The following is a 72,089-nucleotide window of genomic DNA, read 5'->3' on the forward strand; positions in this document are numbered from 1 at the left end:
GAATAAAACACTCGCGTATCAGTTGTTAATTCACATTTACCGGAGCAAGTTAAAGAAAATTGATTTAATTGATTTACAACCATGAGAACCACCCAACTGTTGAATGGCATTCAAGAACCATCGGTTTAGCTCTGAAAATCAACATTCCCTAGGCTTCAACTGTAGATGGTATTGTCGTTGCAACGGCTGATGGCTTCCTCTCAAATGGATGAAATGCACCTCCCCTCCACTCATCTTCGTTTCAATGACTGATGTCTGACCCAGATCCTATAAATCCTTCCAATTTTAGTTCAATCGATCAAATTAAAAAAATAAATAAATTGATCCACTATTAACGGGTTTGGTCCTTGTTTCATATCACTTGATGAAGTTGTTGTGGTGAGTTGGACACCGGTGATCGGAATCTGTTCAAGATTGCCTTTGCCCGGTGAAGGGAGGTTTGCAAGATTGAGATTTAAAAAAATAAAACCTAAACTACACATGATATCACGTTCCAACAGATATTGACAGAGGGTTAAGGGATGGGAGGTTTTTGTTGCTGATATCATCCAAGAAGGAAGGTCTAAGTCTATTTTGAAAAATGAGGGGATGTTTGGTAGGGGTGTTCATGAAAAACTGAAAAAATGAATTAAACTAAGAAATGCGGTTAACCGAATCGATCAGTTCAATTTTGGTTCGGAATTTTCAAAAAATCGAAGGACTGGTTCGGAATTTTCAGTTAACCTATAAAAAAATTGACGGTTAACCGAACCGACCGATATATATTTATATGTATATTATATATATATTTAATATATATCACATATTTTCTATGTATTTTATATAAATATATATTCATTATATATAAATATATACTTATATTATATTTATAATGATCTATTTACAAATATATTATATATTTTTAAAATATTTATAATATACTATATATCATCTATTATTTAAAATATAATATTATACACATATTTATATAATATATTATAAATATAAAAATCGAAGAACCAAATCGGTCAAAAACTGAAACTGGTGGATCGGTTAACCGGTGGTACCGGTTCGATTTCAGTTTAGTGAAATGAAAAAACCGGCACCACTGATTCGATTTACAAAAAGGGGCCATGGTTCGGTTAACCAAACCGTGGACACCCCTAATGTTTTGGTATTTAAAGGGGAGGCTTAAGTCTTTTACCCTTGTTTTTATTATTGTTGGTTTTAAAAACAAATCAAAACCTATATTGTTTAAAAACACATCCCCATCTCTATCTTTTCTAATTGTATTGATACTTAGAGTATATTTAATATCTTGTTGAGCTTGAGTTCAATTAATAAAAAAAAATTTGAAACTCAATCAATTTTTTTTTTAAGCTTCATAGCTTGATCCCATCCAATTATACATGTACCTACATAGAACTTTATTATTTAGTATTAAATAGGCCATGTTTGGGAGTGTTTATGTTAAGAAAAAGTGCTTAATTTTATTGGGCGTTTGGTAGTCTTTTTCTTTAATAAGCACTTTAAGCATTTGTGACTATTTTGTCCTTCATTTTCTTTCAAATTTTACAAAATCACCTTTATAAAAGTACTTTACAAAAACACTTTTATGAATGCACTTTTATAAAATTACTTTTATGAAAGCACTTTTATAAAATTACTTATGAAAGCACTTTTATAAAATTACTTTATGAAAGCATTTTAATAAAAAACACTTTTACGAAAGCATTTTTTTATAAAAGTAAAAGCACTTTTCAATGTTTTCAACCCGTCGTTGACCTGGTCTAGCGAACCGTTCGAACCATCACCCGGTCAAGATTTTGGGTCCGGTTCAATCAAGACCCATCAGATGGTCAAAAACCATTCGACCCGATCACCGGGTAGCGGGTTGCACACTCAATGTACGCAAACTTTCGAGGCCATAACTTTGCACCCATTCGACCCATTATTTTCATCGAAAAACCCTTTTTGGCCTCAAATTGTAATTTTTAAATTTTTATAAATAACAAATTAAAAGCTGAGTCAAAAAATATAAAAATAAATATAACATATCTAAAACATATTTGATGGGGCACGATCCGGGCACTCCTAGCTGGCTGCTGATTGGCTCCTTATTGGCAACGAACGACACCTGAGAAGAGGAAGATGAAGGATTCCTGAGGGATTTGCCCGGTGGGAATACTCCAAAGCTTAAGTTAGAATGGTGGGGAGGAAGAAAAGAGTGTAAAAGGCTAACAGTGTAGGTCGCGCTAGATCACTATGTCTCAAGATTAGCTCGTGAGCAAGTAAGAGTTCAAGTTCAGATCTAATTCGAGAGAGAGTTCTCCCTTTCAATAAAAGGGCTTTCATAGGGGCATTCTTGTCAAATCGGTCGTAACCGCCACTGGGCTCCTACCACAGTCGTTACCTACCAGGACTGCGCAGGTGATTGTTACAATGTACTACCCGCTTGGATGAGTGACACGTTTTAAAGGGACAGGCACGCCACCATCTATCGAAAGATGTGGGTGCAGACTGTCAAATGGGTAGGGATTTCGCCATCAGTCGAGAGACGTGGTGCAATCTGACGAGTACGATCTTGTCAGATAGAAGCTTCCTCAGAGCATTGCATTGCTTAGTCGCGAGTTACTTTGTAGCAAGCTACCCTGTCACGCAGCGAGCTACTTTGTAGCAAGCTCTTAGGAGTATTTCGAGGTGACCCTCATCAAGGTTGGTCTTTGGGGCAGTTCTTGTTGAAGCGAGCTAGTTTCCCTAGCTCACGAGTTGAAATAGTCTTGGAGTATTCCCTTCTTCTCGGTAGCTTGGGGGACCTGGAGCTCGCATTGTAGCGAGCTCCCCCTGTAGCGAGCTACTCTACAGGCTCGTTACTTAACTTGGGTCAGGCCATGACGCTGAGCTGTTGCTCCTGCTAAGTCAGATCCACGTGTCATCATCTCATTAGATCAAGTCAAATCATCCTCCATCAATTGCCCCCCACTCCTTGGGCTAAGAGTGTTGCCTTAGCGTGAGGAGTTCATGAAGTGTGACGGGTTGATTTGACCGAAATTCATACTTGATTGACTGCTCATATTAAATGCGTGCGCGGGAATTAGGGAATTTTTGACTTTTTGAATACCGAAAACATGCTGAAGCGGCTCTTAACAACGGATGTCATGCAGCCGCCATTACCTCAATCATGGGAGACGTGCAGCAAGTCACATTTCGGTTTCAGAAGGTGTGCGGTCAGCTTGACTACGAACCGTCGGATCTGCCTTAATCTGGGCCGTTGATTCAAGGGCGTATTGACTATAAATAGGAGGGCCCCCTAGGCCTCATTTCCTTTCATGCCATCTTGTTGTCTTTGGATTTTGAGGTTGTGCATCTTTCTAGCCTACCTGAGCTCTTCCGCTCGCTTCGTTTCGTCTTTCCCGGTGAGTCTCAATCGCTGTCAATCATGTTTGGGTATCCATACCATATTTATTACCGGGACGGTAACCAGGATGATGACGCTCCCTCGAGCTCCGGGGGAGCATGGGAGCAGGTTTCGCTCGGTTCGTTTTGTCTTTCCTGGTTAGTCTCAATCGCTGTCAATCATGTTTGGGTATCCATACCATATTTATTACCGGGACGGTAACCAGGATGATGACGCTCCCTCGAGCTCCGGGGGAGCATGGGAGCAGGTTCCGGAGGCCCGGGAGACCTCCGGTGATGTGACCTCTACTTCTCGGGGGAGGGAGCCTGACACATCCGGTCCTTCTTCTATGATGGCGAAGAGACTCATGTCTCTAATCCGCTATTTTCACCTTCCTGGGGACCTCATCTACAGTCTCCCCCCTGGTAACTTTCCTTGGGAGCATGGTCCCGATGAGATAGTAATTTACCAAGAATAGCTCGAGGCTAGCCTGCGTCTTCCCCTGCACCCCCTTATAGTGGAGGTGCTAAACCACTTTAATGTTACCATCGATCAGCTTCATCCCAACGCTATCCGGAATATGGTTGGGACCATCTCTTTGTGTTATGAGTACTGCCTCCGGAAAGGCATTTTTACTACCTCTCTCCCCGCCACGCCTACAAGCTCTTGTACGAGCTACCAAATAAGATTTCCACGTGGAAGCGAGACTATTTTGTGGTCCGTAACCCCAAGGGGTGGCCCTTCCCAACCTCTTGGAGGGGCGCCATCCAAGACCCCGGGGCCGAGCTGGACCCTAAAACTCGAAAAACGATGCTGTCTTGGGCATCGGTAGGCTTCCTCTGTTCGGACTACTTGACCGAGGAGAAGCTCGCGTAGGCCGGTTTAAGCCCAGGTTGGTTACCTTTTTAGGTCGCGTAGTGTCTTGTAACAATATTGTGTATACATAAATTTTGTTTCTTACCGAGCTAATATATTGTGGATTTTTTGGCAGCCATCATGTCTGGTGTTGACGCGCGCCGCCTCCTCTCAAGCAACTAGAAGTGCAAAGTGAAGAGATCACGTCCTGACCGGACTCCCACCTATGGGGGTATTGAGTTTGGGTCTGCGGAGCCAGACTTCACCTCCCCGCCGCCTGAAGTTCCGCTGCCTCCATCTGAAGGAGGTGCGGGCGGAGTTGGCCTCGAGGAGGGCGAGCTCCCGCAGCAAGGGGTGATTCCTCCTGGTCCTTCTCAGTCGTTTCCCTACCCGCGGCTCCTAGTGGGAAATTGGGAGGGTATTAATGACTATGTAGTGGCCAGGCGAAAGAGCCGAAGGGTGATCTGCCACGAGGAGATCGCTAAGTGTGGGGAGATGGAGCCCGCGGACCTCACTGCGCTCGCCTCCGCTCATTGTATGGTGGTAAGTGGTCCTTTCCCTCTCCTTGTTTTTGCTTCCTTTTGCTGCCCTCTGACCTTAGTTTCCTGTTGGCAGGTGAACTCCACCATCCACGCCATGGCCCTCCAGATGAACATCCACTCCGGCGACGCTCACAACCAGAGGGTCATCGTTTAGAAGCTCCAAGGCGAGCTCGATCGGACCCGGGGCGAGCTCCATCACACTCGCAAGGGGAGCGAGTCCTAGTAGTAGCTCGTTTGGGACCAGGAGGCACAGATCGCCAATCTTTCCGAGGAGAGCGCGCGCTATAAGGAGGAGTCGTCGAGGGTGGCCGCAGAGAGGGAACTCCATCATCAACAGGTTTGGGACTTGGAGTCCACTCTTCTGAACCGAACTCGAAACTTCGACAACATGGTGGAGGCCGAGCGGGAGAGGGCGGTCTGGGACTTCAAGGACTCCCAGGAGTATCACGACCTCCAAGTGGAGTATGGCTCGAGCTCGTACCGCTCCGAATTCAAGCTCTACAACTGGTTGGTCCGAAAGAAATTTTCTGGGCTCAATCTTGACGGCATCACCATGAAGGGCATGTCTCCTGAGATGGCGGACCAGGTGGAGGAGGAAGAGCCTGACTCCCCGGAGGATGAGGATGAGGTGGAGGAGGTGGACCCCTGAGGCTGGTGGCGTTGGTTTTCTGCTCTGATTTCTAGTGGCTCCTGGGTGCCATAAACCCGGTCTTGAAAAGATCTTGTTGGGCGGTTGTGCCCTTTTTACATCCTGTTAAACTTCCTCGAACTGTTTAGCTCATTTTTTTTTTGTAATAGTAATGAAATTTCTTTTTCTTCAAAGTATGGTGTGCTCCCTGTATTTTTTTTGCTAAAGCAATCTCATCACCCCATCTATTAGAGCTACATGCCTAAAGTAGGACTTTTCGGTAGTCGTTATCCCGAGCTGTCCCTTAATGTTCAAGGCATCTCTATGGTATACCGCGAAGTGATTACCGTGTAAGCCCGAACTATGCATTTGTTGGTGATTCCTTAGTTCAACTAACGTACTGAGATGAGCTATGCTTCATAAGGTTTAAGCCCGAGCTGCTTGCACCTCTGATATTTCATACTCTACCTTTGCCACTGAAGTGGTTAATTCTTTCTTGATGCCGAGATCTTAATTAGCTTGGTTTTTTAGCCCTTAAGCTGAGAGGGTGATTTATAGTCTGCCCTTGAAGTTTACCCGTGCCATGGAGGCGACTAAGTCTTATTGCGCCGAGGTCGTGTTAGCTCGACATTTTGGCCCTTAGGCTTCTGGGAATGACTCACTGTCTACTCAGTAGTTTGCCCATGCCATAGAGGCGACTGGGTCTTGTTGCGCCGAGGTCGTGTTAGCTCGGCATTCTGGCCCTTAGGCCCTGAGAGTGACTCGTGGTCTACTCAGTAGTTACAGGTAATACTGCCTTAAGTTGACAATATTCCATGCCCGAGGTACTTGTTTCCCTTCAAGGGTTTCGAGCTCATATGTTCCTTCCCCGAGCACCCGTTTCACTCAGTAGGGTCCTTCCCAATTCGATTCGAGCTTGTCAGTGCCGGGTTCAGGTACCATAACTTTACGAAGGACAAAGTCGCCGACACGGAGGTTCCGCTTCTTGACCCTGGCGTTATAGTACCGAGTTACTCTTTGCTGGTAGGCTGCGGTCCTGATATATGCGAGGTCTCTTACTTCGTCGAGTAGGTCGAGGTTGGTATGGAGTTTGTCTTCATTTGCCTTGTCGTCGTATGCTTCCAGTCGTAGCGACGGAACCTCGATCTCAGCTAGGATTGATAGCTATAAATATATAACCCTAGCAAGTGCACGAGTTATCAAGTAGTATAATAATATCGTTCCCACGGGGATTTAACAAAATAAGTATTAGAATCACAGTCTTCCCTAATTATTTGGACAGCCGAAATTTAGATTTGAGGAAACATGAACCACTAAAAATAAAGACTGGAACAAAGAAAACAAGGGTGATCACTAATCGAATATGCAAATGATGGAATCGCTAGGACTTTAGGTCCACTTAACCAATGTAATGAATATTGATGGGTCCAATTATCCAAGACTAATTGTTATTCTCATAAGCTGAGATTTTCACAAATTTATTTAATATTCTCTCTCGAGATATACTAAACCTATGCCCATCAGGTAACCCTTCGATCTCTCGAGTAGAGCTCTCAAGATGGAAGTCCATTAAGTCCAAGAAAACCATTAAATTCAGATGAATCATGTATATATATCTCTATATACCATTCAATTCACACTATGAATTATTCTATCAATTATTTGAATTCCTCTCTCAATTCATTCACATAACCCAAATCAATTAAGAGGTGGCCAAGCTCTTAATTGCAATAAGCACAATAATTCATAGACTATATGGAAATCACAATCTTGGATAAATCAAGAAGATAAAAATATATTCATTAACATGGTTAGGCTTTCCACAACCCTAGCAAGAAACAAATCAGTTCATAATGGAAGAATTAAAACAAAGAAAGGGGAAGAAAGAACTCTTGAATTCGCCCATGGTGCTGAGATCTCCTATTCTTGAAGTTTCTTGAATTCTTGAACCCTTCTTGACTGATTGCTCCTTGCTCCTTAATTCAAATCAGAAGTTGAATGATTGAATGATTCAGTGATCAAGTGATCCCTAAAGCTGGTTTGCCCCCTCCTTTATATAGATTAAAGGGGAGGGGTGGTCTCCTACTTTCTCTTGAAGTTGATTTTTATAGGAAATAGAAAGTCCTATCCTAATTCTAATCCTATCTCTTTATCTCTTGAACTCAATCATTTTATCACTCTAAGATTACATCAAGAATTTAAATCTAGAAGGATTCTTCTTAGTTTCTTGTTCTTGGATTCGTAATAGACCTCCTCTGCGAATTGGGCTTTAGCCAAGCTTTTTTGCAAGTTGGGCTTTAGTTGCGGATTGGGCCTTCTTGTGAATTTTCCACGACTTTGGGCCCGGAATTGACTTCGATGCAGGCCGAATCTGCAAAAGCCCAAAACATGAACGTTGTGGCTTTTTCTCTTATCTTTCCAATGGATATTGAATCAGCCCATTCAGAGTTCGGAGATGCGAGTTAGGCCCAAATCACTGAACGATGTCGAAACTATGAAAAATCATCCGATTTGTCTTTCTTTTTCTCTTGATGCCTTCTTTCATACCCTGGACCAAAATACAAGAAATATGAGTCCAATTAGATGCTAATTTAGTATAAAAGACAAAATAATCGGGGATAAAAATATGATAAATTCTACTCTCATCAAGGATGACTGCCTCGGTGCCGTAGGTGAGGTTGAAGGGAGTCTCTCCAGTGGTGGTTTTCTCTGTGGTTCGATAAGCCCATAGAACACTAGGTAGCTCGTCCGCCCATAGTCCTTTAGCTCGGTCTAACTGTGCTGTCAGTCCGTGGAGTATAGCTCTGTTCGTGACTTCTGCTTGGCTGTTTGCTTGAGGGTGCGTGACCGAAGTGAAGTTCTGTCGGATCCCCATGTCTTGGCACCAGTTCTGGACTTTGATGTCCTCGAACTGCTTTCCGTTATCAGAGATTAATACCCGAGGTAACCCGAAGCGGCACATTATGTTCTTCCAAAAGAAATTCTGAACGTTTCGGGTTGTGATTGTTACAAGAGGTTCGGCTTTTAGCCACTTGGTGGAATAATCCATTGCCACCACTAGAAATTTCCTCTGGCCTGTTGCTGGTGGAAACGGTCCAAGTATATCGATGCCCCATTGTGCGAAAGGCCAAGGGCTAGTAAGATGCTTGAGATCGGCAGCGAGCTGATGGTGGATGTTGGCATGTCTCTAGCACTTGTCACACTTTCTGACGAGCTCAATGACGCTCGCTTTCATTGTTGGCCAGTAGTATTCCTGTCGTAGTGCTTTTTGGGTGAGGGCCCTGCCCCCCAAGTGTCCGCCGCACAGGCTCTCATGAGTGTCGCGAAGCACGAGCTCGGCTTCGGAAGGTCGCAAGCAGCGCAGGTAGGGGAGTGTGTAGGATCTTCGGTACAACTGTTCATCTATTATGATGTATTTGGCCGCCTGATGCTCTACCCTTCTGGCGGCATTGCTTTCTGTAGGGAGGGTCTTGTGTAGCAGGAAGCTCGCGAGCGAATCAATCCAACTCGGCTCTGCTTGAACGACAAGAGCGACCTCCTCTGCCCCCCTGAGAATGCTAGGCCGAGGCAGGTTCTCTATGTACAAGGTTCTCATGGTATTATCACTAGTGTTGGCTAACCGGGACAGGGCGTCGGCCTCAGCGTTCTCAGACCTCGGGACTTGCCTGATGAAGTGTGACTGGAAGTTGGGCAGATCCTCTCTTACTTTGGCCAGGTAGGCAATCATAGTCGATTCGCAAGCTTCGTATTGTCCTGTGACCTGATTGACCATGAGCTGGGAATCGTTGTAGATGATAATGTGCTTGGCTTTCATCTCCTTGGCTAGAGCTAGACCGGTTATCAATGCTTCGTACTCTGCTTCATTGTTGGATGCCACGAACTCGAAGCATAGTGTGTACTCCAGTTTCGTGCCACTTGGTCCGTGCGGAACTATTCCGGCTCCGCTGCCCTGCTGGTTCAAGGAGCCATCTACGTGAAGGATCCAGAGCTCTTCATCCCAGTTCACTCTTGGCCTAACTAGGAGAGATGCCGCACTGTCTGTTACCTCATGGTGCTCGGACTCAACCGGCCTGGGAGCTCCGGGCTTGCTCGAGCTGGGGGCCTCGTGCTCAACTGGCCTGGGGGCTTCGGAGCTGAAAGTGCACTCCGCAACGAAATCTACTAAGACTTGGGCCTTGATAGCAGTTCATGGCTTATATTGGAGGTCGTACTCGCTGAGCTCAACGGCCCACTTCGTCAGTCGACCAGAGACCTCGGGCTTGAGTAGGACTTGCCTCAGAGGTTTGTTGGTGAGGACGATAACAGTATGAGCTTGAAAGTTCGGGCGGAGCTTTCGGGCGGCAATGACAAGTGCATATGCCAATTTTTCTATCTCCGGATATCTCGTTTCTGCTCACTGCAACACCTTACTAACATAGTAGATAGGTCATTGGACCCAATCTACCTCTTTTATTAGTACCGAGCTGACCACTTCGTCACTTGCCGAGAGGTACAATTCTAAAACATCACCCTCTTCGGGCCGGGTCAAGACTGGTATTCTAGCGAGGTACTTTTTGAGCTCGTCAAATGCGAGCTGACAATCTTGAGTCCATTCAAACCCTTTGCTTTTAATTGCTTTAAAGAATGGTAGGCAACGATTCGCTAACTTGGACATGAAGCGGCTCAGGGTGGCTATCTAACCATTTGGCTTCTGAACCTCCTTCATTTTTCGGGGTGGCCTCAAATCTAAGATGGCCTTTATTTTGTTTGGGTTGGCTTCAATGCCGTGCCGGTTCACGATGTATCCCAGAAATTTACCCGAGGTGACGCCAAAGACACACTTATTCGGGTTTAGCTTCATATTGAATCTACGCAGGATTTCAAAAACTAAATTCAAGTCTTGTATTAAATCGCATGAGAGCTGGGTTTTGATGACCATGTTGTCTACATAACATTCTATCTTTTGTCCAATCAATGGCTCAAACTGTTTGTTTATAAGTCTTTAAAAGGTTGCCCCAACATTTTTTAGCCCAAAGGGCATGACCTTGTAGCAGTACAGGCCGAACTCGATTATGAAGGCAATCGTTTCTTCGTCTGCCGGGTCCATCCTGATCTGATTGTAGCCCGAGTAGGCATCTAGAAAACTCAGCAACTCATGCCTCAAGGTCGCGTCCACCAGATGGTCAATTCTGGGGAGTGGGAAGCAGTCCTTTGGGCAAGCTCGGTTCAGGTCGGTGTAGTCGACACAATGTGCCATTTACCGTTAGCCTTTTTCACCAGGACAGGGTTGGCCACCCAGCTCGGGTAATGGACTTCCCTGATAAATATGGCTGCAAGGAGCTTCCCGACCTCCTCATCGACTGCCCTTCATCGCTCTGGGGCTAGGTTGCGTTTCTTTTGTCTAACGGGCCTAACTACAAGATCAGTATTAAGTTTATGAGTTATGATGCTAGGATCTATGCCGGGCACTTTTGCCATAGACCATGCAAAAACATCTAAATTTTCAAGTAAAAAGTGTACCAGTTTAGATCGCAGTGGCTCCTTAATGGAAGCACCGATCTGAAGGGTTTGGGCTGGGTCTTCCGCTGAGGCCAGGATGGAGACGGTCTCTTCTATGGGCGCAGCTCGCTCATCGCTTTGCTCTGTAGGTCGCTCCAACTCGAGGTCATTGGCCACCTTGCGAGACTCAAGCTAGTCACCTTGCGCTACCCCGATGCTGAAGTTTGTGGGGAACTTCATGGCCAAATAGTAGGTGGACACCACAGCCTGTAAGGCATGGGTAATCGGCCAACCTACTATGGCGTTATATGGGGAGGGGGTTGCGACCACTAGGAAATCGTGGTTGAGCCTCACTATGCTAGGCTAGGTGCCGACTTCCACAGGTACTGTTACCCTTCCCAGGGGCCGAACTTCCTCTCCGCTGAAGCCTACTAGGGGAGTGTTCGCGGGCTTTAGGTCGCACTCTTGAAGCTGGAGTTGGTCGAAAGCCGCTTTGAAGAGGATGTTTGCTGAGCTGCCCGAATCAACAAGGACACGCTTAACTTTGAAATCGTTGATCTTCATCTTTATAATGAGCGCGTCATTATGGGGGTAGTGGACCCCGCGTGCATCGTCCTCTGTAAAGAAGATGGGGTCTTTTGTCCTTGGTCGCTTCGGTGGGTTCTACTCTTCCCTCCCGGTCTTGCGAGCTGCTGCTGAGGTGCAGCCCGCCACAATCGAACCTCCGACTATGACATGGATGGTCCCCCGAACTGGTCTCTCTTCGGGGGGCTGCTTCTGTGGATGTTCCGCTTGCCTACTAGACTCGGGAGTGTCTCTACTTTGCTCCCCTTGTCAACCTGCTTTATTATTATTATTATTATTATTATTATTATTATTATTATTATTATTATTATTATTATTATTTTGTACAAAATTTCTCAAATATTCGCGACGGATGAGTTCTTCTTTCTCATCACGGAGATTTTTACAATTTTTGGTACTATGACCGTGATCTTTATGAAAGCTACAATACAAATTTTTATTCCTGGCGCTAGGGTTGGCCTTCAGCCAAGGTGGCCACTTCACGTACGGGGCGTCTTTGATCGCCATGAGGATCTCGGCCTGCTTGTGTTGAGGGCTGTATGGTCCCTTTCTGCTGCTGGAGCTCGGAAGGGTTGGACTGGCCTTGCCCCCGGAGCTGTGTCCTTCTTCTTCCTACTGTCACCTTGAGATGGGGGTTCTGGCTCTCTCTTTCTTTTTTCTGGGGCTTGCTTGCCCTTCTTGATGATTTCCTCATCTATCCCTATAAACCGATCCGCGAGCTTGAGGAACTCGATCACGGTCTTAGGTTGGTTGACAACTACGTGCCACTTGAATTCTTTTTGGGTGATGCCTCACTTGGCTGCTGTGAGGCGCACCACGGGATCCAGGTCGGGTATCTGAAACAAGCATCATTGAACCGCTTGATGTAGCTCCGAGTGGACTCCCCTTCCTTTTGCACTATGCCGAGGAGGCTCTCCTGAGTTCGCGGGCACCTTTTGCTGGTGACGAAGTGAGAGGTGAAAACTTGCACGAACTGCGCCCAACTTCTTATTGAGCCGGGCACAAGGTTTTGGCACTAGGTGCGGGCTACTCCTTTGAAAGTGGTGGAGAAGGCCACACACATGCAGGACTTGCTAGTTCTTGCCAGGTGCATCTGGGACTGAAAAGCGTTCACGTGGTCATTTGGATCGAAAGACCCATCGTACTTATCCAGAGAAGGGAGCTTGAAATCCCTTGGCATGGGGACAACGAGGAGTTATGGAGATAACGAGGAAGCGACTGAGAGGAGAGGGGTAGCTTCCACTTCACCCGAGCATACCTCCTCTTTTCCTTTGAGCTCGTGAGAGACTCGAGTAGTAGTTCGGTGAGCTCGCCGACGTCTTCGCTGCTGCTTTGCTGGCTCGGCGTTGGTGCTTGACGCTTCAATATCGCTGAGCTCGATAGGCTCAAACTGCCGGTGGTGACTCTGGACTGAAGGGCCCTGCCTATAGTCTGCGGCCAGGACCTCGAATGGATTCTCCGCGAGCGGGAGCTTGAACTGCGAAGGCCGGGGTGAGACGGGCTTGGTTGGCTGGGTGGCCCCCGACCTGCCTATAGGCTGTGAGGCGGGGGTAGCTGGCCTCTCCTTCTTGCTATGGGAGGAGGCTTGGCTCTTGGAAGGATCTTGAGCCTGGGAGGCCTCTCCCTGGTGAGGAAGTCGCTCACTCCGACGGGAAGGCTTGGTCTGCTTTGTGGCCGGATGCCGAGGGGGAAGCGACGACTGGGCCTGAGGCAGAGAGGGGAACTGTTGCTGGTACTGGTACTGGGAGACCTAGTGCAATACTTGTTGTTGGTAGAGTTGGAATTGTTGAAATTGTTGCATCTGAGCCTGCATGGCCCGCATGCATTGCATTAAGTCCTCCAATTGGTTTGGGCTGGCTGCTAGGGGAACAACCGAGGGTTCAACAAAGGTTGCTCCAACTGTGGAAGGGCTTTTATAGGGCTTTTATAGGGGCGTTCTAATTCGAGAGAGAGTTCTCCCTTTCAATAAAAGGGCTTTTATAGGGGCGTTCTTGTCAAATCGGGCGTAACCGCCACTGGGCTCCTGCCACAGTCGTTACCTGCTAGGACTGCGCAGGTGATTGTTACAATGTACTACCCGCTTGGATGAGTGACACATTTTAAAGGGACAGGCACGCCACCATCTGTCGAAAGACGTGGGTGCAGACTGTCAAATGGGTAGGGACTGCGCCGTTAGTCGAGAGACGTGGTGCAGTCTGACGAGTACGGTCATGTCAGATATAAGCTTCCTCAGAGCGTCGTGGTTGCTTAGTCGCGAGTTACTTTGTAGCGAGCTCCCTTGTCACGCAGCGAGCTACTTTGTAGCAAGCTCTTAGGAGTATTTCGAGGTGACCCTCATCAAGGTTGGTCTTTGGGGCAGTTCTTGCTGAAGCGAGCTGGTTTCCCTAGCTCGCGAGTTGAAGTAGTCTTGGAGTATTCCCTTCTTCTTGGTAGCTTGGTGGACCTGGAACTCGCATTGTAGCGAGCTATGATGTAGCGAGCTGCTCTACAGGCTCGTTACTTAGCTTGGGTCAGGCCATGACGTTGAGCTGTTGCTCCTGCTAAGTCAGATCCACGTGTCATCGTCTCATTAGGTCGGGTCAAATCATCCTCGATTAATATTTATACATTATATGTTGATAATATGTGTGTGTGTGTGCACGTGTGTGTGATGTTGTGGCACAGTTTGAACCATTTGACCCGCCCGATCGAACCGATGACCGATGACCTAGAGGCAAAAACGGTTTGGCCTTCGAGTTGGTTTTTAAAACATTGACACTTTTATAAAAGCACATTTATGAAGACACTTTACTAAAAGCACTTTTACAAAAGTATTTTTATAAAATTTAACTAAGGATAATTTATAAGTGGTATTTTAAAATTCAACTAGGGATAATTTTGGAAGGAAAAAGTTGAATAAGTGCTTATTGTATAAGCACTTAAAAAAAGATAGAAATTTGGGCTTAAAAATAAGCCCTTATTTTTAAAATAAGCACTTATTTTTAGCTTATTTTCCAAACACCAATAAATGCTTAATAGTGTGGTCCCAATAAGCAGTTCCAAACATGGTCTTGGATAAATATGTTGAATCCATGCTTTGCATATTCTTTAGATATCAAGTTTCCCTTGGATTATTGGATTATTCAAATACCATTATCCAAATTCAAACTCATTTGTTTACAACGCCTACCACGGATAGTCGAGTTACGTTAGAAGCTGCTTGACCAAATTGGCATTTGCAGTTGACATTAATCCACACCAAGTCAACCCATTAGAAAAGTAGTAAGCACGGTTTAAAAAACAACCCGGAAATAGAACTACTCTGGCCACCAATTTCTAGGTTGATGGTTCGACCATCTGGTTCGAACGGACAATCCATTTTGACAACAAAAATTGAAAAAAAAAGGCCAAAACTGTTGAATGGGTTGATAGGTCATTGATCGATTCAATAGTTTTTGACTATGGACTGGGTTTGGGGTAAAACGGAACCGGTTGCCTGAACAGTTCTCGGGTTGAATGGTCTGACCATTCGGGTCAACGATGGTTCAAAAACCATGGTAGTAAGTATTGTAAAAATGTAACTAAGGTTGCAAATGTATCACACGGTTTTCGTAATAAATGTATGTTCCCAATTCAGTTTGAGTTAAAGGTACCAATCAGCGAGATGATAAGGTCTCTTGCTGGTTGAATGGTTGTAGCGGAGAATTGGGATCGAATCCTGCCTCCACCTGGGTTGAGGATGGGCTACCCTGTTGTGTAATCCTTCAAAAGAATTAAAAAAAATCCAATTTGAGGGTCCGTTTGGTTCATAGTCGGAATTGGAATTCGAATGGTCCATTCCCATAATCTGTTTGGTTTAGACAGGAATGGGAATGGAAATGGGAGTAGTAGGAATAGAATTTCATTCCCAAGGGAGGGGCAGGAAATGGCCATTCCCTCAAATGGGTGAATGCCATTCCAACAGGAATGGGAATGGGATTCTGATTCCGCCCAACCAAACAGTTGGAATCAGAATAGCCCATTCTGATTCCGATTCAAGACCCCTATTCCCATGAATCAAATGGGGCTTGAGTTCAATTTTGGTTAAAGTATAAGTAAATTTATATAAAATTATCATATATTTTATGAAAATGAATAAAAAAAATTTACTACAAATATAGGCAATGTTCACAAGATTGGGGGATCATATTTAGGGTTAGCTTGGTTTGCAGTTAGAATCATAATCCGAATTGGAATCAAAATGATTTATTCCCATAGTCTATTTGGTTTAGACAGTAATTGAAATTAGTTGGAATTAAATTTCATTCCCAAGGGAGGGGGAGAGAATGACCATTCCTCCAAATGAAGGAATGACATTCCACTAGGAATGGGAATAGGATTCCAATTCCGTCCAATCAAACAATTGGAATCAGGATATGGCCCATTCTAATTTTGATCCCAGACCCCTATTATTAGGAATCAAACAAGCCCTTACTATTCCATTTGGTTGGATTGGGTTGAATAGAAAAAGTATATACCAAACAATCTGGCCCACTGGCGTTGCTATATCTGATTCATAATCGTAGGTCATGGGCTGCTTGAGACATTTTGAGTCCCCCTTGTTTTTCAAGCCTATTGTAGGGGTGAACATGCGTAGGTTCCATTTGGTTCCAAGGGAGAACCTACCCTATCAAGATCCATTCTGGCCTTAGTAGTTCTAAGGTTGGTTTCTAGGGCTGTTCATAAGAATGCCCAACCCGACCAAACCGACCAACCCGGACCGACCCAACTCGAGTCGGCCAGGTTTTCATTAGTACCGGTCGGTTTTGGATTAGGCAAATATATAACCGATATATCGGGTCGGTTTTCTCGTGTGAAAACTAAAAACCAACCCGACCCAAAGTAGTTTCCTACTTAACTATAACTAGTCTTCTACTAGAACTAGAAGGCCCATTAGGCAATTACAATTAGAATAGGCAATCTATCCTAGTTTCTAACTTTCTATAATCTTTTACACCAAATAGGCAACCCATTAGGCAATTACAATTAGAATTCAATTAGGTGTCCTTTTGTACAGGAGCAAAACCGAAACCGACCGAAACCGACCTAACTCGACTCAAACCGGCTAGGTCGGTTTGGCCTATCAGTGGGTCGGTTTTGAAGGGATGAGAGATCCATCCTATGGACGCCCAAAGATTGCGGAATAAGGGGTGAATTTCAAAAATTTATCTCTCCCTTCAACTGGGAATCGTATTCCCTATTTAGAAAATCATATTTTCAAGGATCAATCTTGAACCATAAACTGAACCAGATCTGAACCAAAAGGAGTGGGAGAGGATTATACCTGATACGGAGAAATATTATCTCCCAATGGAGGTGTTCACACCCAAGGAAGGATCCAAAATCTGCTCCCACTGAAGATGGCACAGTGAAGGATGGAGCATAATCAACAGTGTTCTTCAAAAGAACTTGACCCTTCGTAAGAATCAACTGGACGGCTTGTGAGTACAGCTCCAACCAATCTTTTCCCAAAAGATTGAGATCAAGATCAAATCTTGATTGCTCCCAAGAACTGGAGATCGAACTGAAGGAATGGCAATGGCAAGAAGGTGGCGGCAGGAGAGAATTCGCAGTATGTAGGAAATCTCTCAATCTCTCTTTCTTCAAAGAGAAGAATGCTGTTGTTCATGTAAAAGGCTGCCGCCCCCTTCCCCTTTTATAATCTCAAAGGGATCAGCTCCTAATCAGATTAGGAGTTGCTAATCCAAATCATATTTGGGTTAGAAGTCCCTTAGTGATAAGGGATAATCCTTATCTTATCTGCAGATCAGATCAGCTATCTCCTAATATAATTAGGAGGTTTCCAGATCTAAATCTCATTTAGATCTTGGACTCTCTGAGTGGATAGGGTCTAAGCCCAATCCTTTTAGCTGACCCACTTCAGAATTCGCCCCCTTTAAATGACTGATCAAATCAGCCTAGTTCGAAATGGGCTTAAGGCCCATTTAAGGTTATGTACTAAAAAAGCCTTCCAAACTGCTGCCCAGTTGGGCTTCCTTGTATGGCGTGGGACCCAAGCATTGATCTACACATCAGCCACATGGGTTCAGCCCAGCCTTTGTTACAAGGCCTGGCCGAATGCACTACTGAAGACTGTGTACCCCCTGAAACCCATCAAATGGGCTCTATGGGCCCAACACTTACACTAAGTGGTCCCTGGGCCAAGCCACCTTGTAACACCCAGGGACTGTGGGCAGATGCAAGATTAGCCCATCAGGTGTTATCCTCAATGGTCTTACACTTAACCTCTCAACCCATAATGATCATACACTGCCCGACAAGAGAGAACCTCTCCCTCGGCTGCAAGGAACAGTGTTGCACTCTCCACTCATATGGATCTCGGGAATTAAAACCTTCTTGCAAACATTTTAGAAACCACAATATATATACTTTTATATCTTATATAAAATATATTTAGCAAAACAAATCTCAACGGTTGAAATCGGCTACCGGCAGTCTTGGTTTCCATCAGTGAGAGTGCATCCCCGATCATTACCTTTGTCCAACAAAGGGGCTGATCCTGTCACTATGATCACCCACTCAGATGAATTCTCGGACTGTCCCAACATACCCAGGTTTTGACCCCCGCTAAGGATCTCACTGATTGGTACATCAAAGATAGCCCAATCCGACACCTAGTGCAGTATCATAATCGAGTCTTGGGGTCGGGTGTAAATTTCCAGTTTTGCCCATCAATCTCCAAGGTCCATGGCAATACTGGAAATCTGGTCCAGTTCAAAGATTCAATTAATCCTACACTGTATGTGCCTAGGGTCTCACCCTGGCAGCTGAGACAGGCCACCCCAACCGACTTGGTGGCACCACAGTGTCAGCCTTGTCAGGATAGGTCTCCCCAGACCGACCCACTGGCTGTGAACATTCTAAACTAACACGAGTCTCATTAAGTGTCCAGTTTAAGGGTATTACACAGAAACATACCAAGGGAACATGAATCAAATATGTATCTTTATTCATTTACAATAAACTCATAAAGTACATCATTCTGATTGAAGCTAAGGGCATACAAAACTGTCTAACAGGTTTCGGTTTCCACCTCAGGTAACCCGACCAGGTCGGGTCGATTGGGAAAACCCTAATAAATCGACCCAACCCGACCCGTGAACACCTCTATTGGTTTCAAGATCTATTCATGGAGCTTGTTTTTAAAAAAATAATAATATGTATTTTTTTTAATTTTTTGTCATTTTCAAAGCTTTGTCCTTAATAAGAATCTATCATACATTCATGGCTTCATATCCAAACACTCATCAATCCAGAGTATTATTAAGGCAGATTGCTCCACAGGTGTGAAGTGTTATTATTGGTTCCACAGCCTGCTAAACAACTATTAAGTTCAACTAATCCTGTCTCTCTATCAACACCATGCATTTGTTCTCTTCACTTGGAGATGTGCTTCTCTCAAGCTGTTAGGTATGGTATTCAACAGTTTCTCCTCTTCGTAGCTGCTCTCGAAAGTTGTTTGTGAGAGAATGTCAGTAGTGAGATTATGAAGTTTTTTGTTCACTTCGATCTCGAATCCATCTTTTACCCATCTCTTTTCTTCCCATTTGTCCAAATTCCTGACATCCATCCTTGCATAAACACACAATAATGACACATTAGGCTTAGATTGCTGATTTCAAAGGTTCTTGATGTAGGGGTATCTGGTCGACCTGTAGATATTGACACGTGGCATCGGCTAGACACGCCCTGACCATCCATCACCAACCATTGCCAACCGTTGTCACCTACTCCCAAACTCTCCCACTCTAAGGCAACTCCAAGTATAAAAAGGGGCTCCCATATTGATGTAAACACACTTTGGAACTCAAGTTCTAAGTCTCCTCTCTTGCTTGGTTTGACCCCTCGTAGCCCTTTGCTAATTTGATCGTTGGAGTCTTCACCCCTGAGGCCTCTGACATCTTCTTTCTCTTAGCAGGTTGGACCCATCGACCTCGGTAGGGGTGAGCCAAAAAAAACCAAACAACCGAATCGACAAAAAAACCAGCAAAAACCAAAAAACTGAACCTGACTTGACAACCCGAACCAATGGGCTCCACGTGGCACTGACCTCGAGAGACGAAATGATGCCAAGAGACGGGGTCGGTTTGTCCGTTGACTCCAGCTCAAGGATGTGGCGAATTGGACCCCGTGTCGTCTCGTGCACGACCTCAATCAACCGATCCCAGCGCCTGTCCTACATACGGACCTAAGGCGGATGACATCAGCACCGTACAAGGCACAGACAATGCACGTGGATAGCCTATGCCTGTACAAATCATGACCACACACCCTCGGCTTGGAGCGATCCTTTACTGACGTGAAGGATGAACGGAGGAGCAGGCACCATAGAGCCGCCAGGAAGAGTTCTGCAGCCGAGGCCGATGCCTCCGTGTGAATGTTCTATACTCTCTTCGGCCGAAGTCGGGGCCTCGACACAACCCGCCAACCGTTCTTGGTCGCTATGGCCTCGAGATGGGGGGCATGTGATGTCGGGGTATTTGGCCAACTTGCTGATCTTGACACATGGCATCGGCCAGATCCATCCTGGCCATCCTGTGGATCCTAACACGTGGCATTGGTTGAACGTGCCTCGACCATCCATCACCAACCACTGTCCATCACCACCACTTTCTCCCAACTACTCCCCCTCTAAGGCAATTCCGACAATAAAAAGAGGCTCCCACATTGAGGTAAACACACTTTGAAACTCAAGCTCTAAGTGTGCTCTCTTGCTTGGTTCGTCCCCTTACATCCCTTTGTTAACTTGACCGTTGGAGTTTTCGCCCCTAGGATAACCCTCGGGGCCTCTAACATCTTTTTCTCAATAAGTTGGACCAATTGGCCTCAGATGCTAAAAATTACATTATTGCCCTCAGCTTCATATTTGGCAGGTGGCAGCAACCGTTCTTTTTGGTGCTTTCTCACAGCCTAGTCGAAGGTAGTAATTGAATCGACTAGGCTTGTTCAATCTGGTACGACAATCTTTCAATAGCTTAATTTATAGACTGAACCAAAAGGGTCGTTAGAAGTTTCGTTCAAAGTCCGAATCGGAATTGGAATTGGAAACCCTTGGAAGCAGAATTAGAATGGTTTATTCCGACTAATCTGTTTGGAATGGAAATGGGAATTGAAGTCAGCTGGAATGGAATTTCATTCCTAAGGGAGGAAAACGGCATGATCATTTTCTCAAATTGTGAAATGTCATTCCATCAGGAATAAGAATGATATTCAGATTCTATCCAACCAACACCCATTCCGATTCTGATTCCAAACCTCTATTCCCACGAACCAAACGGACCGTAAATTATAACTACTAAAATTAGCAGTAATTGCTGTAGTAATTACAAAGGTTTGAATCCAATAATCTTCCAAAAAGCACCGATCGTATTAAGTAGAATCTCTGTGATCATGTCTGTCTCCGCGATAGCAAGCCGAGGTAGAGAGACATGACTTACCATAGATGGTCGCCATGTCTGATTTCTGATTAATGTGGGACGACCCTGTGCTAGAAGTGAATTAAGTTGGATTTTCCATGGAACCCAGAAAGAGTGTATGAATCTTAGCAGGATGTTGAGAAGAACAGTGGAAAGAAGGTGCATTGAGAGAGAGAGATGGTCTGAAGTGTGAAGTTGGGGAGTGAATGTGGAGTGGGTGACATGTGAGAAACAATAGGAATGGACCCATTTACATTTAGTGGTCTGAATATGGTGACAACTGACAACTATAGTGTAATTTATTGAAAGCTTAACCATTTACCAAAGTCAGCCCGGTAGCTCATAAATGAGATGCTAAAAGAGAGAGAGACCAACTCAGCCCCCAGCACATCCCGCCGTGTATTGAAAACATCTGTTGATGATAATCTCAAAAATAATGATATTATTATTGAGAAATGTTTTCAATACACCGCGAGAATGTACTATGAGACATTGTGGGGGGCAATCTTGTGGGGGCTAATTTGAAGTCAAACAGAGACAACCATCTCTCTCTTATAGCAGTTTGAACTTAATTGGTCACTGAGAATTATGTTGGGAGGGCCGTCCATCCAAGGTCCAACCAGATATTCAGCCTTTGTCGGACTCCATTCCTGCACATTGAAATTCAACGCCAATTTGTTAATTGTTCCTGCAGTTGGATTTCTGGCAATAAGTTGGTCATTATCGCGTCTCACATCTTGAACTTGACTCACTCATCCGAGTCATCTAGAATTGGCCAAACAACAATTCAACTTGCAAAACCAAAATAAATAAGTAAATAAATAAATAAAATTTTATATTTTATTTATTGACTTTGGATAAATCTGGGATCTGGGGACACATCTAAGGGTTCATAACTTCCCACCTGACATGTCTATGTCCTGACACCAGGACCCACCATCAATGGGTCCTACCTTGATGATCATCTGGGCTAAAATATCTAGGATGAGCAGAAGATTATACATAATCTTCTTTTCTGCATTAAATTAGACAATACGATTTTACTCCCTTAGGTAGGCCCAGCCCAATCCAATACTCTCGAAATGAGATGCTTGGGGTTGGGGAGAGCAGTTACTTGGATTTTGGGTTTGGCCCAGAATGGTTCTACTCCACGAGCCCAATTACAATTAGTGCCTCCTCTCTTAAATGTTAACCTTCCAATTGAAATTGATCCTCTGTCTATGCAAATGCAATTCAGACGCAGGAGAGTCCCTTGTTTGACATGAATTGCTTCATAAACCGGACCGTACCCTCTCTGTTAGTGTAAAATTCCTTTAATACTGGATTGGAAGTGGCATGGGCCATTGGGCTGGGCTTTCCCCGACAAAATGTAGGGATGCACATAAAAATTGAAAAACCGAATTGAAAAATATAGTTAACCGAATCGATTGGTTTGGTATTTCTGGAAAATCAAAGGATTGGCTTTATTTTCGGTAAATCTAGAAAAAATCAATGCTTAACCAAATTAACTGCTATATATTTAATATATCTCACATATTATCTATATATTATATTTATAATTATCTATTTATAAGAATATATTATAAATATACTACATATATTATATATATATATATATATTTATTTATAATGTATAATATAAATATAAAAAATCAAAGAACTGAATTAGTCAAAAGTCAAAACCAACAACCTGGTTAACCAGTAATACCGGTTCAGTTTCGGTTTAGAGATATAGAAAAACCGATAGAACTGATTTGATTAAAAAAACCCATAATTCATAACCGAACCAAACCGTGAACATCCCTACCAAAAGGACAGTTAATTGAAAGGCAAAAAAATCCACTGCCACTGGCAGAGTGGGGCCAAGTGATAGTGAAGGTTTTCTAACTAGTTGGGAGATACAAATTCAATGCATTTCTTGATTTGGCCATTTGGGAAGAGCTTCCTAGTTCCAATCCATCTCTATACAAGCAGTATAGATGTAGACATCTCTCTCTCTCTGAATCAGAGATAGCCCATCCACGCCTAACAAAGTGGCTGTCAAACCGGTTAGAAACCCTTCTCTGTCAATCCTTCTCTTTCGTAGATATATCGTAGAGGCCGGTTGTCCCATGCCATAATTAGGTCAGTTAATAACATGGATGATGGAGCCACGCCCATGCAAGCTTGTTAACTGGTATGGTCTGTAAAAATTTCATAACAGAGACATGGCTTTAAATTCTATCTTCACCCACCAACTCATTTTGTCTAGAGTTCGGATCTGTTGCTCACAGAGTACTTCTCACACTGATCTCACATCTTTCAGTTGCATATCGATAACATCTCCCATACTTATATGTTATTATTCATAAGAATGTGAGGAACAGATCCTAATTCCTGTTTATGAGAATTCTGCCCATGTTAATCACAATCACACATGGAGAACATCTCATCCTCTACACATACAGTATTATGCAGGGGGAGATGTTCCCAATTCACGGGGGATAATATATTGTGGGTAAGTATAGACAGAGTTCTCGTGAACAGGAGATCCGGAGTCTTATTTAAGGCCCAAAAGTAAATCTATGTTAGGCCCATCACTGAAAGCAAATATGCCAACCCATGTCCCCCGAGGGACCGGGACAAACAAAACCACCACCACCAGCAAATTTACCTATTACCATTACTCCATTAGTATTTCAATGCAAAGAAGTAAAGAAGATTAGGACCCACCTGTCACATTCTTTATTTCTTTTCTTTTTCTCTTCTGCTGAGTTTTAATCACTGAAACCCAATATTTCCTTCCTTCCCCACATGATATCTTAGCTCAGAAGGAACACAAATCACAAAAAGTTTGGTTCGCGCAACCGAGATGAGTTTCTCATGTTTGTTTTAGGCGACGTAATGGGACGCGACGAGAATTCACTTCTTAAAACATGGGATGTGAGGTCTCACCAAATAGGTGTGACCCCATTAAGAAACGAAAGAGGTGCGACCATAGTGAGAAAAAGTTGCTGAGGGCATATTATTCTCATTTCCCACCCCTACAATGGTCTGGACTTTGATCACCTAAAACCTTCATTTCTTGTGAAGTTTATAGCCTTCGGTAAGCACTTCCATCCTGTTTCATGCCGTTTAAATGTTCTTTGGTATTTTATTTGACTGAAAAGCTCATTCCCTTCTTCCCTCAAATCGAGTTCAGATCCCCAAATGGCAAGGAGGCAGGTTATCGTCATTTTGTTTTCTGGCAAAGGTTCGAAGTCTGACCATTGAAACCTTATTCTCTAACAAAAGTTCGAAGTCCGATCATTGAAACCTTGTTCTCCGACGAAGGTTTGAAGTCTGACCACTGAAACCTTGTTCTCTGACGAAGGCTCAAAATTCGATTGATAATGCGCAATCCGGTCGGACCTAGCTGCCGGTTACCTCGCCTCTGACGGAGCTGAAGGTGCCTAAAACAACGAAGAAGCTGGGGATTTCCGGGGAGGAACCTGGTTGGAACACTTCGAAGCTCAAGTTAGTGCTCTAGAGAAGGCAGGGGAAATAATGGATTTCGAGACCAGAAAGTACAAAATATCACATACCTCTTTCTCTTGGGGGAGGAAGCCTCTTATAGCCACCTGGTGCACTTACTCCCAAAATTCTGCTAAGTCAAGCATAATCGCCTGTGGGGGGGGGGGGGCAGGCATAACCGTCACTATCCTCTCTGTCAGGGCCGTCTCTGCCATGATTGAGATGGCGGTGGCAGGTGGCCGTTACGGCGTGATTGCCGTCTGTCAGACCTAGATCAGTCAGACGTGCTGCCTCAGAGTACGAATGTCAGATATGGTTTCACAGTCGCGCGACCTGGAGCCGAGGTGCTGGAGTGGTGCGCGAGGTGAAGTTTTGAGCTCGGATGAGCAGATCCTACTGTCCCGAAGTGCTGGCACATGATCCGAACTGGCTCAAGGTGGGCCGGCCTCGGCCTTGCCCCTCGCGGGCTTCGATGTTAGCCTCGAGATCCTTTAGGGAGAGCTCGGGAGTTCGGGCCTCTCTTCGAGGAGCTCGGGAGTTCAGACCACTCTTCGGGATATGGCCGTGCTAAGTCATCGTGCCGAGCTGGCGTTCCTGTCAGGTCATCTTTTCTTCTTCCACGTGTCGCACAGCCAAGGGGTCGGGCCAAATCTACCGCCATCAATTGCCCCCTACTCCCCATGCCCGGGGTCTTGACCTGGTGTGGGGAGTTTACGGACTGACGGGTGGATTTGCTCCGTGGCGTGCTTAGTCCAGTTCGGCGATTCCCCGGTCTGACCCGCTTATGTTCTTGGCTCAACCAGGGTTAGCGTGGCTCGATCGGAGTCAGATCGGGCCGCGTACAGCTCACGCGCGGACGTCAAACGATTTATCAACTATCGGACGTCAAAAATTCATGCTAAACTGATTTCACCTCGGGGGTCTGTAGTCGGTTTTCCTGAGAGCCGTTGGATGGCTTCGATCTCGACCGTTGATGCGCGGTACAACGACTATAAATAGTGGGGTCCCTAGCCACTTTTCCTTCGCCAAATTTCAACGATCGTTCCTTGAGCTCGCGTTATTCTCCTTAGTTCAGTAGCGTTTTCCTTGGTGAGTCCCCTTAGCCTTTTCAATTTCCTCCCCTTTTCCTTTCGCGATGTCTAGTTCCAATAGTTCGGGTAGTTTAGATAACCTTCTAGAAGGGCCAGAGGCGGAGACCTCGGGCCGGGCTGACTCCTTTGATAGCCTTCTTGATGAGCCCAAGGTAGGGCCTTCAACCCGGGTCACCCCGGGTAGCCTAGAGTCCACCTCGCGTCAGGTTCGGATGCCGGACACGTTCAGACCTTCTACTATGACGTTTGAGAGACTTCGGTCTCTTGTTCGTCAGTTCAACCTGCCCGGGGAGTATGCATATAGCTTACCTTCGGGCAACTTCCCTTGGGAGCACGATCCAGATGAGAACGTGGTTTTCTGGGAGCAGCTCATTGCCAGGCTGCGCCTTCCTCTTCACCCTTTAATCGTCGAAGTCTTGAACCACTTCGGCGTCTCGGTAGTCAACTTCACCCGAACTCTATTCGCAACCTTGTCGGGACTATATCCCTCTGTTGCGAGTTCGTCATCCCCTTAGACTTGGAAATTTTCTCTGCCCTTCTTATGCTTAAGAAACAAGCGAGCTACCTTCCTGAGCACAGGCGGGCTTACTACCTGTCACCTCGCCTGGGGTTCAAACTCCTTCACAAACTCCCGAACAAAGTCCTGGCGTGGAAGCAGGACTACTTCATGGTTCGAAGTGTTACGGGGTGGCCGTTTCCTACTCATTTGAGGGCGGCCGTCCCTGATCCCGGCGTCATGTTAGACAAAGACATGGCGGAGACCTTTCAATCCTGGGCCCAGGTCGGGCTTGAGTGCGAAGAATACCTCACGGAGGCCAAGCTTATTCAGGCCGGTCTGAGTCCGGGTAGGCTTCTTTACTTAGTTCTCTTTTTTTTCTTTTTTTTTTGGTACTGATGCCGAACTCCTTTTGTAGGTATTATGGAAGTAGAGAAGATCCGCGGTGCCAACTTACTCGTCGGAATGGAGAGAAGGAAGTGGGTCACCAAGCGAGCTTGGGTAGAGTCTCCTCGGGCCATGGAGCCCGAAGTTCCGAGCTAGCCTCCGGTCATCAACCTGGACTCTCCCAGGGAAACCGAGGTGGCGGGGCCCATCCCTGAGATGGCAGCGGAGCCAGGCACTGCAGAGGCTCGGGAGGCTGAGACTACGGAGGCCTCTCGAACTCTGACTGTTTTCTCCAACTCGGGGAGCCAAGAGGGGGTTGGCAGTGTGCTAACTCCGAGCTGCGCTCTTCGCAAGAGCCAGAAGGCCGTGTACTCGAGCGAGGTCGCGGCCTGGTTTGAGCTCCCTCTCAGCCACATCGGAGAATGTGCAGCATCTCATGTCATGGTGGTAGGTTGTCGAAGTCTTCCCTTTGTGCTTTTTTCACTCTTTTATGTTCTTGCCGAATTGACTCTTTGCTTGGCAGGTGAACTCCTCTATTCACGCCTTGATAATTCAGGCAGAGAGGAACTTGAAGCGGGCACAAGCTACCGAAGAAGCTTTGGGGTCGGCTTAGGAGCGGGCGCGAACTGCCGAAGAGGCTCTGGGGTCAGTTTGGGAGCGGGTCCACCGCCTTGAAGGTGAAGCTTCAGTTCAGATGAGCGAATTGGAGAGACTCCAGAGGGAGAACGACGCTCTAAGGCTAGTCGTGAAGCACCTCACGACTTCGAAGGGTGTTCTGGAGCCGGTGGATGATAAGGCTAGTCGTGAAGCACCTGATGGTGGGCTCATACCGGAGGGGCTTCAAGCTGAGCCGGTGGATGATAAGGCACGCCTACCCCGAGCTTGATATTCGTGCCATCACCACTTCGCGCATTACTCCATAGATGGCTGCTGCGACCGATGAAGATCCGGATTCTGACGACGAAGCCGATCCCCCGAGTGCTGCCGAGGTCCCTTCTGAGGGTAAAGGGGATGTAGCCCCGTAGTGATGTGTACCGGGCCTGCGAGCCCAAAGTGATGTATCAAGCCTGCAAGCTCATTTCTTCTTTCTTTTCTTGTGAACATTGTAAAGCAAATATTGGTAATGAAATACCTTTTTCTGTTAAAGTGTTGCGTAGCTATTTCTTTTTTGCCGAAGTGATTATGTTGCCGAACTGCATAGAGTTAGGTCCCCGAGACGGGGGGGGGATTCCTTGAGGCGAGCTGACATAGTATGGCTATATGCCCGATCTGTTCTCTGCCTGTCTTGGAGTGAGCTTTACACCCCGGGTTTCGTATTCGTGCTGCCTGCTCCTTTGGTGCTAACACTTAGCTTGCGCTGATGAGTTCCCGAGGTCATCCTCAGTTCGGCACTTTAACTCAGGATATTTTCCTAGGTTTCTCGCCCATGCGAGAGGTGGCCGGGTCTTGTGGTGCCAAAGTTTTCGTTACTTCGGCATTCTGGCCCTTAGGCTCTCGGGTGCGGCTTAAAGTTTGCTCAGTTCGGCAACTTATAGGTAATATCGCCTTAGGTTGACGATGTTCCAAGCTCGGGGTATCTGCCTACCCTCCAGGGTCTCGAGCTCGTACGCTCCTCCGAGTGCTCTCTTTATTCAGTAGGGTCCTTCCTAGTTCGGCCCGAGTTTTCCGACGCCGGGCTCAGGTACCATGACCTTGCGGAGAACCAGGTCGCCAACGCGGAAGTTTCGCTTCTTGACTCTGGCGTTGTAGTACCGAGCTACCCTTTGCTGGTATGTTGTGGTCCTGATGTATGCGAGGTCCCTCACCTCGTCGAGCAGGTCGAGGTTGGTACGTAGCTCATTGTTATTGGCATCGTCGTTGTATGCTTCCATCCGAAGTGAGGGGATTTCAATTTCGGCTAGGATGTCTGCCTCTGTGCCATAGGTGAGGTTGAAGGGGGTTTCTCCGGTGGCGGTTTTCTCTGGGGAGCTCGTCTGCCCATAACCCATTAGCTCGGTTTAGCCTGGCCTTCAGTCCACGAAGAATAGCTCTATTCGTGACTTCTGCCTAACCGTTTGCTTGTGGGTGCGCGACCGACGTGAAGTTTTGCCAGATCCCCATGTCCTAGCACCATTCTTGGAATTTGATGTCTTCGAACTGCTTGCCATTATTGGAGATCAGTATCCGAGGTAGCCCGAGGCGGCACACTATGTTCTTCCAGAAGAAGTTCTGGACGTTTCGAGCTGTGATGGTTACGAGAGGTTCAGCTTCGACCCACTTCGTGATGTAATATACCACCACCACTAGGAACTTTCTCCCACCTGTTGCTGGCGGGAATGGTCCGAGTAGATCGATGCCCCCCTGTGCGTGCTTCTGGCCATGGACTGGTGAGATACTTGAGGTCGGCAGCGGGCTGATGGTGAATATTGGCGTGCTTCTGGCACTTATCGCATTTCCTGACCAGCTCAACGACGTCTGCTTTCATTGTTGGCCAGTAGTACCCTTGTCGCAGTGCCTCTTGAGCGAGGGCCCTGCCCCCCAAAGTGTCCGCCACACAGACCTTCATGAATGTTGTGGAGTACAAGCTCAGCTTCGGGAGGCCGCAAGCAGCGCAGGTAGGGGAGCGTGTAGGATCTCCGGTACAGCCGTCCGTCTATTATGACATATTTAGCTGCCTGGTGCTCTACCCTTCTGGCGGCGTTGCGGTCTGCGGGGAGGGCTCCATGTTGCAGGAAGCTCGCGAGTGGATTGATCCAGCTCGGCTCTGCTTGGGCGACAGGAGCGACCTCCTCGAGAATGCTAGGTCGGGGTAAGTCCTCTATGTACACAGTTCTCATGGTGTTATCACTGGTGCTAGCTAGCTGGGACAGGGCATCGGCCTCAGCATTCTCTGACCTTGGGATTTGCTTGATGAAGTGTGATTGGAAGTTAAGCAGGGTCTCTTTTACCTTTGCTAGGTAGGCGATCATAGCTGGCTCACGGGCTTCGTATTCGCCTGTAACTTGGTTGACCACGAGCTGGGAATCGCTACAGATAACTATGTGTGTTGCTTTTACTTCTCGCACCAGGGCTAGCCCGGCTATAAACGCCTTGTATTCCACCTCATTGTTGGATGCCGCGAACTCGAAGCGTAGCGCATACTCCAGTTTCGTGCCACTCGGACTCATGGCTCTTCATCCTAGATCACGCTCGGCCTAACTAGGAGAGATACCGAACTGGGTGCGACCTTACGGGGCTCGGACTCAACCGGCCCGGGAGCACCGAGCTCACCCGAACTGGGAGCCTCGTGCTCAACCGGGCTAAGGACCTCAGAGCTGAACGTGCATTCTGCAACAAAATCCGCTAAGGCTTGGGCTTAGATAGCAGTTCGTGGCTTGTACTGGAGGTCGTACTCACTAAGTACGATGGCCCACTTCGTCAATCGACTAGAGACCTCGGGCTTGAGTAATACTTGCCTCAAGGGTTTGTCGGTGAAGACGATGTTGGTATGGGCTTGGAAATACGGGCAGAGTTTGCGGGCCGCAATGACCAGCGCATAGGCTAGCTTTTCTATCTCTGGATATCTCGTTTTTGCTCCCTGCAATATTTTACTAACATAGTAGATGGGTTGTTGGACCCGTTCTGCTTCCTTTATCAGTACCGAACTGACCACTTCGTCGCTTGCTGAGAGGTACAGTTCTAAAACATCGCCCTCTTTGGGCCGGGTCAATACCGGGATACTGGCGAGGTATCTTTTGAGCTTGTCAAATGCGAGCTGGCATTCCGGGTTCCACTCTAACCCTTTGCCTTTTATTGCCTTGAAGAAGGGCAGGCAACGGTCTGCTGATTTAGACATGAAACGACTCAGAGCGGCTATTCTTTCGTTTAGCCTCTGAATCTCTTTCACTTTTCGGGGTGGTCTCATATCTAGGATGGCCTTTATTTTGTCCGAGTTGGCCTCAACACCGCGTCGGTTGACGATGTACCCTAGGAACTTACCCGAGGTGTCACCGAAGACACACTTATTTGGGTTTAGTTTCATGTTAAATTGACGCAGAGCTTGAAAGACAGAATGCAGATCTTGTATTAATTCATGTGACGACTGTGTCTTGACGACCATGTCGTCTACATAACATTCTATCTTTGTGCCAATTAAGGGTTGAAACAGCTTATTCACAAGCCTTTGAAAGGTTGCCCTAGCATTTTTCAGTCCGAAGGGCATAACCTTGTAGTAGTACAGGCTGAACTCGGTTATGACGGCAGTTTTTTTCTCGTCGGCTGGGTCCATCCTGATTTGGTTGTAGCCCGAGCAGGCATCCAGGAAGATTAGCAACTCGTGTCCCGAGGTCGCGTCCACTAGCGGTGTAGTCAACGCACATGCGCCACTTGCCGTTCGCCATTTTTACCAGGACGGGGTTGGCTACCCAGCTTGGGTAATGAACTTCCCTTATGAAGTCTGTTGCGAGGAGCTTATCGACCTCCTCATCGACCGCCCTCCAGCGTTCTGGTGCTAAGTTGCGTTTCTTCTGTCTAATGGGCCTAACTACAGGGTTAGTATTGAGCTTATAAGTTATGAGCTTAGGGTCTATGCTGGGCATTTCTGTCGCGGACCAAGCGAAGACATCTAAGTTACTGAGTAAGAAGCGTACCAGTTCGGATCGCAAGGGTTCTTCCAGGGACGCACCGACCTGAAGTGATCTGGCTGGGTCTTCTGCCAAGACAGGGATGGGAACAGTTTCCTCCGTTGGTGCAGCTTGCTCCTTGTTCTGTTCCACCGGTCGCTCTAGTTCGAGGTCGCCGGTTACCTTAGCCTTTCCCTTGAGGGCGGCGACGTAGCACTTGTGGGACTCGAGCTGGTCGCCCCGCACTACCCTGATGCCGAAGTCCGTTGGGAACTTCATGGCTAAATAGTAAGTAGACACCACGACCTTTAAAGCGTGGGTGATTGGCCGACCTACTATGGCATTGTAGGGGGAGGGGGTCGCGACTACCAAGAAATCGTGACTGAGTCTTACCGTGTTAGGCCACGTGCCGACTACCACGGGTACTGTGACCTTTCCCAGGGGTCTAACCTCTTCTTCGCTGAAGCCGACCAACGGGGTGTCGCGGGCTTCAAGTCATTCTCTCGGAACTTGAGTTTGTCGAAAGCCGCTTTAAAAAGGATGTCTACCGAACTGCCGGAGTCAACGAGTACATGCCGGACTTCAAAGTTGTTGATCTTCACCTTTACGACAAGTGCGTCGTCTTGGGGGTAGTGGACCTTGCGTGCGTCGTCGTCGGTGAAGAATATGGGGTCTTCCGTCCTAGGCCGCTTTGGGGGATTTTGTTCTTCTCTGGCGGCCTCCTGGGTTGATGCCCGAGCTGCTGCCAAGGTGCACCCTGCTACGATCGATCCTCCAACGATCACGTGGATTGTTCCCCGAATTGGTCTTTCCTCCGGGGGCTGCTTCCACGGTTCAACTGGCCGGCTACTGGACTCGGGAGCATCTCTGTTGTGCTCTCCCTGCCGACCTGTCTTATTACTGTTATTGTTATTATTATTATGTTGTACAAAACTTCTTAGGTACCTGCGATGGATAAGTTCTTCTATCTCGTCGTGGAGATTATTACAATGTTCAGTGCTATGAACGTGATCTCTATGGAAACTGCAGTACAAGTTTTTAATCCTCTCGTTCGGGTTTCCCTTTAGACGAGGTGGCTACTTCACACACGGGGCGTCTTTGATCGTCATTAAGATCTCAGCCCGCTTCGCGTTTAAGGGTGTGTAGTCCGTCCGACCTCCTAAGGGAGCTCGGAACAGCTGGCTTGGCTTCGTCCCCCGAGCTGGGCCTTTCTTTCTCCTGTCATCTGGGTTGGAGGGTTCGCCTTCCCTCCTCCTTTTTTCGATCTCGCTTTCAGTCCTTTGGTTGATCTCCTCCTCTGTTCTTATGAATTTGCCCGCGAGCTTGAGGAATTCAGCTATGGTCACGGGCTGGTTGACTACCATGTGCCACTTTAACTCCTTGTGTGTCACACCCCTCTTGGCTGCCGCAAACTGTACCGCGGGGTCTAGGCGTGGTATCTATAAGCACGCGTCATTGAACCGTTTGACATAGCCCCGGATGGACTCTCCTTCCCTCTGGACTATTCCGAGGAGGCTCTCTTTGGTTCGGGGGCACCGCTTGCTGGTAACAAAGTGCGCGGTGAAGAGTTGCACGAATTGGGTCCAACTTCTTATCGACCCGGGGGCCAGGTTCCTATACCAGGTGCGGGCCACTCCCCTGAAGGTGGTAGTGAAGGCCACACACATGTAGGACTCGCTGGCCCTTGTCAGGTGCATTTGGGACTGGAAGGCATCGACGTGGTCATTGGGGTCGAAGGACCCATCATCATACTTGTCTAGAGGAGGGAGTTTGAAATCTTTGGGCATGGGAACTGCAAGAAGTTCTGATGACAGGGGGGAAGGGACTGAAAGAATAGGGGCAACTTTTACCTCGTCCGAGCTTGCTTCTTCTTTACCTCGGAGGTCGGGCAGGACGCGGGTGGTAGTTCGGTGACTTCGCCGGCGTCTCCGCTGCTGCTTGGAAGGCCTGGTATTGGCGCTGCTAGCCTCGGTGTTGCCGAGCTCGATGGGCTTGGACTGTTGGTAGTCCGCGGCCAGGACGCCGAATTGGTTCTCTGCGAGCGGGTGCTCAAACTTAGAGTGCCGAGGTGCTGACTTGATTGGCAAGGAGGTTCCTGATCCGCCGGCGAGCTGCAAGGCGGGGGTAATAGTCTTTCCCTCCTGCTCGGGGATGAGGCCTGGCTCCTGGAGGGGTTCTGAAGCTGGGAAGCTTCCCCTCGGTGAAGGCGCCTGCCCTGAGGGGAGGGCTTGACCGGTTTGGCAGCGGGGTGCCGAGGTGGAAGCTGCGGTTGGTTTAGAGGCAGTTGGGGGAACTGTTGTTGGTAGTGACATTGAGAAATGTGGTGCAGTACTTGCTGCTGATGGAGCTGATGTTGCTGGAACTACTGCATTTGGGCTTGCATTGTCCGCACGCACTGCATCAAGTCATCAAGCTGGTTTTGGCTGGTCGCTAGAGGGACAACGGTCGGTTCGGCGAAGGTTGTCTCGATAGGGAGGGGAAGGGGAACATTCACAGGTGCCACCGTGCTCGGTGGAATGTGGCTAGGGATTCTGTCCGTCGAGAGGGGGACGGTGAACTGTTCGATGCATACAATGGCGGGCTGAGGGTGTTCCCCTACAGCATTCAAGTCGGCATTGTGCCTGTTGCTGCTGGAGGAAGCCATGGAAGTTAAGGTTTCTTTGAGAGAGAGAGAGAGAGTTAGAGGTTAGGGGAGGCTTTTTGAAGTCTCCCCACAGACGGCGCCAAATGATAATGTGCAATCCGGTCGGACCTAGCTGCCGGTTACCTCGCCTCTGACGGAGTTGAAGGTGCCTGAAACAAGGAAGAAGCTGGGGATTTCCGGGGAGGAACCTGGTTGGAACACTCCAAAGCTCAAATTAATGCTCTAGAGAAGGCAAGGGAAATAATGGATTTCGAGACCAGAAAGCGCAAAATATCACATACCTCTTTCTCTTGGGGGAGGAAGGCCTCTTATAGCCACCTGGTGCACTTACTCCCAAATTTCCGCTAAGTCAGGCATAGCCGCCTCTGTGGGGGGGGGGGGGGGCATAACCGCCACTATCCTCTCTGTCAGGGCCGTCTTTGGCATGACTGAGATGGTGGTGGCAAGTGGTTGTTACGGCGTGATTGCCGTCTGTTAGACCCAGATCAGTCAGACGTGCTGCCTCAGAGTACGAATGTCAGATATGGTTTCACAGTCGCGCGACCTGGAGCCGAGGTGCCGGAGTGGTGCGCGAGGTGAAGTCTTGAGCTCGGATGAGCAGATCCTACTGTCCCGAAGTGCTGGCACATGATTCGAACTGGCTCGAGGTGGGCTGGCCCCGGCCTTGCCCCTTGCGGGCTTCGTTGTTAGCCTCGGAATCCTTTAGGGAGAGCTCGGGTTTCTTTTTGGGGAGCTTGGGAACTCGAGCCTCTCTTTGAGGAGCTCGGGAGTTCGGGCCTCTCTTCGAGGAGCTCGGGAGTTCGGGCCTCTCTTCGAGGAGCTCGGGAGTTCGGACCTCTCTTCGGGATATGGCCATCCTAAGTCATCGTGCCGAGTTGACGTTCCTGCTAGGTCATCTTGTCTTCTTCCATGTATCGCACAGCCAAGGGGTCGGGCCAAATCTACCTCCATCATTGACCATTGAAACCTTGTTATTCGATGAAGGTTCAAAGTCTAATCACTAAAACCTTGTTCTCTGGCGAAGGTTTGAAGTCTGACCATTGAAACCTTGTTCTTAGCAACCAAACACAGGGCGATAGGACTGAGATAATAAAATTTTCTCTTCCCATCCCATCCTTTCTCAACAACCAAACAAACCCTAAGGAAAACCAGCCAAGACAGGAGATTGGACTCGGACCCGGGTCGTGTATAACTGTATGTTCATAACAACTTTGTTTTTATTAAAAATTTATGAAATTAATTAACTATGTTTTCTTTTTCACCATTAGTTTTCAGTTAATATTAATTAAGTTGACTTGTAAAGGCCATGTTCCATGCATGCATTGTGCAAATGAAAGGTATGTTTAGATGATAAGATGGATATGAAGGATTTTGGTTTTGTAATTTCCTTCATAGTAATACTTGAAAGAAATAATAATATTAATAATAGTGTCAAGTAGTTTTCAGATGTCAACTTTGCAGTGATTACATCACTTGTTTGACATAAAGGCTCAGTTTGGAAAGAATATTTGTAGAGTATAAAACCTTGTATTTTATATTATTTGTATGTATTTGTATTGTGTATTCATATTTTTTTCAAATTGGGCTTGGCGTCATAAGATTTCTGTATTTGCACTTAAAGAAATCTTCACATTGGTTTCTGGGTTCTTAAATTTTTGTGCAGAAAGCGATTTCAGAAACACCATTTGTTTCTCTAATGGGGGTGGAGTTGTGGGTCAATTCATATGTAGGCCCGTCTGATAAAGGAACATGCCCAACCATTAATTTGGGCCTAGATTTTACAGGTTGCATATTTAGGAAAGGAGCCTTAATATGAGGGAGACAGGGTCTGTTTGGTTTATAGTCGGAATCAGAATCACATTTGGAATCAAAATCTGTTGGAATCAGAATTGACCCATAATCTATTTGGTTTAATAAAATATCCAAATAAAAATTAGAATCAACTGTAATGGGATTTTATTTCAAAAGGAAAGAAAGGGAATGCCATTCCGGTTCTAATTCCACACCCTTTGACCCCGAATTCTAATGTTATACTCTGCAACCTGACCATCAATTTGGCCACATCAGAAAACCGGCAACTCACCGGAGGCTGACCCACTAATGCATGACCGAGACTTTTATAATTGAACTTGGGTTTTAGGGTTGTGGGCTGAGGTCCAATCAAAAGCAAATGCTCAACCACTCGAAGTTGCACCCCTACGCCACCTACCTAAAATGCCAACCCCTAGGCTCGAAGAGTGTTGGTTCGTGATTGATGGTCACAGGATATTCCGATTCCCAACAAAAATCTGTCTTGCCTCCGAGTGTGCTAATTTTCAAGACAACTCATGATTAAATCCAACTCTTGGTCTTGGCTGCTGCAGCAATTGCAGGAGGCACGTGTGCAGTCGGCAAAAGTAGATGGATTTGAGTGTGGTGGACCCAATTCCCAAAGCAACTGTCCGATAGAAAATTTTATGGACCGGACCGGATGTCAAACCACAAAGGGTCGTTCATGGTTCGATCGTTTCAATCAGTTGACATTATTGATATCATAATTTTGTTTTTATTTAAACACAAATGGGGGGAAAAAAGAAAGAGATTCCTCATCAATCCCAGTTCAAAAACGAGGCTGAATCTCTTACAAGAAATTTTATGCTCACGTGACATCTCACGGTTCATTCGATACATAGGGAATATCTCTCCCTATTAATTTAACGTGGGAGATCTGCCCAATGTGGGACTGGATTTTCATGATTTTACAGTATCGTGCAGAGTTTTTGTTCAATTGTTTACATGAAATCCAGTTGCCTCAAAAACTAATGTCAATCAGATTTTGACCAAAGCCAATAGGTGGTTTATTTTTAGGACTTGTTCGTTTTTTTTGGGTAAATAGTGACATGTAAGTTGAGATCACCGTTTGTCTATTCTAATGAAATTCCCATTGTTTTTACTAGTGAAGTGTTGTGAGATCTATTTAAATAAAAATTTTCACTAGGTATTTTTTTTGACAATTTATTTGAAAAAGTTTTATCCACCAGTTGCGTTTGTTTGTGGTGTAAATATAAAGCTATACCGGTGGAATTTAAGAACGGCAAGACCTCTTGGTGCAAATCGGCTTTTACACCCATTTTTACTCGTATGTGTTTAGATAATCGATGTAAAAGTAGCATTGCCCTTTTGCTCATGTTTGGAGAATATCCATTGGTGTAAATCTCCACCCCTCTTTTCTCTTTTCGCAGACCACCTAGTACAAAGCTTGAAGGTTGTTGGCGAGATGGCACAAGGTTCAGAGGCCTCGTCTTTGCAACCTATGTGATAGAGGGAACTACTATTTGCTCGTGTTCTATCGTGAGTGTCGTGCCTGCATTTTGGGTATAAGGAAATGATGCAAGTGAAGTGCTCATCTCCCCTCTAGTTGATATTGATGAGATGGTTTGACGATCATTCCTTTTCAGCCCAAAAAGAATATCAGTCATATGCAAGCACTTACCTCCACATCTCATCAATCTCAGCTCCACATTTGAGGTTCTAACAGCTTCTTTTTCGTGATGTCATACAATAACACCCAAGCCAAACCCTGATTGAACCATCAATTTGATCACCATTGTCAATGTGTGGGACAAGTATCAGCCACCTTTGTCGATGCCACAGCTCAACAACATTCTAATTTCTATATCTAATCATCTATCTTTTATATTTTATTTTTTATTTATTTAGATGACGTTCTTTCACATGGTAGAGTTGAGAAAAAGGTTTGTAAGATCTTCCTAAAAAAAAACCCAAAACCGAAACCCCCAATCATAATCCAGTAGTCTCTGTGTCTGGGGAATAGCACCCGACTCAAAATCCGCAAAAGGCCTTGAAGACAACCTTATTCCTTCCCCAAAAAAGGCTTCCAATTATCCTCTTGAACTGAGGCCTTGCAACGGAACCTTGAGAGTCCACCAATATGCAAGCGGTATTTTGTTTGATCGGCACCTTATAGATATGGCTTTGGATGGAGCAGCAGTGGCACCAGCGAAGAGACACCGTCATGGCATTGAGATGGAGTAGGAAGGAGATGGAGAAGAGATAGATTTTACGAGCGAGAGTACTTTTATTTCAATGGGAAAGCGAAGAGATTTTACATCGATTATTTTTTGATGCATTTTTTTTCACATCGATTATTACTATAAAAATCTCTCGAAAAGGAATTTTACACCGACCTTTGTTGGTATTATACATTCCATCCAAACAGCCATAAAACTGGACCAAAGTATAATATTACACTGATTCGACATTTAGCAAACAAACACAGCCTAAGTGGATTTTTTTTTTAGCTCGAAGGGAGTATACAACGGGAAGTCTCCACTACAATCAGAGGATACCTTACCAACCAATCGGTTGCATTTGGAAGGAGTACAAATACAAATATGTAGAGCATAAAACCTTATATTTTATATTATTTTGTATATATTTGTATTTCCACTCCTTCCAAACTGAGCCTAAATGGATAAATTACTTATTCAGGGGAAACGGGCCAAATTGTGTAAGACTAAAATATCCATCCTAGAAGAAAAAAAAAAAATAAAAATCCCTCTAAGAATTAGTTCAATTATTCAACTAATACTTTTTACCCGAAAAACATGAATAAATTATACTTGGATGGATAACATTTTCCCATATAAGTTACCTACCTGGATAAAAATAAAGGAGGCCTTGAGTGTATCAATTACCCGAATAAACATCACCCTCGGTCAAAATATAAATTTATGCATGGACATGAGAAGGAAGCATACCGGACAAGTTTTACCTAAAAATACAATTTATCCACGTAAACACACTTAACAGGTATCAAAAGCGGGGCATTAGGAACGGAAGGGATCCAGTTCCGATTGAACTTGGTTCAACAGCCGCTTTGATCCGGTTTTGTTGGATATGACACGAATCCCGGTCCTTCTAAAGAAGGAAAAACCAGTGGTGACATGCTGATTGATCATTGTGTAATGGACTTCTGGAGTGAAAGTTTTGAGGTCTGGCGACATTCAACAAGAGGAACTCTTCTGGTTCCCTATCCCTCCCTCCCTCCAGAGACGGTGGTCGCAGCTTCGCAGTTGAATACCTGAGTTTAGTCGCCGAACTTCTTGCCATTCCAGAATTAAATTCAGTTTAAAGAAGCCAAATAGACCTTCAAATATCAAAAAGCTAAAAGCTAAATGCTAACATTGTAGCATCATCCATTACACAGCTGACATCCTATCAGCAGTCCCTACTCCCTCCCTGTACACCTTCCTCTCATCCTAATCCCCTATCCTATCAAATTTCACTACCCCACAAAATTAAATTAAATTTGATGATTCAAGAGAAACAAAAAAAGAAAATTAAAAAAAAAAATCTTCTCCCGATATCTACTCTACTCCATTTTGTCTCGATTGGAGAGAGAAGAAAACCTCAGAAAAAGACATAAATAAATGTCTAAAAAAGGATATCTCTCCCTCGTACATTCGGTGGCTTTTCAGTCGGGGGGCTATTCGTCTTCCTTTCTGATGCTTCTTCCCATGTTTCCCCCGACGAATTCCCACCACCTCCGAATGACGCGGCCGCAGCTGCCACATCAAGCCCATCACCAATCGACGTGATCAGAGTCGAGAGCCTACCCGTTGGACTACCGCCACCACCCATACCAAGCCCAAGAAGATCGAGCGTAGTAGGCTTCGGCCCAAACATCGATGACTGGCCCATCATCAATTCCGTCAACCCGTTTGATCCTTCGCTAGGTAGTCCAAGACCAAGACCAGCAGCCAATGGTGCCGCCTCTCCCTCCATTCTTTGATCCCAACGCAAGTTCTCTTGCTGTCCGGACGAAGACGATACGGTTATACCCAACCCACGTAGCAATGACGCATTACTGGCGGTAGCACCCATCTGTGCTGCTTTCTGCAGCAGCGCGGTGGCGGACATTGCCGGTTGCGGAGGTGGAGCATATTGCCGACGCTCTGCCCCGGTTTGAGCAAAGAGTGAGGAGCCGTTGTTGGATGAAAGACAGAGCGACGTGGGCTCTAGAGCAGACGCCGACGAGAGGGAGGTCGAACGCTCCGAGCGTGCCATGGCACAAATTAATTCTGAAAAGGTTGACGTTTGCGGCTGCAAGTTTCCTGGGGCAGCCGTGGAAACGAATAGGCTTGCAAATACGCTACTGCTGCTACTGCCGTTACTGCTTGAGGTGCTACTGTTTCCGTTTAAGCAGGTTGCCGGTGACGAATGGTTTAAAATACCGGTCGAATTTTCCGGCAACTCTGAAACAAAATACACGAGAAGGTAATTGAGTTACGGCTTGTCCAATAGAGGGAGGAAGAAAGAGAGATAGAAAGCAAAGCTTTTTGTTTTCAACTTTTGATCAATAACCGATCAAAAATTTTATCTTTCTTTTACTTTTCTCTTTATTTAAGAAATGGTCGAATTAAAAAGAGAGCCAATCATGGCTTCCTTTCCTTCAAATCCTCATTTCTTCTGCTTTCTTTGAGTTTCTTTATCGATTGCAGAGATTGAATCAACCGTCCGGAACACGAAATCCTCCGGAAAGTTTTCTGAGAGCTTTACCAGAAAGCCCATACCCACTCTCTTATAATCTCGAATAATAATCTTTATTTTTTTGGTAAATCTCAATACTAAGTTGCTTGTTCCAATCTTCTCTTTCTTTTGTTTTATTTGATTAATTGCTCTCATCTAATCTTCAGATCTCCTATGAAAACATACAACACGATCTCCTATGAAAACATACAACACTATCTCCCAAGGAAAACAAGATCAATACAAGACAAAATATATAAAAAAAATCCAAGGCACAGGATAGGAGTTTCTTTTTCCTTATTTTTCCCCCTAAAACAAACAAATCAGATCCGACAAAAACTAAGTAAGAAGACTGGAAGTCACATAACTTCCCGTTCTTGACCGTTCTTTTACCTGGATTTTGAATTGGCAAAGCCATAGAAACTACAGCAGATGAAGCAGGAGGAGGCGTAGTAGTGACGATCGGAAGTTTAGGATCCTCTTCCGAATTCGAATTGGGAACCGTCTGAGCTCTCGCGCTCTCCTCCGCCAACGCATCGCAGAAAGCCCTGTGAGTGATAAAGCTATCTCGCCTTCAATAACAAACGAATAAATAAACAGGAACAGCGTCAGCACCACCATCAAAGCCGGAAGTTGTAAAGAGATGAATTAAGGAAGAGAAAAGAAACCTAGAAAACAAAGTTCCGCAATCGCATCTGTATTCTCTGGTTCCGCATGTCTTCGAATGCGCCTTCCAATCGGACTGGACGGCGTATTTCTTCGAACACTTGTCGCATTTCCATTTTTTCTCTCCATGCTTCCTACAGAAATGCTTCTTTATTCCCGTAAGATCGCCCAAAGCTCTTGACGGATCGTGATGAACACATGAAGTCTCGGGACAGACATACACTCGCTTACGAACTTCCTTGCTCGATCGCTGCCTGAGCTTCCAAGGAAGATTGTGTCCTCGGCGGTGAAGTTGCAAATTTTGATCTCGTTGGAACCCCTTATTGCAGATCTCGCACACGAATCTATTCGTTGCCATTAGGGTTTTTGGCGACAGAGCGATCACCTCCGCTTCTGGATCTGGAAGCCAAATAAAAAATAGAATGAAGAAAGAAACATGGCAAAGGGATGCAATTTTTTATATTAATTAGATGTTTATCTTTAATCTTACCCGGAGTTCCAGGAAGATTGCGCTTTTTCTTTATTGTCGTCGACGGCGGAGCTGCTTGGTTGCCAGACGAAGACGCACTAGCTTCTGCTGAAGCTGTAGAAACAGTAACGGCGGACGTATTCTCCAACTCCACAGGCATGTTTGTCAAAATTCTAGAATTCTTAGAAAAACAGGCTACGGCAGAATCTGGAATTCGATGTTTTTTCGTTTTTTTCTTCAAGCGGAAGAATAGAAAAGGAACTTCAATACGTAACCTATCCTCCTAAGGTTTCTTTTCAGCTCTTAAGTCTTATCTACCGGTTAGAAACTCTGATATCTCCACCTACCAATTCCGATATGTCTCCGGCAAGTAATCTAACATAAACCAGAGCTTCAACGACCATTCAAATCGCCGTTAAACTCGAAATACTTACCGGGGAAATACAAGAAGCAGAGCAGAAGAAGCTAATAAGGTCCCACTTAAACCCAAAATAACGGACATCGAAAACTAGCACCACTTGTCTCCGGCCACAGTAATCTGATCCAGATTCCAGCCACAGATATCGAGTCAGACCTGTCGGAATCCTATGCCTACCATAGAAAAATATATATCCTGAAAACAACCAAATCACCAAACAAGAAGGTAAAATACTTGTGAAACTTTATCAGGTTCTAACATTTTTCATAGCAGAAATCTAGCCGTTTTACCACGGCGTACGAGAAAGCGAAACACTTCAACGAATAATCCGATATTCCGGGGAACCAATCTACGTAACAAGACCAATTCGGTTGCGTCGGTGTGATTGCCGGACATGGAGTACAGACACTCGCTGCGGGTTGCGGGGCGGAGGAGCACTGAGCAGCGTTATGTTATGAATCGTCTCTCTCTCTCTCTCTCTCGTCTTTCTCTTCCCTTTTGAAGGAAGAAAATAAATAAATAAATAAATAAAGCGGCGCTAAGTAAACTGTGGTTAAAGTTAGACCGAACTACGGCATTAACCATGGTTAAAGAAAAGCCAGTACAGTATCCAAGTTTTCTTCCCATGTGTGAGCTGGTTTAATCTTTTTCCCTCCACGTGTCGCATAAAGTTGGGGTCTGGGCTTTCAAACATCTGTCGGAAGAGATAGGACTGTTTAGTAATAAGTGGGGCCCCCTACTCGTTGTCGTGTAGTAGACTTAACAATTAAAGTGTGGTTTGTTTAAAGTGAAACTTAAAAAGTGAATATATGTTCCTCATCTTCTTTTCTTTTTTACCGCCACATGCGAAATTATGATTCAATTGAAATGACAATAATGCCACTGAGGTAATAATCCAAGAAGTTAATTATTTTGTCAGAACTTGCCGTGGCTCCCCTGTGAGCTGAAAGAGATATCACTATATCAGACAGATCATATCATTTGGGTTAAGTTGGTAACGTAGATAAATGAAGCCAGTAAATTTCCGAAAATAACCCTGGAAACCAAAAAGATGGGGAGCTGTCTTGCTCTTGCGCTTTGGAGCACGTTTTGGATATTTTGTAAACGCTAGACGGGCTACGATACTAATGATTTCTATGTTGTGATTGGGGCCGTTTTAGTTTGGTATCGTCGAGTTTTAAGTACCGATACATAAGTGGAAAGATTTGTTTGTTTTTTTATATTTTTATATTTTCCGAGAAGAAAAGAAAGGAGAGACGAAAAGAAAAGGTAAAGGCACTTTTGTTTTTTACGGAGCCTGCCTACCGCTACGTACGGTACCGATATCGACATGTACACAAAGGCGTTCGTCTTTTTCATTGTTTATAGCAAGCAGCAGGGTGCGCAAAGCGAGGTAGAGGTGTAGAGGAGGGTAGTTCTGACTTTTCATTTAAAAGAATCATGACACGAGATTTCTCGTTTTTGGACGAGTTTCGATCCTCTACAGTTGTACGCGTAATGCTGGGCCGTCATCAAGACACGCCACGTCAGCTCATTACACGAGTGTCACGCATCAGTCTAATGTGGCACATCATGATTGGCCCGGTTCGTCCGGAAACCGTACAGCATTCGGTGGGTGGCAACGTTCAGGCCCACATCCTCAAATGGGCTGACAGAAGATACAAATTTTCGTGCTGGAGCCCGGAAGGAGTTTGAACGAAAAACTGATGATGCATGATCGTGTGCTGTTGAGATGCTGATCCAAAAGTGCAAAGTGATCTCATCACTCAACAGTGGTGATTATGGGCTGCATATAAATGGATTGGATTTGTTTGTTTCAATTTCTATCAATTAGTAGAATTAGTTTGAATATTGTATATTTATTGAACTTTAGATATAATTTTAAATACAACGGATTGGATTGGTGAAACAAGATTCTCGTAACCGATCCGTTAGTTAAGATAAGACATAAATGATGATGATGATGATTGCATTAAGTCATAGATTCAAGACGTTATTTTTAAGTCATTAGTCATTGCAATTCTTATTTTATTTGTTCAAGTCATTAGTCATAGATTCAAGACATAAGCTGTTTCTGCCATGTCAGTTCTTAAATTATGAACATTTGAATCATTTTTTATAGGAACATCTGTTTGTTTGTTCCAGCCATTTCTTACTACTTCAATTCGTGTTCCTTTTGATCTGTTCTTAGCCTTTTTGGTCACAAGTGCGGCTCAGTTTGTTAATATTATATAATATTTTGATTTAAATTTGACGAGTAACATTCAATTTAAGATCCAAGTATATCCAATTCAATCCAATTCATTTGCAGTCCCACAATGCTTTGTTTGGATTTATCAGTATTGACACCCAATTGCAAACTTGGGTCCTATTAGGAAAGAAAAAGTACATTTTGTCACCGGAGGCCCATGCCAATAAGATTTCCTTCTGATCGTAGTGGAGACTTAAGATCGAATCCCACTTGCATTTGGATTGGGGGATAGCCAATCAAGAGTATATTTGGTTTGATAAAAAATAAGAAAAAGAAACAAAAAAATTGTAATAAAATTGTCAAATTTCAATATAAATTCTGCAAAATTGTCTTTAAGAACTCTCAGTGGAGTTGTAGAGACTAGAGACCTTAGCTACGAAGGTTCTCAGGTTTCACGAGGACCTAAACTCTTAAAAGTCTGTTAAAAGAATGGAATTGCTTTAAACTCCGTTCAGAGTTCTGACCTAAACCACCACAACTTTGAAGGGTGGTTGTGGTGTTCTAACTTCAAAGAAAATTCCTACACAGGTACCGAGTAGGAAATCTGAAATCAGTCCCGTGCTTCAAATTTCAATTCAAGTAAAACGGTCTCAAACTCAAGGTAAATATAAAATTTCTTTTTCTGGGCGGTGATGATAAATCTGAAATATAATAAACAAGTTGGGACTTGGGATAATAAAGTAATAAATATAAGAAATTAAGAGGCTGAGTACAACCAAAAGGCCGGCATGTTTTTCTTGCACACTCCATCATTACTTTCATTGACCCTTTGTTTATATATAAATAATAAATGTATAGAAGACCTTGTCCCTTAATTTCATTATTTATTTATTTTTATTTCTGGTTTCTACTTACTATATATAAAAAAATTAAAAATAGGGAAGCGCTCTCAACTCTCAAGTAGTTCCATATTTGTTTAGTAATTAATTAGTCTTCGTTTATGCATGTACTGCCACAAATCTCCTCTTTGGAGTTTGTCTGGTTCAATGTCAACTTATATTATCATCTTCACCAAAACTTCAAAATTTTTAAATTTGGGTATGGTTTAATAATATCTAAAATTTATTTATCGCACAGAAAGACCCAAAAGCTTTATTCAAATTCTCCGAAATTTGGCGATTTGGGCTTTTAAGAAAATTCAACTTTAGTATCTTGAACTTTGGGGATAGTATCAAGTTGGTGCCTAAACTTTCAAACGTGTTATTATAGTATTTAAAGTTTAGAAAGTATCAAGTTGGTCCTTGCTGTTAATCAATCAACCGTTAGTTATCTGTTGAAAATGTCAAAACTACCTTTCAAAAGAAGACATTATTCATTGTCTTCTACCTTGATACTAAATTGGTTATCTTGAAAAAGAGAAAAAAAAAATAAAATATGATAAAGAGAAACAATAACTGAAAACAAATAAATAATTAGACAATAATGTACTTAAGATCTAAAGGTAGAAGACAATGATTTGTTTCTGTTACCCAAGGTTAAAAGACTAATTTTGGTTCTTCCAAACTCGTTGAAAGCCCTAAGGCGACACCAAAAAAATTGCCAAACGCCACCTTAATGATTGATTTCTTCATGGATGGACTTATTTTGGATTATGTCGCAAGTAGTGGGCATTAGAAAATTATTGGGACCCAACAAACTTGCCACGTGGAAAGATTCATGCATCGTAGTAGAAGACTTCAATTCCTTCCATGGATCTGTTTGATGGATTCTGTCATGAAACCTTGAACTGGGCAATTTTATCTTTTGGCAAGATTTCAAATGGCAGAACTACAAACTCTATTTACATCCGGCTCTGGTCTGTGGAGGAGCGCAGTGAGAAGCAGAAGTGAGAGAAGGCAACAAACCACACAACTACGATGACAAGACAGTGTCGAAAAGAAAGAGAAAACGATCGAGCAAAGAAAATCACCCATCGTCACTGATTTCACCAGGGAATCGATTATCTTTTTCTTTGGCCTTTTCCTAATAACCAGTCCGAATGGGAGATTCGGGATGCGTTTACAAACGTCTACCTCGAAACTAAATTCCTTGTTACAAATACTACTTTAACATATTATGTATATATATATTTGTAGCTTTTTTCTCTTTCTCACCTATCATGAGCACCATAAGTTCTTCTGCGTCTGTACTTCTTACCTTTCTTTCACCTCTTCTCTTATTTTTTCGTCACTCTCACTATCATGCTGTGGGGTCTTGTGCTTAGCTTATGAAAGTATGAGTCAATGAATACTTATTCATTCGAGTGATTTCTTCTCAAACTTTTCAAAAGGGGGAGAGAGAGACAGAGACTTTCGACAAGTTTCCATCTCTTCAACCATTTCATTGAGAGGAAAAGCGATCGAGTGTCATCCATTCTTACAAATATAATTGAAAGGGACAAAGGTAACTCAGAACAGCACTGTTTGGTGAAAGCGAGATATGTTGAAGTCCAGAGAGAAGTAAATTCTAAACAAACAAAAGAAATTGCACCCAGAAGGCCTATAAATTAGAAAATTAATGGAGTCAATTCGAAAGTTGCACACTTCCACCCTGGAATCCCACTCGATGCAAAGGTTGAAAAGTGAAAAGAGTACCAGAGCAATCAGCTGGCGACTTAATTAGTAAAAGAGAATCGTGTCCAGATGAGTTTAGGATGCAAGAATCTGCTACACGAATTCCTTCAAACCCCTCGAATAGGACCATGGTTAATCAGAAAAGTTGGGTTTGTGTAAACACAGTCGGTGAAGCTCTTTGAGACCACGCGCAGCACAACCTTTCCTAGAAGCAATATTGCAAGGCTATGGTGCCTTTAAATTCCACCAAGTAGAAAAAAGAAAAAGGTCAAATAGGAAAAAGTGCTTTTAGTTTCTGCTCTTAAATATATCAAAGTATTTCGCTAGCTTCTGCCTGGGAAGTGCTCTGAGGGGATGCTTTTCTGTGCAATCCGTGAGGCCTCAACTTGCTAGACATCCCTTTTCAACCATGAACGTCAACTACGTACCCATCTGGAAATGAACCTGAAACAAGCAAGTTTCGCTTTAGTCCTTTTGCAACCAGTTGGTTACCTGAGAGCTCCCATTCCCTTTAGTCTTTAGTCTGTTAACAGTTGTAGATCAGGATTAGGATAATGCAGAGATAAAGATAATCTCATTGTAATTTAATCATACCAGGATAAGTGTTTAGGATAATCACTCTACCTAGAGTTCTATCTTATCCTACTAATTGGTTCTTGTACTCTCACAGTTGTGATCATCAACTTCTATTTCTATCATTATAAACAAATACCTAGGATCAGTCGAAACTTATTGAATCCTATAATGCTTTCCTCAATTATTTTCTGCTCTATTTATTTTTATTTCTTTGTTTCAACTTGGTATCACAGCCAATGGCCACCGATCTAGAAGCAAGCAACGCCGCCTCCAATATGGGTAGCATTGGGGTCACACCAAATGGAAGTTCTTCAGTCCCCTCAGTTCAGAATGTTCTCCATTATCTCCCAATCAAACTAGTGAGTGATAACTATCTACTCTGGTGAGCATAGTTCCTTCCCATTCTCAGACATCATCATTTAATGGAGATGGTAAAAGGTAAGAAGAAACCTCCCCCTAGAGATCGAAAATCCAAATGGTACCAGAACCATCCCGAATCCAGAATTCGAACGATGGTGTGATCTGGATTAGCTTGTCCTAAGCTGGTTGATTTCATCTCTTACTGAAGGCATCATGGCACAAGTAGTCGGCATCTCCATTTCAGCAGAAGTTTGGGGTACACTTGCAAAGAGCTACTCAACCTATTCTAGGTCAAGAGTTCTCTAGTTAAGAAGACAACTTCAGAGTTTTAAAAAGGGATCTCTATCTATCTCTGCTTACATTCAGGGGGCGAAATCAATCGCAAACAGTCTCTCAACCGTCTCTGAACCGGTAACCAAATCTACTCTCGTTCTTTTCATTCTTGCTAGTCTTGGTAGTGAATATGAATCAGTTGTTACTGCTCTTACAAATCATCCTGATGCTAATAATCTTGGTATTCAATACATTATGGGATCATTACTCAACCATGAAAATTGGCTTGAGGAACAATCACGTTCCCTGAATGATGGATCTGTTAATGCTAATTTTGCTGGAACAAAAAATAAGAATTTTTCACAACAAGGAAAACCCAATCAACAATTTCATCAGTTTTCTAATTTCAATAGTGGCCATTGTAAGGGAAGGGGTCGAGGACCCTTCCATTTTAATCATTAGCAGTATAATCAAAATAATTAACAACAACAGTTTCCAATTCAGTTTTCTGGTGGAGGTCGTGGTAATAAGAATTCCAGTATTATGTGTCAAATCTGCAATAAAAATGGTCATGGCGCACTGCAATGCTGAAAAGCCAGGTTGTTAGACAGTTTTGTATACCCTTAGCTTCAATCAGAATGATGTACTTTATGATTTTATTGTAAATGAATAAAGATACATATTTGATTCATGTTCCCTTGGTATGTTTCTGTGTAATACCCTTAAACTGGACACTTAATGAGACTCGTGTTAGTTTAGAATGTTCACAGCCAGTGGGTCGGTCTGGGGAGACCTATCCTGACAAGGCTGACACTTTAGTGCCACCAAGTCGGTTGGGGTGGCTTGTCTCAGCTGCCAGGGTGAGACCCTAGGCACATACAGTGTAGGATTAATTGAATCTTTGAACTGGACCAGATTTCCAGTATTGCCCTGGACCTTGGAGATTGATAGGCAAAACTGGAAAGTTACACCCGACCCCTAGACTCGATTATGATACTGCACTAGGTGCCGGATTGGGCTATCTTTGATGTACCAATCAGTGAGATCCTTAGCGGGGGTCAAAACCTGGGTATGTTGGGACAGTCCGAGAATTCATCTGAGTGGGTGATCATAGTGACAGGATCAGCCCCTTTGTCGGACAAAGGTAATGATCGGGGATGCACTCTCACTGATGGAAACCAAGACTGCCGGCAGCCGATTTCAACCATTGAGATTTGTTTTGCAAAACATATTTTATATAAGATATAAAAGTATATATATATGGTTTCTAAATTGTTTGCAAGAAGGTTTTAATTCCCGGGATCCATATGATTGGAGAGTGCAACACTGTTCCTTGCAGTCGAGGGAGAGGTCCTCTCTTGTCGGGCAGTGTATGATCATTATGGGCTGAGAGGTTAAGTGTAAGACCATTGAGGATAATACCTGATGGGCTAATCTTGCATCTGCCCACAGTCCCTGGGTGTTACAAGGTGGCTTGGCCCAAGGACCTCTTAGGGTAAGTGTTGGGCCCGTAGAGCCCATTTGATGGGTTTCAGGGGGTGCATTGTCTTTAACAGTGTATTCGGCCAGGCCTTGTAACAAAGGCTGGGCCGAACCCATGTGGCTGATGTGTAGATCAATGCTTGGGTCGCACGCCATACAAGGAAGCCCAATTGGGCAGTAGTTAAGAGGGTTAAGTGAGCACATAAGCTTAATGGGCCTAAAGCCCATTTCCAACTGGGCTGTTTATTTAGTTAATAAAGGGGCGAAATCTGAAGTGGATAAGCTAATAGGATTGGGCTTAGACCCTATCCACTTAGAGAGTCCAAGATCTAAATAAGATTTAGATCTGGAAACCTCCTAATCAGATTAGGAGATGACTGATCTGATCTCCAGATAAGATAAGGATTATCCCTTATCACTTAAAGGGACTTCTAACCCAAATATGATTTGGATTAGCAACTCCTAATCTGATTAGGAGCTGATCCCTTTAAGATTATAAAAGAAGAAGGGGGCGGCAGCCTAAAAACATACACACAGATCATCAGGTTTTCTTTAGTGCTGAAATCAAGAAGAGAGAATTCTGCTCCCTGCAAATACTTTCTTGTCGCCTCCCTATTCTTGCCGCCCTGTTTGCCAGTTCGATCTCCACTTGTGGGAGAAGTCAAGATTGGATCTTGACATCAGTCCTTTGAGAAAGGATTGAAAGGAAGCTGTGCTCATGTACCATCTTGCTGATTCTTGCGAAGGACAGAGTTCTTGGAGAAGAACATTGCTGATTCTGCTCCACCTGCACTGTGCCATCTTCAGTGGGAGCAGTCTTTGGATCCTTCCTTGGGCGTGAACACCTTCGTTGGGAGATATTACTTCTCCGTATCAGGTATAATCCTTCCCACTCCTTTTTGGTTCAGATCTGGTTCAGTTTATGGTTCAAGATTGATCCTTGAAAATATGATTTTCTAAATAGGGAATACGATTCCCAGTTGAAGGGAGAGAAAAAATTTTTGAAATTCGCCCCTTATTCCGCAATCTTTGGGCGTCCATAGGATGAATCTCTCATCCCTTCACAGGTATGCTTTTGGTTTTTAGAATGATAATTCAGCTAATGATCCTTCAACATTTTATGGAGGGTTGCAAACTCCTTAGTATCAATTCAGTCACCATAATGGGAATTCAATGTTTTATCCAACTTGGTGTTTGGATTCGGGTGCTACTCATCATATGACTCCAGAAATTGACAATTTATAGAATCGATCAAAATACATGGGTTTTGATCAAGCTAAAGTTGGTAATGGGCAAGATTTGTGCATTCTTCACATTGGCAATTCCTATCTTCACTTCAATCAGTTTGCTTTCAGTTTAAAAGATATTTGTTATTTGTTAGTAGTTTAACAAGAGATAATGATGGGCATTTTGAATTTCATTGTGATTGTTGTTTTGTGAAGGATTATACGGGGACAGTTCTTCTACGAGGGGCCAATAGAGATGGTTTATATTGCTTTCCGTCGACTACTACAATTCCAATTGAACCTCAGCTCAAGTGATATGAGAACAAGAACGATGGATGGAGAAGATAATAATTTCTCTTATGTCCAAATTCAACAGGCTATAGCTCTATTTATAGTAGAGCTAATTATAATTGGGATACAATAGGGAGACAAGGTCGGTGACCTAAAGAGAATACAAGAAGGAAATAAAAAAGAGATAAGAAGCTAGGATATGTACAACTAATTATCTCCTAGAAGTAAGGAGATATAGAGAATACGCTAACATCCCCCCTCAAACTCAAGATGGTAATGTATCAGTCATCTGGAGTTTGCCAACGAGAGCACGGAAGCGAAGGGGAGAATGAGCTTTGGTAAATATATCTGCAGACTGATCCTGGGAAGGGACAGGAATAAGGCGAACAGTATCCTCGAGCACATGATGACGAATAAAGTGACAATCAGTCTCAATATGCTTAGTGCGCTCATGAAAGACATCATTGTGGGCAATCTGTATGGCGCTACGATTGTCACAGTGAAGAAGGGTTGCAGATGAATGAGTAATTCCCATGTCATTGAGTAACCATCGTAATCATAACAGCTCGGAGGTAGTGTCAGCAAGAGCTCGATATTCAGCTTCAGTACTGGAACAAGAGACAACCATTTGCTTCTTACTATGCCAAGAGATAAGAGAATCTCCAAGAAAGAAGCAATAACCAGTAGTGGAGCGTCTATCAGTAGGATCACCAGCCCAATCAACATCAGAATATGCGATCAAATGAAGAGGGGAAGAACTGGAGTAGTGAAGTCCATGAAACAAAGTGCCCTTGACATAACGGATGATCTGAAGCACAGCAACATAATGAGTAGTGCAAGGGGCAAACATGAACTGACTTACAATATGGACAACATACGCAATATCAGGACGAGTAACAGTAAGATATACAAGACTGCCAACTAGTTGCCGATATAAGGTGCAGTCACTAAGAGAAGTACCATCAGTGGCTGAAAAATGGGCATTAAGCTCAATTGGAGTGTTAACAGTTTTAGTATCAGTGAGTCATGCATGAGAAACAAGATCAGTGGCATACTTGGCCTGAGAGAGATAATATCTCAAATGGTCGGAGGAGACCTCAATGCCTAAAAAAAATTCAGTTGACCAAGATCTTTCATTTCAAACTGTTTGCTAAGAAAGGTCTTGAGAACAGAAATGCCTTGCAAATCATCGCCAGTAATGATCATGTCATCCTCATAATGGAGAAGAAGTACACAACCCTGAGAGGTCTTTCGGATGAACAAGGCATGGTCATAAGTGCTAGATTGAAAACCAAACTGACAAATAGTAGAGCTGAATTTGGAGAACCATGCTCGAGGCGCCTGCTTAAGTCCATATAGAGCCTTACGGAGACGACAAACCTGATTAGGGAGATGGTCATAACCAGGAGGGGGCTGCATATAAATCTCTTCAGAAAGATCACCATTGAGAAAAGCATTCTTAACATCCATCTGAAATAGCTGCCAATGCTTAGCTGCAACAATCACAATAAGACTGCGAACAGAAATCAGATGGGTTACTGGGGCAAAAGTCTCATCATAATCAATGCCATACTCCTGTGTGAACCCTTTAGTTACCAATCTAGCTTTATACCTTTCAACTGAACCATCTGCCCGAGTCTTGATTTTGTAGACCCATTTGCAACCAATCACGGATTTATCTGGAGGCAGGTCAACTAAATCCCAAGTATGAGTGCTTGTAAGAGCGTGAATTTCTTCTGTCATTGCTTTCTGCCATAGAGAGTCAGTACTAGCCTCGCGATAGGTACAAGGCTCATATAAAGATACAATGGTAGAATAACAATGAAAATCTCGAAGAAGAATGGAAGGTTTAGTGACCCTACCAGAGAGACGGAGTGGAACATCAGAATAAGCAGGGTTTAATTCATCAGGAGGAATCAAGGGCTCAGAAGAAGCCAGAGCTAGAGGATCCATAGCCAAGATAGATGCATCAGGAGAGGTTGCAGGTTGTGCAGTACTGTTAGAGCTATCAGATGAAAAGGTAGTCGAGCCTGTAGGTAAATCATCAGGAAAAAGCGAGATAGTAGGATCAGTAAAAAAATGTGAACATGTCGTGGTAACTCGAAATGGTGAGAGACTGGAGAACATTTTATGTTCCCAAAAGGTAACATGACGAGATATGCGAAGTCGTTGGGAAAGAGGATTCCAACACCGATATCCTTTATGTTCAATACCATACCCGAGAAAACAACATAGACGTGCTTTTGGTTCCAATTTGGTATGTTCATGAGGTTGTAATAGAACAAAACAAGCACAACCAAATACACGAAAAGACTGGTAATCAAGGCAATGGCCATACAATCATTCATAAGGAGAAATGTTACCAATAACAGGAGAAGGAATGTGATTGATGGTATAAACAACAGTGAGGGCTGCTTCCCCCCAAAAACGTTCAGGACAAGAGGAAGAGATTAAAAGGGCTCAAACAATATCAAGAATATGCCTATGTTTTCGTTCTGCACGCCCATTTTGTTGAGAGGTACCGGGACAAGATCTATGAATGATAGTTCCATTTTGTGAAAGAAATTGGGTAATGATAGAATCTCTATATTCCATGGCATTATCAGTGCGAAAAACTTTAATGATAGAGGAAAATTGAGTTTTGATCATGGTGGCAAATTGAATATAAATTGCAGATAACTCAGATTTATTATGCATGAGATAAATCCATGTATATCGAGAGAAATCACCAACGAAAATCACAAAATAATGCGAACCACCCATGGTATTATGGGGCGAAGGGCCCCAAATATCAGAATGAATAAGATCAAAAGGTGTAGAAGAAACAAAATCACTTATATTAAAAGGCAAAGCATGATGTTTTGAAAGAGGACATGAAACACAATCAAAGTGTGTTGTTTTAACAGGACCCAAACATCCATTAGAAATTAAAGATCCTAATTTAGAGGTAGAAATGTAACTAAGGCGAGAATGCCAGACACTAGAGGTGACATCAACAACAAGAGATGGTGGTTGAAGGGATGATAGTTCAAACAGTCTCCCAATCTTATGGCCTGTCTCAATGATCTTCCCTGTCCATGGATCATGCACAGTATAACCACGACTTGAGAAATGTATTTCAAAACCAATTTCACATAATTGTCCAACAGATATAAGATTTAGAGATAATTGAGGTACCAAAAAAGTGTTAGGAAGTGACAAACGAGATGTTGAAACAATGCTTACACTTTTGACAGTTAAGGTGGAACTATCGACAGTATGAACAATTGGTGCAATAGAATGATGTGACTTGGAAGTAAGCAGTGATGTATTAGATGTCATATGATTGCAACAGGCAGAACCAAAATACCATGATGAGGTAGTACTTGGAGTGACGGACAAGGTTGGATTAGAAGGCATACCAGAATCAAGTTGGAGCTGGTGAAGAAGAGTTTGGAGTTCTCTAAGAGAAAATCTTGGAGAGGTGTTATTAGAAGAATTCTTTGTGGTAGCAACTGTAGTAGAACTCGAAGCCTGAGAACCCATGGATGAGGACTTCTGTCCAGACGCCTTTTTGGCTTGCAGGCAGCGGCACTCGGAAATAGTATGACCAGTCTTCTTGCAGTAATTGCAGAAAGTCCGTTTTGAAGATTTAGTTGAAGAAGTAGCAGATGTACCCGGAGTAGCAAGAACAACATCAGTAGATAATAAGGATCGCTCATCTCGAAGTGTTTTTAGATGAGTTTCTTCAGAAAGCAAATCTTTGATCACAACTTCAAGAGAAGGCAATGGGCTACGATGAAGTAGAGTACCACTAATAGGTTCATACTCATCCCTGAGAGTCATCAGAAGATGCCAAACACGTTGGCGGTCACGAAGCTTGGAATAAGTAGTAGCTACAGAGGTACTATCCCATTCTGGTTCACACTATGCTAATTGATCCCAAAGAACTTGTAATTCAGAGACATAACTATGAATGGTCTGTTCAGGTTGCTGCTTCATACGATGAAGAAATCCCATACCTCTTTAGGAGAGTCATATCTGCGGAATTTCAACTTGATGCTTGCGATACAGGTATTGCAAAACCAGTCAATATTTGATGATTTTTCCTGCCCCATTTTTCTACTCGTTCAGCAAATCTATCTTCTGGTTCATCAACAGTTTTAGTAGGTTTGGGAATCTCACCTATCACATATCGCCATAGAAGACGTCCCTTGAGAAAACTGCACATCTCCTGGGACCATAAATCATAATTCGAGCCATCGAAGGTAACAGTGATGGGATGAGAGATATGTTGAGCGGCTTCAGATAAATCCATGAGGAGAAACACAAAATTTTGGAACAACACAAATCACGAGAAGATCTTAATATTGACTTTAAGAACCAAGGCAGACCCGGGCTCAGGCTCGCGACCATCTTAGGCAGCAGCAATCGGGACAGCACGGAGGAGGTGGGCTACAACCGGAAAGCCGGGTTCATCTGGTTTAAGAGGGATTTGATTTCCCGCGACTTGCTGTAGGAGGGAAAAGATCATGTGACCGTCAAATTCGCAGAGTCGAATCTTTAGACGTTTCCCCTTTCCAGGCACGGGACTCACACGACATCCACAACTGCCGGAGCAGCTGTTAGAGAAGTTGGGTTTTATAAGTTCGTAGTGGGAGAAGCCAGGGGCATGGCTACCAGGGCAAGAATCACTGCTTACAAGATCTGCTGGAAACTCGGTTGTTTTGATTCCGATATTTTAGCCGCAATGGATCAAGTCATCGCCGATGGTGTACATATAATCTCTCTTTCCGTTGGCGCGACCGGCTACGCACCTTCATACTATCATGATTCTATCACCATCGGGGCGTTTGGCACCGTCAATATTGTGCCATGGATTATCACCGTTGGAGCGTCAACCATCGATAGGGAATTTCCAGCGGATGTTGTGCTTGGCGATGGGAGAGTCTTCAATGGAGTGTCGCTATACTCCGGGGATCCGCTCGGTGATTCGGGTTGAGTCACCCTCTCGGGTATCTACCTCAGCAACCTTGCTTCTGGTAAGATCTCGTTCAAAATGCTGGCCGAAATCTCTCGTTCGTTTCCTGTTTCGTGGCCGAGAGCTTCAGTCGATTATGTTAGGAGATCGAAAGTGTATCTGGGATTGTTCTACCAAGACGGATTCTTTTCGATATCGACATCGATACTGATGATTTCTTTGCTCTTCTGTATTCGTACTCAATTGCAGACTGTAACGGAGAAAGTCGTGGGGAGATTTGAAGCCACCACTTCATTACCGAGAGCTTCGCCTTAAACTAGAAGTCGTGTACAGGATGATGATAACCGAGGTGCTACGAGATTCTGCTGACAGGGCTCGTGCTAGCCTTCAACCCGAGGTGGTGCAACAAGAACGATGGGCTCTAATACCATGATACGAGAACAAGAACGATGGATGGAGAAGATAATAATTTCTCTTATGTCCAAATTCAACAGGCTACAACTCTATTTATAGTAGAGTTAATTATAATTGGGATACAATAGGGAGACAAGGTCGATGACCTAAAGAGAATACAAGAAGGAAAGAAAAAAGAGATAAGAAGCTAGGATATGTACAACTAATTATCTCCTAGAAGTAAGGAGATATAGAGAATACGCTAACATCAAGGATGACACTTGCGATTGGGACACGCAGCTCTTCAGATCGTACAATAGGTTATTTCTCAGTATGGTTTTCCTTACAGTTTGGATAAGTCTGTTAGTTCAGTGTGTGAGTCATGTTAGATGGGTAAAAATCATAGGCTATCATTAAAGTCTTCTTCTTTTCAGTCTAGGAGTCCTTTGGAGTTAATTTTTTCAGATGTATGGGGACCAACCCCAGTTAAGTCAAATAATAGGCATTGCTATTATGTTTTATTTTTTGATAATTACTTAATTTTTTTTTTGGACTTATCCCATGAGTTGAAAGTCAGAAATATTCGATATTTTTCTAAAATTTAAGCGACATGTGGAAGTACTGTTTAATGCCAAGATCCGATCCTTTCAACCTGACTGGAGAGGAGAATATCGCAAATTGCCTAAATACTTGGACTCGCAGGGTATCACCCATCATCTCACCTATCCTCACACTCATGAACGAAACGGAACGGTTAAATGAAATCACCCATCATCTCTTCATGGCTGATCCCCATATGAGGTACATTTTCAACAACCACTAGATTATTCTATGCTCATATGTTTCGGATGTGCTTGTTATCCTTTTCTTCAGCCATATAACAATCATAAGTTCATTTTTCGATCACTTCAATGCATCTTTTTTTGGTACAGTAATACTCATAAAGGGTATCGTTGTTTTCATCCAGATTCTGGCAAATTATTTATTGCAAGGCATGTTGTTTTTTATGAGTCTCTATTTCTGGGTTTTCCACCATCATCATCAGCTTTGGAGGTCTCCTCCATTGGGACTTTTATTTCAGCACCACTACTGGCCTCTCCCTCTACATATGTCTCTCCTCCATCAACAACTTCCAATATGCCAAGTTCTGAATCAACAATCTGTGACTTTGATGATTTCTTGTGCCAACTTCCATTACGAACTTCCAATATGCCAACTTCTTATTCACCTACAACTCAACAATCTATGACTTTGCCTCTCCTCTAGTTTGATATCACAATATCCAGGAGATTCTGGATACTACACCAGTTGTTCCAGCTCCAGTTCATACATACTCTATGATCACATGATCCATGGATAGCACATTAACGGTACGTTCTAATCAGGTATCGAGATACCCTCTTCCTAGTCACACTATTGCTTTTCTCACCTTTTGAGAGGTAGAACCTCGATCTCACACTGAAGCCATGAGATCCCCTCATTGGCATAATGCTATGGAAACCGAGTACAATGCCTTAATTCGTAACGGAACATGGGAACTTGTTCCGTACACTTCATATATGAATGTTATAGGCACTAAGTGGGTGTTTAAAACAAAGCAAAGTTTAGATGGTACTCTCAACTACTACAAAGCTCGTCTTTAGTGCAAAGATTTAATCAGATTCCGGGTCTTGATTACTTTGACACATTTAGTTCAGTCATTAAACATGTGACTATTTGCACAATACTAGCCCTGTTGTTTCTCACAATTGGCCGGTACGCTAACTGGATGTTAATAATGTTTTTTACATGGCCTTTTGGATGAGAACATCTATGTTCGCCAACCCAAAGGGTTTGAAGATCCTTCTTACCCAAATCATGTCTGCAAAGTTCGTAAGGCCTTGTATGGTATCGAGCAGGCCCCAAGAGCGTGGTATTCTCGACTCAGTAACACTCTTCTGCATATGGGTTTTCAAAACTCTACTGCTGATCCCTCTCTATTTATTTTTTATTGTGGTGGAACTAAATTGTTTATTCTCATTTATGTTGATGATATTATTCTTACTGGGAACTCCTCCACTGCAATTGATGATTTCTTGTGCACTCTCTCCAACATCTTTCCACTGAAAGATTTGGGCACCTTGCACTACTTTCTTGGCATTGAAGCTCAGTACAATTCTTCCGGATTGCATTTATCTCAACAAAAGTACATTGCTGAATTGCTTCATCACACTCATCTAGATGGCATTAAACCCGTCTCCACTCCTATGGCCACTTCTGTGAAATTGTCCAAGATTTTTGGCATACCTCTATCAGATCCTACAGAATATCGCAGTGTTGTTGGGGCTCTGCAATATGTTACATTGACAAGAACGGACATCTCCTTTGTTGTAAACAAAGTGTGCCAATTTCTACATTTCCCGACTAATGAACACTGGAGTGTAGTGAAACGGATACTATAGTGTTTGAAAGGTACTATTGCATATGGTATCTAGTTTTGAGCATCACCTAATATTGTTCTCACTAGCTATTCTGATGCCGATTGGGCAAGCTGTCCTGATGATCAACGCTCTACCGGTGGTTACTCAGTTTACCTCGGACATAATTTAATTTCATGGAGTTCCAAGAAGCAAGACACTATTGGTCACTCCAGCACTGAATCTAAATTCCATGCTCTAGCTAATTCCATTACTGAAGTCTTATGGATTCAATCTCTTCTTATTGATCTTATACCGACTCCGATTTCTTGGTGTGACAACATTGGAGCTACTTACATAGCTTCCAATCCAATCTTTCATGCTTGAACCAAACATGTAGAAGTTAACTATCATTTTCTATGGGATCTAGCTACTAGAAAGCAACTTGCAATTTGGTACATTCCCACCTCTGATAAGATTTTTGACATCCTCACAAAACCTTTGGCTTCAGGCTGATTTGATCTACTTCGGTCCAAGCTTCACGTTGCTCCATTTGGCTTGAGAGGGCATGTTAACAGTAGTAGATCAGGATTAGGATAATTCCAAGATAAAGATAATATCATTGTAATCTAATCATACCAGGATAAGTGTTTAGGATAATCACTCTACTTAGAGTCCTATCTTATCCTACTAATTGGTTCTTGTTCTTTATCTTGTACTCTCACAATTCTAATCAACTTCTACTTCTATCATTATAAATAGATACCTAGGATCAGTTGAAACTTATTGAATCCTAGAATACTTTCCTCAATTATTTTCTGCTATATTTATTATTATTTCTTTGCTTCAACTTAGTCTTTAGTCTGTCTCTGATTTGGGTTTGGTATCGTTGATTAGGGGAATACGGTTCACCTAATCAGAAGAAAGACAAAAAGGTATCTATTTGTTTCAGAGAAAGAAGAAACGGTGGTCACTATTTGAATATTCAAATATAAACCAACAATCCATTCTTTCAACAAGGAATGGATTCTATTAAAAAAATAAAGAATGTTTTTCTTCATCAACTTCTTCAAAATTATTCATCACACACAGAGAGAGAGATTAGGGGTAATAGCATATAAGGGCAACTTTTGGGGTTTAATATCAACAAAAGTAATATATGTAAAAAAATTTAAAAAATAGGTTAACTTTTTAAAAATAATATCAATAAAGGGCAAAAACACTGTTCATCATCTTCTTCTTGCCATTTGTTCACCAGAGCCGCCGTCCGCCTACACCCGCCACCACCGTCCGTTGCCGCCCGCCACTGCCTCCGCCTCCGCCTTTGGCAATGTTGCCGGAGGTGGTTGGGAGGCATAGGTGGCGGTGGCGGCATTGGTGGTTTCTCTGTCCAACGCCGTCACCTCCGCCCACCTTTGCCTCTGGCTACCTTCGGCAACGTTGTCGGAGGCGGCAGCGGACGGCGGTGGCGGGCGGCGGCAAACGACGACTCTGGTGAACAAATGGCAAGAAGAAGAAGATGAACAATGTTTTTGCCCTTTATTGATATTATTTTTAAAAAGTTAACCTATTTTTTAATTTTTTTTAAATATATTACTTTTATTGATATTAAACCCCAAAAGTTGCCCTTATATGCTAGAAACCCTTAATTTTATTCTATTGAAAGTTGAAACTACATCATCATCAAATGGTGATGCCATTATACACAAATTGATACGCAGAACAATAGTGGTTTTGGTTAATTAATTTGTTGTTATGGGCCCGCACGTAGGATCTCGTCACGGGTCGATCCACGGTGAGAAAGCCCTGCTTTCCCTTGCGCCTTCTCTTGCGTGCAGACCCTATTGCGGAAACTGAATGGGTGATTTGTCCAAGAGACCACCCGAACTCTCCTCACTCTTTTCTTGACTGGAAAACTGAATGCCTTTATTTCAATTCGTGGCTCCTTAAATAGGAGATTACAAAAGGAAATTCCTAATTAAACTCAAACTCCTAATTACCTACTCCTAATAGTAACACAACTCTTATTTAAGATAAGATAAGATAAGATAAAGATAAGGGATAAGGGATAAGGAATGGTGTAGTTGGCGGCGAGTTGGCAGGCAGAGCTGATGTGGTAAGATAAGTGTGGCCCCACTCTGATGAGCTATCATGTGGGCCCCACCCTACTGCTGTTGCCGTGTGGTGCGTGCTACTGCCTAGTGCTACTACCGGGCGGTGCGTGCTGCGCGCTGCCAGGCTGCTGTGTGGCGCTTCCGGGCGGTGCGTGCTGCTGGGCGGCCCGCTGTGCGTGCTACTGCCTATGACTGCGCCGCAGTGCGCTGCGGGGCGGTGTGTCCATAACATTACACCCCTCCTGGACTACGAGCTTGTCCTCAAGCTCGAATTCCAGATATGTGGCTTGGAACACTACGAATGGATCAAATGGCTGCACACTGTTTCTCAGTCCACCAACAGTATGAATAGTAGGGACTGCCCCGTAGCTCAGTGCATAAAGCTGGTTTATTTGATGCAGACCCCAGCCACCTTCTTTAGTTTCCAGCTCCCAGGTGTAACCATGGCTTACAGTGACTACACGATCTACTGTTTTCAGGCCAACTGCAAGGACCTTGAAGTGTTCCCCACCTCCTAGGTCATGTAGTTTGAAGTAGTTTTGTGGGCGGTCCACATAACGAAAATCGCGTATTGGACCACGACCCCAGTGTGCTATGTTGTGGATCACAGGAACGCACCGGGTATACTTACAGAGGAGAGCCTCAAGAGCAGCCTTACAGAAGCGAACCATGCATTTTAAAATATCCCCTCGGCCTCCCCCATATATATTTTTCTCAATATTGCGGAACATAGGGCTGTCTATGAACACAAAATCCATGCCATCAATATAAGCTTGAGAGAAAGTTACCTCCATATCCTGCCCATCCACCTTACATCTCTTGCGCACTCCTGTTTCTTGGATTTCTGCATAGTTACCATACTGTGGTGCCGCAACCATTACTCTATGTCCATGCTGAGCCAAGGCCTTCGGTAAAGCCCCAGCAACATCGCCAAGCCCACCTGTCTTCGACAAAGGAGAGCATTCTGCAGGTACCAATATAATGTTCGTGACATTGTCCCCGGCCAAAGGAGGAGACTTTATAGTTTCATCCTCCGTGCGCTGATCCTTGGGAATAGCTGCGGCTGTAGGGGCAGCGATCTGCTGTTCGCTAGATGCCTCTGCCCAGTTCGGACGACGACTGTTTGTGTTGGCGATTCCCTCATAACTCCCTTCTGTTGGAGAGGAATGCTTCCAACAGGCGTCGCATCTCCCGGACATCTTCCCTGACTTCACGAACCTCCATGTTGGTTTATGCTAGCCTATGTTCCAGTTTGTTGACCTTGAATGATAGCTGCTCCATATCGCCCGTGACGTTTGGCTCTGATACCAAATGTTATGGGCCCGCGCGTAGGATCTCGTCACGGGTCGATCCACGGTGAGAAAGCCCTACTTTCCCTTGCGCCTTCCCTTGCGTGCAGACCCTATTGCGGAAACTGAATGGGTGATTTGTCCAAGAGACCACCCGAACTCTCGCTTGGGGTGAATTGTCCAAGAGACCACCCGAACTCTCCTCACTCTTTTCTTGACTGGAAAACTAAATGCCTTTATTTCAATTCGTGGCTCCTTAAATAGGAGATTACAGAAGGAAATTCCTAATAATAGTAACACAACTCTTACTTAAGATAAGATAAGATATGATAAAGATAAGGGATAAGGGATAAGGAATGGTGTAGTTGGCGGCGAGTTGGCGGGCAGAGCTGATGTGGAAGATAAGTGTGGCCCCACCCTAATGAGCTGTCATGTGGGCCCCACCTTATTGCTGCTGCCGGGCGGCGCGCGCATCTCGTGGAGCTGCTGCCGTGCGGTGTGCTGCCGTGAGGTGCGTGCTGCTACAGTGTGGTGCGTGCTGCTGCCTAGTGCTGCTGCCGGGCGGTGCCTGTTGCACGCTGCCAGTCAGTGCATGCTGCGTGCTGCCAGGCTGCTGTGCGGCGCTTCCGGGTGGTGCGTGCTGCTGCCTATGACTGCGCCGCAGTGCGCTGCCGGGCGGTATGTCCATAACATTTGTCAACTCAAAGCACCATGAAATCAAAATAATAAGAAAACCAATACATTGGATAGATGATCAATCCATTCTCGTTCTGGGCAGCGGTTGGGCCGTCCATCATTAGTCCCTTCATCGGGATTGACTTTGCAACTGCCATTGCAGTTGAAGCACAACACAAAGTGTATCTGACCCTGTACAATCGTCGCAATATGGGACATTGGAGTGATCAGCCGGGTCTCCTTACAAGAGAAGTCAGAGCTTCCCTTGCTCATGCAAGCTCACCACCTCATCAACTCCTCCGATGTATCTCTCCCTTCCAAGAGCGGTAAACAAAGAACATATACTTATTGCCAAGTATTTCTTGTTGCCGTCGAAGTTCAGTTGTGCTCAGAAATCACTGATAGTCTCTTGCTCCAGGGATAGGGATCGGTTGAAAAAAATGGGATGAAGGGAAGTTCGAATGGTTCAAAATGAAAGTTCTAGATTATCTTTTGTATTTTTTCTGAGCAGTGACCGGGTGAACCGTATATACCAGAACGTTAACGGAAATGGCTTGATTGGAATAGGTGACGTGCACGCCTCCTACGCCTCCTATTGGAGGGTACATGTTCACCGTAAACTTACGGGTTAACTGGATTCATTCTCATGTTTATACCTTATTCTGTTTTATGAAAAATGGCTGTTTTGATTTTTTAAGCTTCCTGCACATGACACTTTATCCCACTTACTTCTTTATTTAGGAACTCTTTTATGGTAATGTGTCATGCACATGAAGCTTCAAAATAGTCCAACGTTTTATCCATAAGTGTTTTATGTGAGAACAGTTTCCAACCAAAACAGAAAGTTATTACCGTTAACTCAAAAATGCTTATGTAGTGTTTATACTTCAAATGCCAGTGGTACCAAAAGAGCCCTTGATAACTTGGTGCAATTGTCTAGCACAGCTGGATCGGAGAAGGTAGAACATTCACACTTAAAGATCCCATTTCCTTTTCAGGAAGTTATTCAGGTAAATGCATTTATCCATGTTCTTTTATTTTTCAGGTAAATAAGAAAATAACTATTTTATTCATCAAAAACTATTATTGAAAGGGGCAACTTTATCCCCACCTGGGTGATGGGTATCACTTACCCTAATAAATGATACCCAGGAAAAATAAATTTTTGGTGGTCCCCATATATCTGAAAAAGAACATGTGTATCTTGATGGATATGAATTAAAATCACATTGACCAACCTTCCCCCTTTCAAAATCCTAAAAGAAAACAAGCCCTAAATGTCATTGCATATAAACTACTTATGTAACATATACATGGTTGCTAATTACTAATTGAAAAGTGTACTGTATTGGAAGAGGCCATGCTCACTATTTTTGTTCTTTGAGGGATGTCCCTAAGTGGGTGAAATCGTAGCTATGATGGACCGCACACCATGTATCTATAATATTTTCTATTAATCCTATTTTTATTAATTGGGTTCCAGCAAAGTTTTAAAAGGTTAAAGATGTAGTTTAGGTGTAAACCCAAAAAAGTGAAAAAATATGAAATAAAGTTTATTTATACAATATAAAGAAGATAATTGCATTGGTTTTGTTGTATGTTGTAAAAGTTAAATTTGAATATATAATATTAGTTTGTATCTTTAACTTTTATTTGCACACATGCATAGAACTGCACCTGCCCTTATAATAATACTATATATGTAAAATAAATACTTACATTGGTTTTGGTATAGGTCATAAAAGTAAAATCCAAATACCATATACTTAATAAATAATAAGCAGATGAGAAAAAATGATAGAACTCGTAAGCATTTATAAAAGTGAAGTCTATAAGTAACAAATTCTAAGCTTTTAACTAATCAACTAACAACCATAAATCTTTGATATTTCAAGTTTCAAAATCCAAATTTCTTTCATTGTTCAACTGATCAATTATATATTTTAGATTATAAAAAATTCTCCATCATCAAAGTTTCCACCATAATAAGATTTTCTAACAAATCATCCATCCATATATTTTTTTAGAATAAAACAGTTTATCTGTTTATCTGGTTTAGTCTTAGAAAAATACTAAAAGTAAAAGAAAACCATTAAGAAGAGAATTGAGAGATAAAAATCGGGGTAGATAGTATTTTCCTTGTGCAGAAAATAGGAAAAAAAACGACAAACTTAGGGTGTTAGACTTCTAATCACCCAAAATGGCAATGGGGTGGGTTCAGGGTGGGGCACCTCATCCCTATTCCTACTCCATAGTCAAGAGACTCTACCCCATTCCAGCCACATCCCAAGTGTTAGGCGGGTTCATGGCAAGGCAACCACTCAATATTGGGTGAGTTCAGGGACAAGGCACCCCACTCCTCATCAAGGATGGGGAATCCTCAAATTTCCCCACCCCATCCCCAATATTGGGTGGGTTCAGGTAGATGTGTAAATCGGGTCGTGTTGGGCCAGCATGGCACGACCCACATGCGGCCCGCACTGTGTCATGCTAGTCTACGGGGCGTCTCGGGCCATTCCTTCCTCCCCTGGGATAATTTGGGGGGTCGGTTTGGCACGACCCTTGGCCCAAGCCTACATGGGCTCGTGTCGTGCCATGTGTCGAGCTGGTTCATGGCCATGGACCAAGCTAGGCTGTGGACTGGGCCAAGCTATAAGAGGTCCATTTTTTAAAAAAAGTTGAGAAAGAGGTTTAAATTTTTATTTCATATGATTTTTTATATATACAATTAGACCTATTCATGGGCAGGGTAGTCCGGAGGCCCAACCCGACCTGACCTGTTATTTTTTAGGCTTGGACAAAATTTCAAGCTCGTGGGCTCGAGCTTGGGCTTTTTCAAATAAGCCCAGCCTGGTACTATTGCATATATAAGAAAGTACTTATGTTATATATAATAAATAATATATATATATATATATATATATATGCTTCTTAAATTATTAATAAATATCAATTTTCTATTAGGAAATATAAATTAGTTTATTTATTTATTAAATTATTACTAAATTAATATAATATTAGTTTATAAAAGTATACTGAAAATAAGACATTTTGTGTACAAATCTAGCTTCATATAAGGGCTGGGCTCGGGCTCAAGATCTAGGCCCGATGGTTAGGCCAGGCTTAGGCTCGGGCTTTCACATTTTCTGTTGATAAAGAGGCTCATGTTAAGTATAAAACTATGATTTTTTACAAATTAAAATTTTTATTTAATTCTAGTCTATTATAAAAAATATATAACATTTCTATATATATTAATATAAAATTTGTTATTAAAGTATTATATAATAGTATTTACCATATATGCATATAACTTCCAATTAGACTTCAAATTCCCTAATAATGTGTAGGCATGGTGCATATCTTAGCTAGACATAACTCAAAAGAAAATAGTTGCTTGAGTTTGCAAATTTATAGATCTAATCGGGTTAGGTTAATTTATAAACAATTTGTTACTTTCTTTATTAAAATACAATAATTTCTGGAAATTATCATATTTTCAGAAATATTACTAATTTCTTGGATAAAACAAATTAAATTTTACTGTTAATTATAGTTTAAAAATAATTATTGTTAAATATATTACTATTAATAATTAAAATACATTATTTTTTCCTTATTATTCAGTATTTTTTTTGCAATAAATGCAATTAATTTAAATTTTTAATTATTTTTAGTATTTTGATTAAGCTTTAGGTTTTTCAGAATTTTCGGATTTTTAATTAATTTTTTGTGTTTTTTCATTATTATTCAGTAATTTTTGCATATGAGTATTTTTCAATAATTTTCACTATTTTCATCATTTATTTTTTCATATTAATCACTAGAAAATTAATTTGCATTTTCTTTCAGTAAAAATAAATTGAATAAGTAAATAAATACCATAGTTAATAAAAAATACAACTAGTTTTCAATATTTTTCCATAGTTTCTACCTTGGATGTTTTTTAATATTTTTTTTTTGTATTTTGTAATAATAAAATCCTATTAATTGTACTTTAATTATTTTCAGTAAATACCCTTATTAATATAAAAACATTATTAATTTTTAATAAATTTTAATTATTTTTAGTATTTTAATTATGTTTAGGTTTTTCAAAAATTTTTGGATTTTTAATTAATTGTTGGTATTTTTTTATTATTATTCAGTAATTTTTGCAATAAAATACTGTTAATAAAACATGTTCTGCATTTTAAATTTTCATTATTTTTTTTCAATTTTAATGAGTTCATTATGCACAATAATGGTCTTAACTCATAAATTATCTAATGATATTATTAAAACTATCAATTAATATTTTTATATTGAAAATTCTTATTTTTATTAAGTTTAATTTTAAAGTGGAATTGAAACATACTTTTAATATTTACTAAGTTTTGTTAATATTTATTTTTAGTGAAAGTTTCGTGGATTTTTAAATTAATAATTTTTTTATTGTTTAACCCAAGTGTGAGCTCCGGGAAGCTCTTGGTCGGCTTAAAGAGATGGATGGAGTCGCCACCCATTTTTTAGAGGAAATGGGCCCTCATTTTCAAATTTGAAAACTCAATTTAAGTCTTTGATAGTGACTCCGTTTTCCCTAGTAAAGACACACAACCAAGAGATTTCGGGTCCCAAGGATTGAGAGAGGGAAGGTATTAGGCACCCCTCTCTCCAAGCAGCTGTAGAAGCTCAATACAAGAGTTGTTCAAGTTCAGTTTCTTTTGGGGAAAAACAGAAATGATTGCAAGAATTTCTCAAATCCGGATGAACATGCTTTCAATTTCTCCTAAGACCGATTTTGAGGTTATGTTATCGGGTCTAAGGTACTGATTGCCCTAAGACCCTCGCCTTTCTGCCTCTATTCCCAGTCAAGAAGAAATTGCCAGCAATGGTTTTCCAACATTTCAGAACCTTAAGCAACCCAGAAAAATAAAAAAAAAAGACTTACCTTTTGAATGTACCTTGTCAAAAGATTTCCAATAGCTAAAAGGACTTCAAACGAAACTTGAGTAAGGCAGGAGCTAGGCTGAGCGTTTCTGGTGTGAAGACGGGGGATGAGGCTTGAGCTTGGCTTCAGGAAATTCGGGATTACAAGCAGGATGGGTATACCATAAAAGTTAGGAAACACTCCCTTCCTTCTCTCTCTCTCTCTCTCTCTCTCTCTCTCTCTCTCTCTCTCTCTCTCTCTTTCTCTAGGGACCTCTCTCAGGTTTCCTCCCTTCAGTCCCCCCTTGTCCTCCTCTCCAGTTTCCTCCCTTTTTGAGCTCGAATTAGATCAATATTTATAAAGAATGGGAGGGGGGTCAAGTCTGAAACTTGTCTAGCTGCAGTGCTTGGGATTCAATAGAGTTTTTTCACAAGAAAAGGCAAAAATTCTTCAAAGAAATATGTGTCCAGTCAAGCTTACTTGTTTGGTGAAACATTTTCTTCAGTTTCGGGGTGGATTTCATGGGTTTTGTGCGTCCAATGGGAGTTTGGGGTGTGCTAGATGTTGTAGTCTCGTATTTGGGGCTGACAATAGGGGTGTCAATAGTATTCAAAAATTTGATTTCGAATTCGATATTCGACATAATCGAATCGAATTCAAATAATTCAAATTTTTAATCGATCGAATTTGGATATGACATGATTCGATTCGATAAATATCTAAAATTTGACCGATTATTTAATTCTTATATATAATATATAAAATATTTATATAATTTATATATAATAATTAAGTTATATAAAAAATTTATATATTTGTATACTTTATATCAATAAAATATTTATTTTATATATTTATTAATTATCTAAAATAATTAATTAATCGAATTCAAATTGAATTGAATATTCAAATATTTAATCGAATTTGAATTCGGATATTAATTTTCAATATCCGTCGGATATCGAACCGAATTCGAATATGGGATTTCTAATTAGATTTGAATTCGAATTCGGATATTGCCTAATCCGATTCGAATTCGATCCGTTTACCCCTCTAGCTAACAGTGGCAAAAAACGTAAATTTGATGAACTTTTGAAAGCTATTGTCTTTTCTTGGTCTTAAGTAGAGGTCTGTTTGGTATTTTGAGCTTTTTAAGCTTATTTGGCTCTGTTTGATTGGTACAAGTGTTTCAATGGGTCAAGAATGGGTATGGCATCATCCATCACCCTTTTGGGGGGCTTCAGGTTGGGACAGATGATGTGGCAATTTAATTTGGTGCATCGAAATGACATCTTTCTAGTTTAACAGTCAAACGAATGAGTCTGGTCGTGAAATTTGTTGTCCTGGGGTTTTTTGAGTCTCTGAACACAGTGGTGAGGTCTGATCGGACAAATAGGGTCAGGATGACTTAGATCTATGGGTGATAAGTTTGGGTAACTAAGATTTGCTAAAATAAAATCTTTGTTTGATGAATGGTCAAACGAGGGAACATTGGAACGAATTTTGGTGGCTGGGCATTTTTTATCATCTCAAATCTGATGGAAGTGATGGATCTTTGATCAGAGGTGTTGATGATGTGCGATCTGGTCAAGTCCTAGTCGTCGGTTATCTCGCCTCCGATAGAGCTGAAGACTTCCGGGGAGGAACCCGGTTGGGACACTCCGAAGCTCAAGTTAGTAATCTTGAGAAGGCAAGAGGAAACAATGGATTTCAAGATTAGAAAGCACAAAATATCACATACCTTATTCCCTATGAGATGGGGACCTTTATAGTCACCTTGTATACTTACTTCCGAACCCTTGTCAGTTCGGGTATCATTACCTCTGCCAGATCGGGTCACTTCCTCTGACAGATCGGGTCACTTCCTTTGCCAGATCGGGTCACTTCCTCTGACAGATCGGGTCACTTCCTCTGCCAGATCAGGTCACTTCCTCTGACAGATCGGGTCACTTCCTCTGCCAGATCGGGCGTCATTTCAGGTGTCATAACCTCCACTACCTGTTGCTAGTTCGGGTGCCATAACCTCCACTGCTAGTTGCCAGTTGCCAGTTCGGGTGTCATAACCTCCACTGCTCCTTGTAAGGGCCGTCCCTGCCACGTCTGAGATGGCGGTGCTAGGTGGCCATTGGGGGGCGGCTGTCATGTGTCGGACCCCTAATCAGTCAGGTGCACCGCCTCCGTGTACGGGCTTCCTGGGCGTCAGGTATGGTTCAGTTAGGTGACTTGGAGCCGAAGTTGTGTGCGAGGTGAAGTCTTGAGTTCGGATAGAAGTATGGCCTGAACTGCCCTTGGGTGGGCAATTCGGGTCTTTGCCTTTTGTGCTTTTTGTAAGGCTCAGGACCTTGAAGGGAGAGCTCAGGTTCCTCCTTGGGGAGCTCGGGACTCTTCAGCTCGGAGCTCGGGTTGTAGGTTCATTGGAGGGGGGGAGCTCGGGATTCTTTTCCTTGGAGCTCGGGTTGCGAACCCGTTGCTGTGCCGAGCTGGCGCTTCTGCCAGGTCACTCTCGGTTGCTTCCACGTGTCATATGGCCAAAGGGGTCGGGTCAAATCTTCCCCCATCAATTGCCCTACACTCCCCATGCTTGGGATCTTGACCCGGCGTGGGGAGTTCGCAGGATGACAGGTGGATTTGCCTCGGGACATTTTGGCCTTGATCAGGAACTTCTCTGGTCCGGCCTACTTGTGTTCTCAGCTCAATCGGGGTTGGCTTGGCTCGACCAGGGGTCTGTCCCAGGCTGTGTGTGGCTCACGCGCGCAAACGATTTCAAATTTTTGAACGTGCATGCCAAAGTGTCTTTTCTACGGGGAGTGCGCAACTGACTTTGCGGGGAGCCGTTGGATGGTTTCGATCTTGGCCACTGATGCATGGGTACAGTGGCTTTAAATAGTGGGGGGACCCCCGGTCATTTTCCTCTATCATTCTTCAGCGTTTGTTCCTTGAGCTCGCGTCCAAGCCTATCAGCTCGCGTCACTCAATCGTAGTCCGGTAGCTTTTCCTAGTGAGTCCTTAGCCCTCTTCGTTTCGATGTCTAGTTTTAGTAGCACGGATAGTCCTCTAGGGGGGTCAGACGCCGGTTCCACGAACCGAGCCGCCGCCCCTAATAGCCTTAGTGAGTCTGAGGCGGGGCCCGAGTTTGAACTTGAGGAAGAGCTCGAGTTTGAGCCCGTAGGCCGGGTCACCTCGGGTAGTCTAGCGTCCACCTTCCGCCGAGTTCGGGTGCCAGACAAGTTTGGGACTTCCATCATGATGCTCGAGAGGCTTTGGTCCCTTGTTGCCCAGTTCAACCTGCTCAGGGAGTATGCTTATAGCTTGCCCTCGGTTGACTTTCCTTGGGAGCACGGTCCGAACGAGATCGTGATATTCCGGGAGCAGCTCGTTGCCGGGCTGCGCCTTCCCTTTCATCTTCTTATCGTCAAAGTCATGAACCACTTCGACGTTACTATAGGTTAGCTTCACCCGAACTCTGTTCGTAACCTTGTTGGGACTATCTCCCTGTGCTGCGAACACTGCCTTCCTTTAGACCTGGAAGTCTTTTCAGCTATCCTCATGCTCAAAAAACTGGCGGGTCCCCTGCCTAGGCGTAGGAGAGCGTACTACTTGTCACCTCACCCGAACTTCAAGCTCTTACACGACCTTCCAAACAAGGTCCTAGCATGGAAGCGGGACTACTTCGTGGCTCGTGATGAGAGGAGAATTTATCATATTTTTATCCCCAATTACTCGCTTTTATACTGAATTAGCACCTAATTGGACTCATATTTCTGTTCAGGGCATGAAAGAAGGCATCAAGAGCAAAGAAAGACAAATAAGATGATTTTTCACAATTTCGACATCGTTCAGTGATCTGAGCATAACTCGTGCCTCCGAACTCCGAATGGGCTGATTCAAGACCCACTAGAAAAGATAAGAGAAAAAGACACAACTTTCATATTTTGGGCTTTCGCTGATTTAGCCTGCATCGAAGTCAAATCCGGGCCCGAAGTCAGGGCAATTTCGTAGGAAGGCCCAATCCGCAGCTGAAGCCCAACTCGTAGAAAAGCCTGGCTGAAGCCCAATTCGCAGAGGTAATCTATTACGAATCCAAGAACAAGAAACTAAGAAGAATCCTTCCAGATCTAAATTCTTGATGTAATCTTAGAGAGATAAAGGGATTGAGTTCATTAGATAAAGAGATAAGATTAAAATTAGGGTAGGACTTTCCATTCTTGTAAGATTAACTTCAAGAGGAAGTAGGAGACCACCCCCCTCCCCTTCAATCTATATAAGGGAGGGGGGGGACCAGCTATAGGCATCACACAATCACTGAATCTTGGGGATTGAATCAAGAAGCAAGGAGCAATCAATCAAGAAAGGAGCAAGAATTCAAGAAACTGCAAGAAGAAGGTGGCGGCAAGAGGAGGAGATCTCAGCACCATGGGCGATTCCAAGAGTTCTTTCTTTCCCTTTGTTTGCTTTAATTCTTCTATCATGAACTGATTTGTTTCTTGCTAGGGCTGAGGAAAGCCTAATCATGTTAATGAATATATTTTTATCTTTATGATTTATCCAAGATTGTGATTTTCATATAGTCTATGAATTATTGTGCTTAATGCAATTAAGAGCTTGGCCACCTCTTAATTGATTTGAGTTATGTGAATGAATCAAGAGAG

General features: G+C 43.5%; 1 protein-coding gene across 2 annotated transcripts; it reads right to left on the bottom strand.

The window, feature by feature from the left end:
• Positions 1 to 38,738: 38,738 nt before the first annotated feature.
• LOC104588175 (zinc finger protein GAI-ASSOCIATED FACTOR 1-like) lies at positions 38,739 to 42,218 on the bottom strand. 2 transcript variants are annotated; one of them, XM_010246012.3, is made up of 5 exons: positions 41,984 to 42,218; positions 41,297 to 41,888; positions 40,809 to 41,205; positions 40,534 to 40,712; positions 38,739 to 39,866 (listed from the first exon to the last, which is right to left on the bottom strand). In XM_010246012.3, exons 2-5 carry the CDS (start codon positions 41,433 to 41,435, stop codon positions 39,046 to 39,048), a joined length of 1,536 nt encoding a protein of 511 aa, XP_010244314.1. In that variant the 5' UTR covers positions 41,436 to 41,888; positions 41,984 to 42,218; the 3' UTR covers positions 38,739 to 39,045. The 2 variants fall into 2 exon arrangements, with proteins under 2 accessions (XP_010244314.1, XP_010244313.1); XM_010246011.3 differs by having other exon boundaries at positions 41,297 to 42,193.
• Between the last annotated feature and the right edge of the window lie 29,871 nt (positions 42,219 to 72,089).

This window comes from Nelumbo nucifera, chromosome 1 (assembly GCF_055504915.1).
Source record: "Nelumbo nucifera cultivar China Antique chromosome 1, China Antique-T2T, whole genome shotgun sequence".
Classification (NCBI taxonomy): domain Eukaryota; kingdom Viridiplantae; phylum Streptophyta; class Magnoliopsida; order Proteales; family Nelumbonaceae; genus Nelumbo; species Nelumbo nucifera.

What these genes read in the sequence shown, in the direction of transcription:
- LOC104588175 (XM_010246012.3), bottom strand. Translation starts at nt 41,435, where the DNA reads ATGCCTGTGGAGTTGGAGAATACGTCCGCCGTTACTGTTTCTACAGCT. An exon ending in CAATCTTCCTGGAACTCCGG is followed by an intron (nt 41,206 to 41,296) that starts GTAAGATTAAAG and finishes TTTGGCTTCCAG; the next exon opens with ATCCAGAAGCGGAGGTGATC. An exon ending in TGCGGAACTTTGTTTTCTAG is followed by an intron (nt 40,713 to 40,808) that starts GTTTCTTTTCTC and finishes TTGTTATTGAAG; the next exon opens with GCGAGATAGCTTTATCACTC.